This window comes from Helianthus annuus, chromosome 10 (assembly GCF_002127325.2).
Source record: "Helianthus annuus cultivar XRQ/B chromosome 10, HanXRQr2.0-SUNRISE, whole genome shotgun sequence".
In the NCBI taxonomy this organism is placed as follows: Eukaryota; Viridiplantae; Streptophyta; class Magnoliopsida; order Asterales; family Asteraceae; genus Helianthus; species Helianthus annuus.
The window spans coordinates 54,370,657-54,442,745 of record NC_035442.2 but is presented as its reverse complement, the minus strand read 5'-3'; the positions used below and the strand labels follow the sequence as shown (position 1 = coordinate 54,442,745).

General features: G+C 36.3%; 1 protein-coding gene across 1 annotated transcript; it reads left to right on the top strand.

The window, feature by feature from the left end:
* The first annotated feature begins 48,136 nt into the window (after positions 1–48,136).
* Positions 48,137–54,355, top strand: LOC110885534 (homeobox-leucine zipper protein HAT14). The gene is made up of 4 exons (XM_022133233.2): positions 48,137–48,499; positions 49,278–49,690; positions 51,836–51,915; positions 53,788–54,355. The coding sequence occupies exons 1-4, from the start codon at positions 48,202–48,204 to the stop codon at positions 54,044–54,046; spliced, it is 1,050 nt and encodes a 349-aa protein (XP_021988925.1). The 5' UTR covers positions 48,137–48,201; the 3' UTR covers positions 54,047–54,355.
* Positions 54,356–72,089: the final 17,734 nt, after the last annotated feature.

The window sequence follows — 72,089 nt, the reverse complement described above, 5'->3', positions numbered from 1 at the left end:
GCTTAATGACCAAGAGGAACAAGTGAGGATGTTTATCACGATTTATCATATCATTCGGGATTTGTTCGAGGCCAAAATATGGTTTGGATTCATGAGAAATACGAGATATTAAAGTCTAGGGGGCTAAATTGTCATTATATGAAAGTTATAAGTGAAGAGAAAGGGAAATTAGAGGTATGACGGTTTGAATATGTTAAAAACAAAAACAAACAGAACCTACAAATCGTAGGTTACGTTTTGATTTCGTAGCTACGGTATAAAAAGAAGGGCAACATCACAGAGTCAACCCAACATCATCGAACATATCATCACAGTTGGACGTGAACTTGGCAGACTTGCTTGAGAGGGTTTGGTCAACATCCATCACTATCACAATATTATTAATTGGAAGGCTTTTTGACAATAAGTCGCGTGAAGGGCATCAACATAATTAATTCTCTTTATATATGATGGATATACACGCATACAAAGGAGGAACTGACATCTCTTGGGGGTTGGTTTTGGCGGCACATCTAAGGAAGAAAAGACAGGGACTTGATGCGCTGACTTTTGGAGAGGACATGATTTTTTGGTTTATTATTTTAATAATGATAAACACAACAAGAGCATCATTGTGGAGGTAGACTTGGGAGGCACATGTGAAGAGGCAGCAATCACGACATTGGGCTTTGTTATTTTAAACATCAAATCAAAATATGATCATCAATTGGGCCGATTGGAGGTGAATATTGGTGGGGCCCAATATACTAATTTCCATCACCTACGAGAAGAGGTAAGAACGCACGTGAGAGGCTTGGCAGACTTGGATTGGGCCGATGATTATTGGAGGCTCAACATCACATGACATTATATCTTCGACGGCAGAGAAGGAGGCAGCGGCCTCACAGGTTTTCAACCGTGGTTCAAGCCTTTGACGATCAATCTTTCGCGATGAACGGCTAGTCTTTTATGGTTTCCTCTGAATGGAGGGTTTTGTAAGTGAGATGATATTATGTGTTTGCTACAATCGTTTAACTTGGTGATCTAAGCATTCGATGCTTTTCACCTTGATTTGATTTGATTTATTGGTTGTAAACAATTGCATTTATTTAAACCTTAATTTCTAAGCATTCGGTTCCCGAGAGTTCTAGTAATTGGGATATATTTGACATGGGGTTAGGGTTTGTAATTGTAATTGATAATCATTCGATAACCTCCCGTTATGTATTGACCGGAGTACTTAGTCGTTGGTTGTCACAATTGATGAATTAGGTTTAAACACTTATGTCTATGTGAGTGTTTCGATTAAACACATAATTGAATCTAGCTGTAAAACCTGAAATCTGGAGGAACCATTGTTCTTTCTATTAATTTAAATCTCACTTTTTAGTTTGTAATTTTAGATAATCAATCAAATCCAAAAATTGAGTTTTATTTTTTTTAATAGTAGTTAATAAAAACTGAGCATTACACACTTTCCACAATCCTCCTCTGGTTCGATATCCGACTTACTCTAGCTACTAGTTTATTTCGGTTTTTGCATGTCCACAACGACAGACATCAGCTACTGTTTTTTTTTTTTTTAGTTTTTGTTGGTGATACGCTGATACAAGTGTTGGTGACAGCTATTGTGGTGGGATTAGTTGCTTATATTGTATGCGGACTGCCAGGACCTGCTGCAATTGTCATCGGTAATGGGTTGGCATTATCTTCTACAACAGTTGTCGTTCATATAATAATTTATGTCTCATATTGTTTAGGGTTTTTATATTTTGTGTATATCTTTTGATTTGTATGTTTGATTTTGGGTGTGGTTCAGTGTTTGTTATGGTTTAGGGTGATTTTCGTAGTCAGTTAGAAGTCAGTTTGGTTTTTAGTAGGGGAAATGTTCATGTACACAGTGTTTTTAAGAGTTATTAAGTTAGTGTAAATTGCAAGGTACTCGATTTGTTTTGTTTATTCAAGTTGCAAGCTATATTATTTTGGCAAGGATATCTGAAGGAAACTATTATGGAACTGTTAGGTTTATTAAGTAAATAAAGCAACCAACGTACTTTTGATATAAATAAAAATTATACGGATTTGACTATTCGGACCAATGTTAACAAATGATCTCTCTTTTTTTAGGTTCTGGCTGCTCTTGGAACAGAGTATTTTGAGAACCTTCTTCCTGACATTATACGTAATTGCTCTCATCCCAATGCACCTGTGTGTGATGGTAAGTATCATTTTCTGTTGACATTTTGAGATAAAAGACATCATAATGGACTCATTTGAAATGTTGTTACTAATAAGTTGAAGTCACTTGCAGAGGAATTTTGGTCCTCATTGAGGAATGGAGCACATCGTTCCAAAGGTTTGTCTCATTATTTTGAGCTTCCAATTATCAATTTTGCCTGTTCTGTTTTTTTTTTTTTTTTTTTTTTGGAATTAGATTTCTTTATATTTGCATCACTTTTGTAATTAGATTTCTATCTATATTTTATTTTATATATTTTTTTTACTCTATTAAGGGAGCTTAGATAGAAATGCCTACGTGTCAACTTCTCAGGTATGCCACGTAGTCCTCGATGATGTCATAATTACGATTTATTTATATATATAAAAATATATTTATATAATCTGATTTTATTTATTATGAAAAAAGTATTGTTTTTTAGGAGCCAAATTTTGAAATGAATAGGTAGTTGTGGAATGGGCATTTTTAATGTTTGCTAGCTTGAGCTATGTGTTTATTTTACTTTCATTACTAAATTATTTTACTTTCATGTATTTAGGGATTGCATGTCCAGCCAACAGTTAATGGATTTTATCCATGAGTAATTGATAATCGATAAGTTTGAGACAAGTCATGTTTCCCTTTAAATTACATAAGGTTAGAGGTGACGTTGTTTGAAATGTTTTGCTTTATCTCAAATCAATTAAATTGATCAAATTAAATTTTAAAGAGGTTAATTATGTAACGGTTTCAAATCAGGATTCTATTAAGGGAGATTATAGGATGACCTCGGTTTGCCTACGTGTCACGTTCTTAGCTATTAAGGAAGAGAGGAAGACACAAAGGATGTGTCAAACACAGTTTAGATGATATAGGTTCAAGGTAATAAGAAGAAACCCTCTGTTGTAGAAGCAACCAGTGAGAGTGTTTTGGTGGCAAATGTGGAGGGGTCGGTAACGTTGTCGAGGGCTGTCAGGAAATGCTAAGTGATAGCATTTCCTGACAACCCTCGACAATGTCACCGACCCTCCACAAAATTTCATTAAAACATTCTCACTGGCTGCTTCTACAACAGAGGTTTCTTTTTGTTACCTGAACCTATATCATCTCAACTGTGTTGACTGAACCTGTATGTGTTGTTACATTAAGATTCATTTAGGATTTTTTTCTATATTGAAAATTGATTGGTGTAAAACTTAATCATCTTAGATGCTTTTGTCATCTGAGGCTATGATTGCTAGATCTGTTAACAAAAGTGTTGTTGCAACAACACGTCAGATTGTTGTCGGCTGCCATTCACGACTGTTCTAGGCAGCGTTGGGTGTAATCGATGTTTGGTTGATGATAATTAGATTGTTATCACCTAAGGGATACTCAGTCAATGATGTTGATGAGATGCTTCTCACCTGAGACTAAAACTATGATGAAGCAAACGTCTGCCCGAATATAAGCAAGGTCTGACATTTTCAAATCATTTTTATTACTTTAGCAAATCATTTAGTGTTGATTGTGATGATGAATAAAAATGAATTCAAAGTGCATTTTTTGTGCTTTCAACATGAGGCTATGATGATTTTTTGATTTGAGTAAAAATTGAATGAAGATAGCATTATGGTATGGCAAGGTCGTAGGATGGCAGTTGTTCATGCAACCTCTCTTGCAGCCATGGCGTTGTCATCTTTCTGCATAATCTGAGCCTGACAGTCTGACAATATAAATGTTTTGCATCTTCACCATGAATAGAGAAGAAAGACAGAAATGTGGCCTGTGATTTTGAATAGAGAAGAAAAATAGTAATGTGGCCTGTGATTTTGAATAGAGAAGAAAGAGAGTTGATATGATTACTTCTGAGTGGATTAAATGGCCAAAACAACTCCCTATGCACTTCAAATTTTGCCTCCTAAAAAAACAGATTATTACCTGATCCTGTATCATCTGAATTCTATCTGTGTTAACTGAACCTGTATGTGTTGTTACATTAACATTCAATTAGGATTTTTTTGGTTTTGATAATTGATCGGTTCAGTTTTGATCACATTAGATCCTTTTGTCATCTGAAGCTATGATGTCGAGATCTGCCGTGTTGATGCAATATGGCCTAATCGTTGCCGTCTGCCATTCGCGGCTGTTCTAGGTAGCGTTGGGTTTAATTGATGTTTGGTTGATGGTAATTATATTGATGTCACCTAAGGGATACTCAGTCAATGATGTTGATGAGATGCTTCTCACCTGAGTCTAAAACCATGATGAAGGAAATGGCTACCCGAATATACGTGAGGTCTGACATTTTCAAATCATTTGTATTACTTTAGCAAATCATTTAGAGTTGACTGTGATAATAAATAAAAATGAATGCAAAGTGCATTTTTTTGTCCTTTCAACATGAGGCTATGATGATTTTGTAGATCTGAGCAAAAATTGAATGAAGATAGCATTATGGTATAGCAAGGTTGTAGGATGGCAGTTGTTCATGCAACATCTCTTGCAGCCATGGTGTTGTCATCTTTATGTACAATCTGAGCCTAGTATTCTGACAATATAAATGTTTTGCAACTGCACCATGAATGACCTTCGCCGACGTTGTGTTGGTTATTAAGGTTTTGAAAAGGGATCGTGTATAAGTGTTGTCACATCTATACAAGAAAATGGATTTTGCAAAATGTCAGAGATGCCTAATTAGCTAGGCTTCGAGGATGCCGGTAAATTTTTCAAGAATTTGTTTTTCATAAAGGTTTCATCTTTTTTCAAGAATTTGTTTTTCATAAAGGTTTCATCTTTTTTGGTACATAAAGGTTTTCGTCTGAAGATGTAGAAAGGTCTGTTTGTTCTTAGTCGTGATTGGTAATTTCAAGAATTTGTTTTTCATAAAGGTTTCATCTTTTTTGGTTGGTTTTGTTTATGGTGATGATTTTTGTTTTGATGTAGATGATGTTTATAGAATTCAATGTTGTTTGTTTGTTTTTCATTCAGTTTACTTTTCTCTTAAACCTGTTTTGATGATAACAACAATTTGCTGATTACGATGACGGTTAGTTTCATAAGCAACAAACTGGTGTACACATGGGGAGCTGTGGTGCAACACTTCAAGGTTGATAGCATATAACTAACTATTTGTGTTTTATTTTTTTTGGAACATTTTGTTTGCTTTTATGTTTTAAGATTTTAATGTGTTAATACAGCGAAGAAGCGGAATAACAATACAATTGACACCACATTAAACAGACAGGACAACAATTCTTCAGGAAAAACCGGTTAGTGCATTCAGAAGTTAATAATCTGAATTATGGATTGTTATTAAAATGGTTGTAAATTCGTTCTTTGTTGTTAGGTGATATTGAGATTCTTGAATCAGTGAGAATCCGGTGCCATATAATTAAGTACATGTTATACTTCAAGGTTTTTCAATCTCTTTGCAACCGGATAGGTGGCTTTGCGAGGTATGAAAAACAAAATTGATAAATTTAGGGAAAATGTGATTGAAAGGTGATAACGCAATAGTGGAGGATCTAATTCTACAGCTTCGATAAATTCAGGTGTGTTTTCAAATAATGCTTCCTAGATGTTTGAAGACCAACAAATGTCTAACGAAGCAGTACTGTGGACATTTGTTGTTCTTTGTCGGTTTTCAAACATCTATGAACCATTATTTGAGAACACCCCTGCATTTATTGGAGCTGTAGAATTAGATCCTCTAATGTTGGGTTATCATCTTTCAAACTCATTTTCCCTAAATTTATCGATTTTGTTTTTCATGCAGGGATATAATTTGTTTTTTTAATATTTGACCGTGGATGATGACCCATGTTCAAGGATGCTTTATGTTTCAGAATATACCAAGATTGCTTCTTGGTTATCAGAAGGTTAAATTTTAAATTTAATATGGTCTCGTTTGTTAATAAGCTTATAATTATTCTTAAGCCATCACATTCTTTTTGTGAGGTCTCATTGCATCTAATCAAAGCAACAACCATTGAGCCATCACATTCTTTCCGTTTACATCTCAGGTAACGGTTTTCCTTAATACATCTCGAAACTTAGATGGTTTTATATGATTTTTCAATCACATTGTGTTGAAACTTACTGGATAGTAATTGTCAATTTTAGGTAGGTTGGGGTTTGAAATCAAGAAATTCAACGCCACTTGCAGATATGGTTTCAAGGTCAATATGGAATTGAAATAGAGACAGGGGACTTTTGTTTCTGAATGTTTTGTAGCTTCACTTATGACTTATAAAATTTGAAATTCTCAATTCATAACTATAATGCGAATGTGATGTTCTTGCAATTATTTACTCACATCAGATTTTACATATAGATGTAGGAAAAAACTTTGCACATTATAAACTACTAAGTTTATTTCTATATCAAACATGTACACTAACACATACTGTCTTTAACATTGTTTTATAAAGATATGTAACTAAACACAAAGAATTTAAATAATATATTATAATATGTTTTTTAATATTTGATTCCGATCATTATTAGAACAAACCCGTGTATTCACACGGGTGTACACCTAGTATATATATATATATATGGAAGTATCTATAGAAAACCCTTATAATTTAGAAAACTTGGGAAACTCTAACCTCCCAATTTTTTTTTTTTAAATTTACACATGTTATATACATGTTTTTAAGGGTTTTGGGCAAAAAAAATCAAAAAAAAAAAATGCCGAGTGGATATTTAAAAAAAAATAAACAAATTTCTGGGGTAACATATGTCAGACGACTTTAACATATTTTACACCAAAACTTGTTTATTATTTTAAAAAATATCTACTTGGGGCTTTTTTGATTTTTTTGCCTAAAACCCTTAAAAACATGTATATAACATGTGCAAATTTTTTCAAAAAAAAAAAGGAGCTTTGAGTTTCCTGGGTTTTCTAACCACAAATGGGTTTTCTATACATCCTTCCTCATATATATATATATATATATATATAGAGAGAGAGAGAGAGAGAGAGATTTAATGTTAAATTAATTACCATGCATCATAGAAATTTACAAATAGCACTAAACTAATATTATATTTCACCAAAAATCCTCTAGATGATACCAGGCAAAGTTTTAAAGACTGCATCATATGTCTGAAAAACTAAATACCAAATGATTATGCCAAGTATTCTTTAGAAAGATTGAAAGAATTTTATATGATTACCTTGAGTGATATATCCTTAATGAGTGGAGTATCAAGTGATTGAATTGATTAGGGAAATATAAACTAATCTTAAACACACATAATGTGATAATCTAGGAAGAAACATGCCATGATAACGAAACTACATGAGTACAATAATGGCAGTCCATACCAAAAGCCATAATGTATTATTCAGATCTGGGTGATAAAGTGTCCCACCCTTGGCCAGCATTGAGTAGTATCCCAGGTCAAAGAAAGTGAATTAAACAGGGAAATATGCATGATGATCATGGCTGTAATGATGCTATTAATCATGATTAGATATAATGAAAGAAGAAAGCATGGCAATATCTACTCATTTTGTCTCAAACACGAACAATCCTTCCATTTCTAGGATTTGCATGAGATATCTTCTCAAGCCATCGTCTTCTAGTAAGCATAAAGATATAGTTAACCATTATATAATAATAATCAATTTAAATTACTTGTTTTCTAAAACCTAGGATTCAAAAGCAAAAAACTTTACTGAGCTATCAACTTATTATATTTCTCAATATATATGCACTTTTCTTTTCCAGATAGCTAGATTGAGCGAATGCATTATTTGATTACTAGCTGGCACAACTGCACAAGAATAACTCTTAATTTAGTGTTGAACATTTTGTCCAAATAGATGTATAGTTAGGGTTTGCCAAGGCACCTTTAAATTTGATAGCGCCAAGCTAAAACCTTTATGACTTTGGTCAAGTAAATTACTCTTTATATTCCTTAAAAGTGGAAAAACTTTAAGATATCACGCAATATATTATACAACAAAAGCTACTCACAATTCAAAACTTTATCTATTTTCTGTTTTCCTCCCTAAATGATGTTATATAGATAATAACAAAGCTAACGAGGAGCTAGACTAAACATAAAGGTCCATAAGTAATTGTACGACCCGTACATGAACCAACTGGACACACACGTACCCAAAATGTTCGAACTTAAAATCATGATCCGTTGAGAGTTACAAATAATATATGGACGAATGCTCAGTCAAGCAGTCATAGGTGGTTTGTTAGACTCTTGACCCTAATTGCCCCCAGTTGTTACTTCAAATATTCTTTTTCTAATTTTATTTGATTCCCATTTTAGTTATAAGATGTGCGAATCATAGAATTCTGCAATTTATTAGTTTATTTAGTTATATAATGTAAACTCGTATTTTAAATTTCAAGATTTTCAAACTAATTTATATATATATATATATATATATATATATATATATATATATATATATAGAGCTAAGTTCCTGTGAAAATAAAATAAACGTACGAAACGTACGAATTGAAAGAAAGTCAAAAAAAGTGGCGGTGGCATTTTGGTAATTATCAGCAACTTCAAAATTACTCTAGTAGAGTAATTTTGAGCTTCTGTAGAGTAATTTTGTAAAAGTTTATGTAGAGTAATTTTGGTCGTGTAAGGTAATTATCAAAATTACACTAACCCCCCCCCCCTCCCCCAAAACCTAAAAAAACCTCAACCATTGTAAAAGTTCATGTAGAGTAATTTTGGTCGTGTAGGGTAATTATCAAAATTACACTAACCCCCCCCCCCCAAAAAAAAAAAAAAAAAAAAAAAAAAAAAAAAAAACCTAAACCACCCCCACACCCCCAAAAACCTAAACCACCCCCCACCCCTCAAAAAAACCTAACCCCCCCCCCCCCACTAAAAGCTAAAAACTAAACCATAAATCTAAACCCCATAACTAAATGCTAACAAAATTACTCTACAAGACATTTTCCAAAACTACTCTACAGAAGTCAAAATTACTCTACTAGAGTAATTTGATAATTACCCTACATTTCCCACAATTACTCTACAGATGCTCAAAATTACTCTAAAGATGTTTAAAATTACTCTACAAGACACTTTTTGCTTTTTTCCCCAATTATTTTGAAGTTGCTGATAATTACCAAAATGACACCGCCACTTTTTGTTTTTTCCCTCAATACGTACGTTTCGTACGTTAATTTTGTTTTTATTTGATACTTTACCTATATATATATGGTTGTAATGTTTACTCATTTGGAAATAATTACATTTTTTCTCCTAAACGTGTGGCTTTAATCGTAAGTTGTCAAAGTGATCATACAATATTTCGAAGCACCAAAACGTTACAACCTTACAACAACACCAAAGAGCCTTTGGATAGAATGTGAAGTAGTGCAAGAATCAATGCCATTTTTTTATTTTTTACATTTTGTAAAAAGCTGGTCAATACAAAGGGAATGCAGGGTTTCAACCACACAAACAACAAACCGACATACAAAGGTAATAAACGGTTCGTCTTGTCCCTACTGGTACTTTGCATCAAAGGATTCTTGGCTTTATAATTAGATCTTAATTTCTTAAAAGATAGTCACTATTTGGAATTAAGTTTTATGTTCGATAATTCTTGACAAACGAAAGATGATTGCTCCATTTTCATAAAATTGCATAATTAGCAACCAATCTCGATGCTTTGATGAGTCTTTCACTTCATTTTAATTATGGTTATCACCCCACAATTAGCAACCAACCAACTAAGAACTCATTATGAGTTTCTTTGAAGAAGTCAAGAAACTTCTTCAAAATTGTTTCATTCAATTGACCATAATCTTTAATATGCTGTTGTGCATAGAGAGATGGGATGTTCATGGGTCGGTTTAAAACCGTGAAACGTTTAGACCGGTCATCAGTTGCTTTTGCGGCTAGTTTTTTCTTTAACTTTTGGTTGGTCGGTTTCAGAATTTTCAAACCATAGCGAATGGTTTGGTGTACGATTTATACCAAAAACCGACCATATAAACCATACAAAACCGTAAGTCTGATACATATTTTAACTTTTAAAATTATATACTATATACACACTCATATATATACCAGCATAGACGTTTTATATATAGTGCCAATTTCAATTTATTTGGCTGCATTCCAATTGCTTAGTGACTATTTTGTTTAAACTATCTAGACATCTCGTATTAGTATGGACATTGTGCATTCAAGTTGTGCTACTACATTCAAAATTTCAAAAGTTGTTTCTAATTAACTTGTTTATGTATTTTACAGTTTTTTGATTATATATTTTATGCATTTTATAAAAAAGGTCCATAAAAACTCAAAATGTAACCAAACTGTAAGTAACGGTTGCGTTTAGTTTTTGAACGGCTCGGTTTCGCTTTAGGATAATCTTAAACCGCTACTAAAGGTTTAGTTCATGGTTTAACGTAAAAGCCATAAAACCAGACCATAAACACCTGAGTAAAATGTTAATTAAGTTGACAACAATTGTTTCATTGAGGAAACCCCGCTTTTTAATTTACTCTAAACATGTATCAAATTAGTTACTACCTTTTGTTAGTATACTAGGGTATTAGACCCGTGCATTATACGGATTTAAGGATAGAAATAAAATAATTTTATAATGTCTACAGAAATTTACATAACTGATTTTTTACGTTGGACAATGCCATATATAGTTGGCCATATGTAAAAACTGATTCTTTTAAGCACAAACCAACCTTACATAGCGAGTATCCTTGACTTGTATTTATCGTAATGTCAAAACATGTAGGGAGAGAAATTTGTCTTCTTATCAATATAAGTCGTTTTGTCTTATGGTATTAATTAAAATCTGGGGATAAACCTTCGAGCGCCAATTTCACTTCCAAATAAGATATGTGCCTTAATAACCCGATCGCATTGATAGGACCTATAGTCGAGTTCCATTGAATAAATGTTGGCTCATGTGAATCCTTCCTAGAGAACAGATGATCCAAATCCAAAACAGTTCTGCAACAACTGATGCATAATAACAGCGCTTTGGATTCCTTATTCCCTCAATGACAAAGGCATTCTAACAACTGCTGCTTCGAAGGTCTGCTCAATGCTAAAGTCTGCTGATTCACTAAAGTCTGTTGAAGCTAAACCACTGAAAAAGTTAAAGGTCTGATGGAAGTCAAAGGTCTGATCACCCTTTGAAGAAAGTCTTCTAAAGCTTCATCAGAGGATAGAGCACCATTCGAGGCATTGTACGGACGCAAATGCCAGTCTCCTTTGTGTTGGGCGGAAATTGGCGAAAGCCAAATCACTTGCCCTGAACTTGTACTCGACACGATGGAAAAGATTGCCCTGATCAGACAACGAATGGAGGCAGCTCGTGACCATTTGAAAAGCTACGTTGATAATCGTAGGAAACCCTTGGAATTCCAGGTCGGGGACCAGGTTCTACTAAAAATCTCAACTTGGAAAGGTGTGGTACGATTTGGCAAAAGAGGCAAGCTTAATCTGTGATATGTCAGGCCTTTCGAAATTACCAAGAGAATTGGTAAAGTAGCATATAGACTGATTCTACCTGAAGGGTTGAGTGCGGTACACAACGTTTTTCACGTGTCAAATCTGAAGAAGTGTCTGTCAGATGAAACACTCATCATTCCTTTTAAGGAACTCACGATCGATGATCAACATTGTTTCGTTAAGGAACCAATTGAGATTATGGACCGGTAAATCAAGACACTGAAGCGTAGGAAGATACCGAGTGTCCGATTTCGTTGGAATTCTCGTTGTGGCCCAGAGTTCAATTGGGAAAGAGAAGACCAAATAATGCGCAAGTACCCGCAATTGTTTAAAGACAGGGAGTCCAATAATGGAGTTACTGCAAAATTTCGGGACGAAATTGCCAATTAAGTGGGGGATGATGTGACACCTCGTGAAAACGCTTAGTTATCTAATATCTGTATGCTAAATTTCGGGACGAAATTTCCTTTAACATGGGGATAATATAACAACTCGCGTTTCAACTCATATCGTTTTTCCATTACGTATCATCGTGTACTTATTTTGTGTTTGATGTTAAATATAAATGACTTAAATGTTATGTATTTGAAATGATTTAAATATACATGTGTGTACAAGTGAATATTATTAGGATTATCATAAATAAAAATGTCTAGCCGCACACTAAATTCCCACTCGTACACTCTAAAGAGTGGGCCTCAACCTGATTAACATGGACCACACATTCAGCGTGTTGGGCCTCAGCCCAGGTTGCAAACCTCCTTACAATTCAGGTCGCACACTCAGGGCATATGCATGTGTTCGGTATACATTGGCATATGTCACAACTGGATCCCATACTTGTGTGTGCGGCATCTTCAGGTGAGATTATATAAGCATGTGCCACCGTAAACCCTAATGCTCTTTTCCCAAAATAAACCCAACCGCCACCTACATTCCCTCTCTCTCCACCCTTTTTTGGGAAACCTTCCCATTTTAGCAAATACTCCTCTTTCATTCTGCATCATTTCTTTTGAAGAATCCATGCATCATCAGCAACCGTTGAAGCATCCAAGGATCTCCTCTCATTCTTATTCTTCATCGCACATTTCTCCTTGAACTTTGACTATCAGGTTAGTATGAATATGTGCTATGTGTTTTGTGGTTCTTCACTTAAGTGTCACTAAATAGATCAAATGAAAGATGTATTCTTGTTGGATGTTCTTCATTGTCTCCTACCATCCATAATACAATACCATTACCAATATTTCACTTTATTACTGTAATGCCCTGCGTCCCTGAACTTTTACTTTTTGTCAATTCTAGTCCTTATACTATGTGAAACTTGACTCTTATGATACTTGAAACTTTGTGAATCTTGATACTTTGAAACTTGAATCTTGGTGATACTTGATTCTTGATACTTGATTCTTGATACTTGATACTTAATACTAGATACTTGATTCTTAAAACTATAGACTTGATGCTTGACTCTTGATACTTGATTCTTGACTCTTGAAAACTTTGAGACTTTGTTAAACGAGAAACTAGAGACTTGACACTTATGTAAACTTGGAAACATGAAAACTTTTGTGTTAATAATTTTGTCATGTAATAATACTACACAATAATACGCAACGCAACATTTAAATCTAGCTCGAAAAAACGAACCAAAGACGGAAAAGTAGCTGAACGGATTGGAATGTCCGAATGGACATTCGATCGGATGACCATCCGATCGGAGGGCCATTCGACCGAACGACCATCCGACCAGCATACTTGCACCGTCTTTCTCACCTCTTGCACTATAAATACGAGCTGTCACATCATTCTTCCCTGATGTGACAGACTCCTCCGACCGGACACACGCACTCGCCGTTCTAAGGCACTTTTCTTCCATTTTCGGGCGATTCTTGTAAGTTTTCCACCTGATTCTTGTAAAACTTTCATCTAAACACACTTTCTCACAAGATTCTACATCAAAATCCTACTTTTCACCGTGAAATCACTAAGATTCGAGCTCTTGAGGATGACGTCATCATGGCAGTTTGTACAATCGGTTGTGTGTGTCATTTTCGTCAAGCCTTAGCTCAGATCTAAGAGATTTCCACCTGCTTTTACCACGAATCTTTACTAAATCCAAGCTTTTCAGTTGATTACATGTTCTTCTTCAAACTTTCTAAAACATTTTTACTTAAATCAGTGGTGACTGGAACCAAAACAGGCCAAGGACTTGTTCCTTAGTCTGGAGTCGGCTCAATAATGGGTTTCCACCGGAAAGATGACCAAGTTACGGGTCAAACATGAAACCTTGTCAAGAACAGCCGTCTGATCGAACGGGGTGATTCCCATCCAATCAGACGAGCTGGACATTAGTGAGTTTTCCGTTGTCTTGATACGTACCACGTCGTCTCCACTAAATTCAAACTCAGAAAACTCTTTTACGAAGTTTGCAAAAAGGAAAAGGGTCGCACAGTCGAATGACCATCCGATCGAAGGGTCGTCCGATCGAACGGTCATCCGACCGAACGACTTGGTTCCATAACCTTCAACATTTAATACTTAAACTATTTTGACTCAGAACTTTGAACTTTGAAACTTACACTCGAACAGTCATTCGACCGAACGGTCATCCGATCGGATGACCATCCGATCGAATGACTTGGATTTATACTACAACAACAACTTCAAAAGTTGAAACATTTTGGAAACACACTTTTTGGATCGAATGACCATTCGATCGAATGGTCATCCGTCCGGATGACCATCCGATCGGATGGTCATCCGTCCGGATGACCATCCGATCGGATGGTCATCCGTCTAATCCATAGGTCATCCGACCGGATGACCATCCGTGCGGATGGCCATCCGACCAGGAACCTGGTCCGAAACTTTGCACGATTCATTATTCTCTGTTCGACGCTTATCTGTTAAACTATAATCAGGCTAATCTCAGCGCTCCCTTCGATCCATCAGTAGGTGACTACACTTAGCACCCACTGTGAGTATACTCGATCCCTTTTTGTTTTAACACTTTTCGGATGCAACATGTATTCTATAAACTTGATACTTGAAACTTGTTTGTAATCATACTCTATCCTCTGTAAATGTGAAACTTGATACTTTTTTTTTTGGATTCTTGATTCTTGATACTTTATGCTACGTGAACGTTTAATCCTTGTGTGTAGTTCCGCCTTAACAATAGTAGCGCTATAAGATTAATGCACATCCCCATTATTCTCGGGGGTATTGTTAGGAGGAGTCTATTTTGCTTTCCTTGAGACTTGGGAAAGTGGTAAATGCATTGGGATACTTGGGCTATCACTTGGACTGCGTGAACTAGCATGGCTGAAACTTTTATATGTTTAAATGACGGATATGAGTCTTTTAAACTATTATACTCTATACCCAAACTTATATACTCGCCAGTACATTATTGTATTGACATTATTTTAATACATGTTTCAGGCTGATAGGATGCTGGAAACAAGAAACTTGATAGGATGCTGCCTAGAAACTCAACATAGTTAATCTAGAAACTTTAAAACGAAGTTTGGCTATTGTATTTGATACTTTGTGTTTGAATCCTGGATGCTTTTAGACAATATTATGAAACTTGATTTAATCTATATTGAAACCGTTAGTGTTATGGAAACTTTTGAGCAATCTGAATCGCTTAGTGTCGCGCCCCGATGTTTCCGCCATCGGTTGAGGTGTGATAGATTGGTATCAGAGCCATAACTATAGGGAATTAGAAAAAGTAGGAATGCTTTGCCTGGTATATAGTTCTAGGAATATTGACTCTTATCTGTTGTTTAACACATATGCATTCTACCGTACTTGCTTCCTAGAAACACATATTCCTGCTAAAACCTACATGCCTTTCCTAAGGCTAACACAATATACACTTGGATACTTGGATACTTTGAAAACGCTGCCATGCAGCGCTTGTGTTTTGCACGAGATTTACCTTCAAGCCAAGAGTGACATCCGAACCTTGACGAGAAATTTCCATACTATATTCTAGTAGGTCTTATCTTTTGATAAGTACTAATGCCGTTAGGGTACGAAGTTGTCAAGTTAGAGGTGAAACTCACACCTTGATAACTAGTCCAACTCTTTGATTTTTTCTGTCTCGCCAAAGTCTTGAAACTCCCAATCAATTAAGGACGTGAAATAACCAAAAGGACAATATTGTAGGCCTAACATCGATGACGTATTTGTCTAAGTAAGTCAAGACACGTTGCCTCAATTTGAAAGGGGTTCGATTCACTTTGGTTAGTCACCGTTCCTCTACCCGGAACAATCCTATGTTTTATGAGCCTATCTTTTATGTTATCTCGATTTTTGTGTGTGAATTTAAACTTGATTCTTCGTTCATTTCGAGGATTTTACACAAATCGCACGAATGTCCGCAATCTAAAACAATAATTCTAATCTCTCAGGATCGAACTAAATTTATGATGCTTTATTCATATTGGTAAACTACGTGGAATCTTGATTAAACTATGAGAAATATGATTGAACGTGATACTATGTGAAACTACTTGTTTAATCTATATTTTGGTTTGGTAGCAAAACACTATATGTAACATGGCATCGAAAGACGAGACAGAAGTAAGATGGACGAAACATGGTGGATACGCCACTGGTACTTCCTATATATAAGTGTTTTCGACATGTTACCAACTTTCGTACCACGTGCCATGCGAAATCTAGTGTTTTGCAGGCCGGTGATGAGAATGTTGAACTCTAAGCTATGTGAAACTACTTGTTTAAATCTATTTGTACTCTAATGCGTATGTGTTGTTGTGAGTGGCAAAATACGATACGTAGCCTAGCACCGAAGATGAGACGGACGTGACATATCCGAAGCATGGTGGATACGCCGATGGTACTTCCTATATATAAGTGTTTCTGGCATGTTACCGAACTTTCGAACAAAATAAAACACGAGGGACTAATATTGCCAAGTGGGCAAACTAGTTTTATTAAAAAAAAGAAAATAAAACACAACGCACACACTAAGTGTGTGTGTGTGCGTACGATCAGGAGGGCTCCAAGGAGCCAAAACTCTAACTCAATCAAATTCATCAAACTGAGGGTCGATTCTAGCCCTAGATGTAAACTCGTTAATTTAGTGCCATAAATTAGTGTTTCGGTTAACTAATTAAGTAGGTGCTAGGTGGGTTTTATGACTATATGATGAACACTAGAATTAGAGTGTTAAAATGGATGAATATTGATGATATGAGTTCTAGATGTTGTGATGTCCACTAGACATAGAAGCTCGATTTTGATGTTAAATCTTTGTTAAAATGTTAGACAAGAACTAGACAAAAGATGTATAAAAATCTTGCCCGCTAGGTGTTTGTTAAAATGCCTAAGTGAAATCGCGCGTCTATTCGGTTGTATGTAGAACTTGATTAGATTAGGTATCCGGAGGAATGCCTAATAACATGATGAAACGGGTTTCAATTATAGATGAAAACCCGTAGATTTTGTGTAATGAATGAATAAATCATCTTCGATAAAAGAGAGCTAAGTTAGCTTGGCGTTAATAATGGCATGAGTTTAGATTAGAAAGTAGTTTAATACGGTGGCATAATGATAATGCCTACTGGATAATTGATGAAATGCCTAATGAGTTATAGAACACAATCGTGCATTTTAAATGATTAAAGGTAGTTGACTTATGGATGTCAAACTAACCAATGATGAAGTCGAATAGTAGTTTCGACATAAAAATCTGTAAGATGGAATAGTCGTAAATAAGAATGGCTAATCTAACCGTCTTACAAATTATGGTGATAGTTGACGCTTGACAAGCTAGATGAAGCTTGGGAAGGAAGCGGGTCAAACAAATCAAGCATGAAGGAAAAGCGTATTTAGGATGCAAGGTAAGTAGATCTTACACCCCTTTAATAGACTGCTTAATGATTATAAAGGTTATGAAAATGATAAGCGAAAATGATGCAAACCATAATGAATGGTTAAAAGGGGTAAAACGGTAACTAAGTCAAGGAATGACGAACAAACAATGAGTTTTGAAATATTACCTTATGGGGTAACTCATAATGAGAAAAATGGGTAAAATGGTAAATTAGTCACGGGTTGACAATTGTAAGTTTAAGTTCAAAAAATACCCTATGGCGTAAGCCAATATGGGTTAAATATGTAAGAAAAAGCTTTAAAGAAATATGACCCTACAGTGATAATCCGAGGAGGGTCAATTGAGCGTAATGGTAAATAAACTCCATTTTCCGGTAATTATGATATGTTTGGTCATTAGGGCTAAATGGGTCAAATGGTGAAGTTAACACCATTTGACAATAATGACTAACAAACGTTTGTCGAGTTCTATGCTCACAGGGATGAATAGTGTATGGAAAAATTGTGTCGATATTAAGTAGCGATTTATTAAAGTAAGGTATTTAAACGGGTCAATGCTATGACCCGAGCCAGGTACGTATAAGTAAGATTTTGGCTAAAAGACGTGATTTTGGTCAAATATATTGTTAATAGTCCTTCGTTGCAAAAGAAGGGACTAAGGTTGACTAAAATGCCCATGAACGTTAAACCGGGTAAATGGTCCTTATGAGTCGTTTACAAACATGTATTATGATAAAGTAAAGTTTAGTTGAGTGTTAAAGCATAGTCATAAACCCTTTTTGGTTCAAATGCCTCAAAATAGTTCCTTGTCGTAAATCAACAACCGAAAGGGTAAATTCGGAATAATCAATTGATATCCATTAACCCACCATAAGGACAGTTGTGGTGGAAGTCCATTTGACAAGTAATGTAAAAATATAATGCTAGAAATGAATGAGCGTGGTTTATGCGTAAGAGCGCTTAAATACCCTTAACGGGTCAAAATAAGCGCATAATCATAGACGGGTTAATGATGCATAATAACTCGTGATTTAAATCTTGTGTCATAGGAAACATTTGAAATATGACGTTCATGAGAATTTAGGTATGACAAACATGTTGGTTTGATGAAAGTATGAACGGGTCAAAATCTTGTTAAATAGTTTAATAAATAGAATTTAGCCGAAGGCTTAAAACCTAGAAAATTGTCAATCCGGATGTCGGATTTTAACTCCAAGTGATGGAGAATCAAATTACGATCGCGTGGGAAAAAGAATCGTGTAAAACGGATTTGTAAATTGAAAGTTATGCACATTTTTGTGCATATTAAGTTAGTAAAATGGAGCTGGGCAGATGCAGCTTCAAACAAAACAACTTTATGTCAAAATACGGTTGTCGCGCCCCGCGACGGAGATAACATAAGTTGTCACGCCCCGCCACGGGCTGTGGCGCCCCGCGAAGGCCGAGGTCAAGTCTGTCGCGGGCCGCGACAGACTTCAGAGCTGACAAAAAAAGTTTATTTCGTTTATTTTTAAATTCGGACTTGTTTAAACTTGATATTTAACTACCAAAACCACTTTTAAGTTGGTTTTGATTTTAGGTGAATATCTGGAGTACCCAGATGAAGATCAAGCCGCGTATAAGAACCGAACACACGAGATTAAAGCTTCCACACGTTGTTTCGTCGTCTTTTTAAACGACGAATCCATACATATTAAATTGTATCATATTCAAATTGTAAAAGTTTTAATTTACCCGTATTATTCAACAATATGTACATATAATTACATGTTTATTTTCGTAATTTATACGAAAATTGTTATTTAATAGTAAGGGTCTTACAAGTTGGTAATCAGAGCTCATTGTTAAAGAATAAAGTGTGTTCAGTTCGAGGCTTGATCGCAAATCCGGTAAGTACATGTATATTAATGGTTTTGTATGATTAAATTGTTGTGAACAACACATAGGGTTACCGTGTAATACACATTGCCCCAATTAAATCGATAAAAGATCGATATAGTTAACAAAATTACTTGTGTTGACACGTATAGAGGAAAGCCTCGTATTATTATATGGGCGTTTATTGAGGTCAACATTACTAACTTTTGTGAATGTTTTAATTGAAGGACACTCGCGTCTTAAGATGACGAGAGTTGAACAAATTGCGGATATGACGGGGAACGGTCCGAAGTATGATGAGCAGAGCATACTCACCAAGGACCTAAATTGCGTAACAGTCACGAACAAGGATTAACGGCATGGAAAGCCCGTTAGGCAAGCATTACCAGGTGCACATTTTAAATTAATCGCACAAATAGTAATATGCAACAAACACGTAGAGAATGACGGTTGCATATATAGGATAAAGCTTGGAAAACCTGAATAGGATATCTATTCAGGATGAAACTTCCAAGAGCAATTAAGTAGAAATAAGTGTTATTCACGATGATGAATAATAAAACAATAACGAAACTAGTTTATGTGGAAACTTGGACGGAAGTAACTATCTAAGTGTATATTCTCAATACGGATACTATTGAGAAGAGATCACACTAACAAATGTGATTATATAATAGTTTGATAGAAGAGAAAACAATTTATATGTTCAAGTGTAAAAACTAGTAAAACTAATGCTTGTTTTTTAGCAATTAAATAAAGTTTTACTAAATGAAATCAAAGATATAGAAATAGATATAGGCGTTACTTACATAGGGCATGATGTGAAAATTATAAAAAGGTCATGTGTGTCATGTGTTGATCGCTTACTCTGGCCAAGTAAGTAATGAACGCATGATACCATGAACTTCTTATGATGGACACATTTCTGTCCGATGTAGTAAGGATGGGGTGAATGGGGCGAACTAAAAAGGTACCCAAATGAATTAAATAGGCAAGATGTTTGATAATAAATGTAAACGCAAGTCGGATGACGGAAGCGTATTACGTTAGAATAACGAGCCCGAGAAAAGGGACAAGGATCAAAGTAAATTAAAATAGAGACCGACTAATAGGAATGCTAAGGCATAGAGATAAAAGTTTGACTGTCACAAGTGATGAAATTCACACGGACAAGTCAAACAAATTAAAAAAAGAATAAAGGACTTGATTGAATAAAAGCGATGGATTTAGCTAAGACGACCAAATAAATTAAAACTAAGTCTAAAACCATATGAGAATGGTTACTTTAAAGATGACTTCGGTAAAAATACTCGATAGATGGGTAGGATTTTGAGTGAATGCGTAAACCAAGAGACGGGAACGCGGATTGAATGTCAAAAGACTCGGATTGAGAGTAATGACTAAAAGACGACAAAATTTTGCAAACATAAATTTTGAAAATTTCGTTCAACTGTTTCAAAGTTGAACGGCTAGAATAAAGAATGAAGTTTGACATTCACAAGTAATGAAATTTCACATGAACAAGTTAACCGAGTTAAATAAAGAATAACGTTTGCTAATGTAAGTAAGCGCGGACCGAATAAACAAAAGCGCGAAATATTAAGATAAAAGAACCTGGGTAATGGGTTGTAAATAAATATAGGAATAAACCGAATAACAATAAGTGGAGAACAAACCGACGCGTAAATGACGTAAAAGTCATAGAGTCGGAAGGATAATGCGAAAGAAAAAGAATGTAGCCTTGGACTATGATCAAGGTCGAATGAACTTCAAAAGCGAAAGAAGAACGATTCCAAACATAAAAGGGGTGCCTTGACGCCATATACATATATAAATATATATATACATTTGAATAAATACTCTAATAAAAGATGATCTACGGGATCATCATAACCTACGGATTATAAGCAATGTTAAGGTCTACGGGACCAAAAAGACCTTTGGATCACAAATAGAAAGAAATGAATTGTCGGGGTCTCACCTTAAAAAGGTCAAAATCTAAATAAATAGCCTATGAGGCTAAGTGAAAGAACCTACAGGTCATTTGGGTTAAGCGTGGGAACTAGTTATAATTCCCCGCATCAAATAATAATGGAAAGGAATAAATCCTCAGACATAAATTCCTTGATGCAAGTAAACACACAAAAGGCCAGAGATGGCAATATGGTATACCCGGGTGATGGGGTATAAGGTAACCGGTGACTAACAAGTTTAACTGCCAAAGTAAATAATCAATGAAGATAACGGATTCAATCTGAAAGTAACGGCCCACGAGGCCTTACACATGAAAGACGTACACGTCAATATAAATAAAAAACTTTTGACCGAAAGAAACGGGTGCCTTGAAAATGAAACTTGGTTCATTTGATTAAACCAATGAACTACGTAAATAAGGTTTCGGGGACAAAATCTCTTTAAGGGGGTTAGACTTGTAACACCACAAAAACGGGTTTGGTAATCAAACCACGTTAATAGTAATGACGGGTAAAATACCGTTAGTGGTAAAAATTAACCCGGTAAATATTAGGATTTAAATAAATAAACTTGACATTAATTAAAAAGGAGGATAAATACTTTAAGAAAAAAAAGTATATAAAAGGCCCGAGTTAACGGGGCTTAAAATAAAACGGGTTATGACTTCCCAAACCCATTAAGTTTACTAGTAATAATTAACCTAGTTAGTAATATGTGATTAAGTGATAAATAGTGAATTATAGCTTCTTTTGAACAAAATAAAATATGATAGACTAATATTGCCATGTGGGCAAACTAGTTTTATTAAAAATAAGAAAATAAAACACAACACACACACTAAGTGTGTGTGTGTGTGTGTGTGTGTCTGTGCGTACGATCAGGAAGGCTCCAAGGAGCCAAAACCCTAACTCAATCAAATTCATCAAACTGAGGGTCCATTCTAGCCTTAAATCAATGCATGAACACAAATTCGTGATCACCTAAGCATGGGGATCGCAAGGTATGTTGAATTTTGTTGTTTGGTGATACTTTGAAATTTTGATTAACATTCAAGAACGAGATTCTGGCATGAATAATGAATGTAGTAGTGCAATTGATATGAGTACAAGTCTAGAAACAAGCCCTAGATGTAAACTCGTTAATTTACTGCCAAAAATTAGTGTTTCGGTTAACTAATTATGTAGGTGCTAAGTGGGTTTTATGACTATATGATGGACACTAGAATTAGAGTGTTAAAATGGATGAACATTGATGATATGATATGAGTTCAAGATGTTGTGATGTACACTAGACATAGAAGCTCGATTTTGATGTTAAATCTTGGTTAAAATGTTAGTGAAGAACTAGACAAAAGATGTATAAAAATCTTGCCCTAGGTGTTTGTAAAAATGCCTAAGTGAAATCGCGTGTCTACTCAGTTGTATGTAGAACTTGATTAGATTAGGTATCCGGAGGAATGCCTAATAACATGATGAAACCGGTTTCACTTATAGATGAAAACCCGGAGATTTTGTGTAATGAATGAATAAATTATCTTTGATAAAAGAGAGCTAAGTTAGCTTGGCGTTAATAATGACATGAATTTAGATTAGACAATAGTTTAATACGGTGGCATATTGATAATGCCTTACGGATAATTGATGAAATGCCTAATGAGATATAGAACACAATCGTGCATTTAATATGATTAAAAGTAGTTGACTCATGGAAGTCAAACTAACCAATGATGAAGTCGAATAGTAGTTTCGACATAAAAATCCGTAAGATGGAATGGTCATAAATAAGAATGAATAATCTAACCGTTTTACAAAATATGCTGATAGTTGACGCTTGACAAGCTAGGTGAAGCTTGGGAAGGAAGCGGGTCAAACAAATCAAGCATGAAGGAAAAGCGTATTTGGGATACAAGGTAAGTAGATCTTACACCCCTTTAATTAGAATGCTAAATGATTATAAAGGTTATGAAAATGATAAACGAAAATGATGACAAACATGATGGATGGTAAAAAGAGGTAAAACGGTAACTAAGTTGTTAGTGCAATATCTGTCTATCGCCACCATCAATCTATTCCGTAGCAGAAATCGAAGAAACCGAAGGATTTTAAGCTTTTAGGTTACAACTAGTTAAAAAGGGCAAGGTGGCAAACTTGTAAATAAGGAGAAATCCTTATATTCCTTCTGCCTATAAATAGCTTATTAAGTTGTAAAGGTTAAGACTTTTGGAAGACTTGGAGCTCATTTTGGAGAATTAGAGATCTAGTTGTAGAGAGAGAAAGTCTAGAGAGAGAAAGTCTCTCCAAGTGATTCTCGGCATTGTACAAGACGTCATCTTAATCGAATCACGTTTTCTTGTACGTTATTGTGTGTTCGATCTCATACGTTCACGGATTCCGCACGTCGAACGTACGTTATGCAATCAAACGGCGTCAAAACCGATCCTAACAAGTGGTATCAGAGCTAGGAGCTCGATTGCTTGATCAAACACATCATTTTCGTACCAGATTTCAGCAGAATTTGATCCGATTTCGTCGATTTCTTCATCTTCTACTCATTTCTTACGTTTTTTTCTGAAAAACGTCAAATTGAACAGGTTTTCACGGTCCAAATCGTCTGATTTTTGGATATGTTGTGCGTTTAGACCCGATCTACAATCCTACCAAATTTCAGCTCGAAACTCCAAGCCGTTTTGGAGATATCGCGATTTTTTGGTCCGATTTTGCGTCATACGATCAGATCTGACATGAACCGCTTATACGAACAAGTGTTGGATCGCTCATAGGGCATATTTATGTTGAACCGCTTATACGAACAAGTGTTGAATCGCTCATAAGACAACATTATGAACCGCTTATAGTGTCACGTGTGAACCGCTCCAAAATTATAACATGTGATTCGCTCTTAAGTCAGTTTCTGGTCCGCTTTTAAGGTTTGAATTTGGTTCGCTGATTTGTCATCGTCTTCACATGTTTTCTGAGATATTATAATAGGTGTCGGTTGTGTATTCATTTGGTCATTGCACAGAATAGTCTCGTAAATTGATGTGATAAGAATTGCATGTGATGTCCGTTGTGTTTGCACGTGAAGTGTTGCCAGTCATGTTTGGTTAGTTGTCGGCTGATATGTGATTTAGAAATCTTGTACCACCGCCCACTATTAAAACCATTGACCAATAGTTATTCAAGCACCGCCCAACCCAATCATATTGCTTTCTGATCATTACGGGTTGTATACTTGTCTTTTGTGCAGCCCATAAAGCCCAATCAGATCATTCTTGTTGTTTAAAGAGCACCGCCTCACTTGTAAATTCGGCCCAATCTAGATTTTAATAGTGCATCGCCCCACTATTCTCATTTGGCCCAATCCTTGTTGCCGACCCAAGTCACTGAGATATATATTGATTAGTGAAAAATTCGGCCCAATCCAGGAGATTAGAAGTGTTTTTTACAAGGAGCAAATATCAACATTGAAACGTGTTCACGAATCTTTGACAACGAGTCTTAGATTGGTTTCATCAACATACGGTTACATATTCAGTTCAGTTTAAACTGATTGTTTGATTGTTGATTTGCAGGTAACACGAGGGAATTTACAAGGTAATTCACAAATATAAGCTCATGGCGAAAAATGAACCTATTCCGTGGAAAGACGATCGTACAGAGGAACAGAAGTACCAATACAGGAAGATGACTGCTGAAACAAAGATTATCAGACTTTCTGGTATCTATTTGGAAGCGAGAAGAGCAAATAGATGGGATCCAGACAGAAAGTGCTACCTTGATAGGTATGGCAACATCGCGATTGATGACAAAACGCTAGATATCGAAGCCATCATCCAGGAGTACAAAGAAGAGGATGATTATTGGCAGAAGAAATGGTGGGGAGATGAAGAAGAGAAGAAGAAAAAGAAAGAGTTAATAGATGAAATAGAAAGAAACTCAGAAAATATAAGTTTGGATGAGTTTATTGAATCAATCAACAGGGTTAGAGAAGGAATAACAAAGATTGAAGAATCTAAGAAGGATGAAACTTCAAAATGTGAAGTTGTATGCTCGAAATGCGAAAAATCAGAAGCCGACAGTGTGAAACTCTTGAAGGATGTGGAGAGTTTGACATTGGAAAACAATACTCTGAAAAACGAGAAGAAAGCTGATGACGAACATATTCAGGGTTTACGTTTAAATTGCGAAAAATTGAGATCTGAAAATGACGAATTTTTAAAGATTGTTGAGAGTTTAACAACAGAAAACAAAATTTTGAAAGAAAATGAAAAAGATTTTGAAAGCAAAAGAAAATCTTCAGAAGATGAAGATCTCTGGATAAAATTGGAAAACAAAAATCTGAAAGAAAATGAAACAAGATTTCAAGAACAGTTAAAAGTCTTGGAAAATGAAAAATCAGTTCTTGAAAATGTTAAAATTGAAAATGAAAAATCAATCAAGTCTCATCTTGAGAGAATATCTCAGCTTGAAAATGAAGCTGAGAATTCAAGGATCAAGATTGATGAACTTGAAAAGAAGTTGAAAGGTTTTGTGACTTCATCAGATAGGTTGAATTTTCCTTGTCCAAAACCGATCAATTCTGTTCCAATAAGTGACAAGGTCACAAATTTTGACAAAGTCAAAATTGAAGATTGTGATGATGTATCTGATGATGAAAAAGAAAAAGAAAAGAAAAGAAAAATATTTTTAGATTTAAAAGAAAAATTTAAAAATACTGTTTTGCAATCTACTGAGAAAGGTGAATGCTCAAAGCAAAAACCTGTAAAGAAGATTGTGGAACAGAAACAAAAAGATAAAAATTTGAAAAATCCTAAAAAAGAAAATAAAAGCTCATCAGATAAGTCATCCAATCATTTTCAAAAATCAGAAAAATTTAAAAATGAAAACTTACAAAGTGTTGGTAATAAGTGGTGCAGGTTTGACCACAGTTCTCAAAAGCCAAATCCAGCTTACAGGAGAAGATGGGATGAAGATTCTTCAAGGACAAATCATTACAATGATAGAAAACAGAGAAATGGTGATTACCACAAGGCAACTCAATGCTATGATTTAAGTGTGTGGTATGAAAATGGTATACGATATGAAAGAGAGAAGAGGTATGATAACATAGTGTGTTACTCTTGTGGCTATCAAGGACACATTGCTGTTAACTGCCAAAGATGGAATTATGAGACAAGAAGATGCTTTAATTGCAATATCAGAGGTCACATTGCAAGAGATTGCCCAAGAAGATCAATGGAAGGATCGAGGGCTGAATCTCAAAGAATGGCAAAGAAACCAGTCAATGTCAAGCCCAAAGGACAGAAAGTTCAAGAACCAAAAGTTCAAGAACAGAAAGTTCAGGAAACGAAAGTAAACTTTCTCAGGGGCAAAAAGACAGACTGCGTAAGAAGAGGAAGAAGGCGAGAGAGTATCTTGAAAGGATTTTGTCCTCGGGTTCACCCGAGAAATCGAATAATAGTGCTGATGAAACGATTCACTCGACAACAAAGTCAAGTAAACCGAATTCGTCAGATGCAAATCTGAGGACGAAAAAGGACGAGAAAAAGGTCGGCGATGAATCTGATATGTCGAAATCAGACAAGCCACCTTCAGGCGATGAATCTGACAGGTCAAATTCAGACAAGCCACACTCAGGCAATGATTCTGGTTCGACAAAACCAGAAGAGCCAGTTGTTGAGGTAAAAACTATCAAACCCAAGGTTGGTCAGGCTTGGGTGGATCTTTTCAAGTGAAAAATCCTGACTTGCCGGAGTTCCCAGGTTGGTAAGTGTGGAACAGGTATCGGCATATTTCTTGAGAAATTTCACTCTGGTGATTTTTCGTCTTACATGTGGTAAATCAGGGACATTAAGTTGTACTTGATTTTCTACAAGTGATGTTTGTGATTAAAGGAAAACAATGTGATGAAAGAACCCCGAGTTTATGAAACAACACACAAAACTAATTTTCCGGAAAAACCATTTTGATTAAAACAAACTTAAGTGTTTTGAAATCATAATGGGAAAATAGTTTGTTGTGAGGGGGAGTTCTGATTGTTTACGCCAAGTGGATGGAGAATTGAAGTGATTCAATATCAGTTTGTCATTTTATTTGTACAAATTTTCAAATTTTCCTTGAAAATCAAAATTAAAACATATTTTGATTTTAGGGGGAGAAAATTTTAAAAAAAAAAATTGAAAATTTGAAAATTCCAAAAACATTGAAAAGTTAAAAATGAGTTTTGTTGTGAAAAAAGAGGAAATGATATTACATCAGTGGACTATCACAGCATGCTAAAGAAATGTAATGTCAAATGTGATAAACGGTCTCACTGATGATGTGATGATAGGTTTTCGTACATTTAGTAGATTTATTCGGGATATAAACCTAAAATTTCAAACTTGTGAAATTCGTGGGGAACACTACTTGGATATATAGGTAACCCCTGAAATCTCGTTTGAAAGGTCTCGTATTCTGATATACTAGGTGGTTATACTCTATGATGTCTGGGGTATTATTCCGGGACTTCTGCTGAACGGTGGTTCTGACCTAGTCCTTGGATAATGCTTTGCCTGAAATGCTTGAAACATAGCATTATAGCCCTCAGATTGATTAGACAATAAAATTGATAATCATCTGTTGTAGCTAAAAGATCCTCTAAAGGGGACACACTGCTAAGTCGAAGCTGATATCTCTCTGCTGAACGGAAGTTCTTGTGACACCCCGCGAAAACGCTTAACAAAACTAGCTTCCTCTGTGACTACGTACTAAATTTCGGGACGAAATTTCTTTCAAGTTGGGGATGATGTGACAACCCGTAACTTCAAGGTACAAACCGTTTATTTCGTTTTTATAAATCGAATACTATATTTATTTTATTTGATAAATTAATTATGTTCCTACTAAATTAATTTTACCCATATCGGGTTGAACCGACCCAAACCGTGTGAACCAATGTGTCTCGCTTGTTGATCCAACTCGCTCGCGTAACTCGAAACTTTTGAGGCCCGAATCCTTAGCGTAAATATTTTACATCTATGTGAGTTGATTAATAATTATCATTATTAGTTACCCAAGTAATTAACTCAAATCAAGCTCCCTAAACCTCCCCCCCATGTGCTGTGTATATCTCGGCCCGATATTTTAGGTTAGTTGTGGCGGTACAATTTGGGTCCCTAACCTATGCTTGTTGCAGCGCCATTTAATTGGGCTTGAGCCCATTATCGGTTAGAGAAGGAACCGACCTATAGCATGTGTTTATATAGGTACGTAACATGATCATATATTATCATTCCATACCCAAGAAACAAACCCTACCCTCTCCTTCACTCTTCCGATCAGCAGTATCCCCACCCCCTTCGAAGCCTTCTTCTTCAAGTCAAGCCATCCGGTTAGTAAAGTCACTTATATGTTGATTTCCTATGTGATCAATGCCCGAGTCAAACTGTTTGTTATACGTGGCTATGTGTACGATTCTTGGTTAATGTTTCTTGGCATGAGAATAGGAAACTTTGTGGTAATCATGAGTCTATGTGGGTTAATTAACATGATGTTTGGTTATGTGCTCTTGTATGATAATAGTATGTATGGATGGTAATGTTATCACAAAAAAAAAAAGAGAGGTAGTTATGTTAACTGATTTGGTGGATATTTGGTCCAATCACATAATAGCATACTACATGATTTAATGTTACATAAAAATTGATGTAAGGCACATGGGATGTTATAAGATTGTGGCCGACAAGTGGGTTTCTCAAAATAAAACTATTGGACCTCAAATTCTTAGTGGCCTATCAATCATTTATCATGCAAAACTTATGGATAATGTTATGAATATTGAACTTGGTTGATATGTTTCTGAATGATAATAATCTGTAGATGGATGTGTTTTCTTTTTAATAACAATAATAGGTATGATTGCATGATAGTGAAGTGCTGAACAACGATTGTCATAGGAATCGATTAGGGGTGACTCGCTTATGTTTTGATGCTAATTAATATTAAAGATTAACATGACAACTGAAGGGGTGTGGGTACACAGTTTCGGGATGATTGTTGAAGGTGAAATATGATTTAATTTAACATGAATAAGGCTGGATAAAAATGTATTCATTAATAATGGTTGTGGCGGCAATAGGGTCTGACAAACCGAAGAAAGAAAAATAAATAGGCGGCATTAGTGTGGGTTGGGTAATAAGGGCGGCTACAAGTTGAGACAACCCATGTGACTTCATTGACTTTGACGGTTGTAGTTTTAGGATTATATGAATCGATTATAATTTGCCTATGTGTAATAACTTGCATGTGAAAGTTGTCAGAGAACAATTGTTTAATAATTAAGTGAAACCTGTTGATGATTTTTATTATATATTGTGTGCCGCCCATGTTCAACCAATAGGAAATTCATGTTCTGCCGCCCACTGTTGTTTTACCATATGTTGAGATGTCATGCAATAAATGGACCGAATAACGGCCCAATGGGGCGGCTGGGCTAACTCTAGTGGAACAACATGAACTCATTATTAAACCTTAGCACTGTTCGATGTTGATGTTGTTAGTTGTACTTAAACTCATCGATTGTTATCATATCATTCACATGAAACAAACAGAAGCCCATGTGGCAACGTAATAAACGGCCTAATCAACATTAAATTAGTGGCTGAGTTATCTGATGTTAAGGTGTGATGCGTAAGGACTGTCATTCGTGAATTATTAGTATATAGCGCATATGATTACTTTCTTGATCTACGAATAATCGCTGGATAAGTTGTGTGCTAGGTTATGAGTCTGATTGTGGTTATTATGTATCATTTGTTAGAAATATTTATGTTTGGGCCTGATGCCTTATAATGACACATCGCCAACTTAGCACATAACACTTGGGCCACGAATGCATAGACTAGACTTCACTGTCTCTTTTATGTAAATGATATTTGGGCTATATGTTAAGTCTTGGGCTGAACAAATGATATTTGGGCTGCACTTAAATGGGGCAGCGCTTAACGCACAGTTGGGCCGGGTTGGTTTGGGTTATCGGCTGTGAACTAATTGTGGTCAAGTTGACCGGGTCACACACGCACCTACGTCGGTAAGGCCCGGTGGGCCGCACTTTAAATGGATTGACGTAATGAACTTGTAATGTGAATATGAGTTGGATGAAGTTTAATATTGGGCGGGTTGATGTAATATGGATTATTTAGTTCACTGATCTTGTGTTGAATAATTGTTGTTCTTGCTTGAATTGTTGCTTAACTGTTATACGTGCCATACGTGACAACCACTGATGTGATCTATGTGTAAACAAACTGTAAAACTGATCATTACCAAACACTCTCCTAGGTCGCGAGTATTGAATAAATTAACAAGTGAAATATTCTGCCGAGCAAATCAAGGTGAGTTCATTGCATTTTCTCAAGCATGCGTCCCGGTGGTTTGGGACAACTGGTAAACATTTGGAAGGGAAACATTGGGTAAATAACTTAATCGGTTTTGGTTATTGCCTGGAGGGCAATGGGGGTGATTAGTTGATAGCGCTATTAGGTGGGAAACCTCACACCGGGCCGTAAGGACGGGCGTGAACTAATTATCTGGGTATGGCTATGGTTGTTAGAGGCACACTCCTCGGATACATATGGGCACTCTCCCTAGGGTATCTAACGAAGGCAACATAGCAAACGGTCGTTAAGGGGTACCCACTCCCGGATACACATGGGCACACTCCCTAGGGTATCTAACATGAGCAACATCGTAACGCAACATTAAATCGCATTAACATACATATGGTAACATAACTTGTTAACAAAACCTTGAACTCACCAGCGTAGTCTGACACACTTGTTTACATGCTTGTAGGTGATTATTGAAGGAACTTGGGAGCTTGCCGTCTGATGCTGCTGGAGTGGTTGTGGTCATGATAAACATTTATATTGATTGGGTTTCGACACATTTATACATTTATACTTTTATGCTTCCGCTCAATACTTTGGTTTCGGTTAAACTTTTCAAACGTTATATTTATTTCAACTGGGTATTTCAATACATTATGACATGTGTTTGATATGATTGGTGGCTCTTTGTTGGATCGTTGCACCTCCAATAGGGACATACCCTAGGTGGTAATTTGGGGGTGTGACAGTTTGGTATCAGAGCCACTGGTTATAGAGAACTCGGTTTTAAAATGTTTTCATAAAACCAGACTATAACCGAATTGATCCAAACGATGACCATGACACTCAGCTCCAGACTGCAAGGTTCGTTTCTCATTTACTATTGCATAGTATATCTAGTGTACACTTATGTATAACATTACACGTGAATGCACACTTGGCACAACAGCATGAGCCCTTACATTACCAACCCCTGTTATGTGAACTGCTAGTGTGACACTTCCCTTCGACTATTGCGATTCTTGATCCCATAAAGCCCCTCGCTTGCTATTTGAATGCGGGGAACCTTTTAGCGCAAGTTAAGAGGCACTGAGATAAGCATGCAAATCGCCTTATTATTATGGGTGCACACATAATAATAGCGCGAGGTGCATGCAAATCCCAGTGAGGCTTAATGAGCGTGAGAAGGGTCTGCCCTATTGTGTGTAAACTTGGTAGTTTGTAGATTTCAATGTGATACTCGACTTTTACCTCATTTCGATTGGAGTTATGTGCCTCAGGGTTCAGTCGTCAGTTAGGACTGACTCCCACCTTTGTTGTAAATAAGCATGTAGTAGAACTGACTGATAGTAAATCGATAGAAGCTTCTCATGTTCTTTTTGGTTGTAAACTTGACCTCGTGGGTCAAGTGTTCGATATTGACCTACTTCCCAATACTCTTGTAAGTTTTGACATGGTCGTTGACATGGACTTGGGTATCTATGCATCAAGCAGAAATTCTTTGCAAATAGAGCTAACCATGTGATGGCATCGCTAGATGGAACTTCCGAACGAACACGGGAATAGGAGAACTATACCCACGCATCCCTGTAGACTAACCTTATCATTTTCACTTGTCATCGCCGCTAGAAGTGAAGCAGTCACAGTTACACGCGTTTGTCGTTTTGCAACACTAATCCTTACCCACCAAACTCTGTATTGGACAAATGATACACTCGCGCGACCGCAATGTAACAAACTTCCCTGTTGTGCCATGCCGCCATGCACCACTACTGGAAATTACTTCTAGACAGCAAATTTGCTGGCCAAATCCTTCGGATGTTTAATGGACCCCTGTTTCGCTCGATTCTTTGTACGAACCTCATTAATTCCCTGTTTCTTTGATTGGCAACTGATATAACGAAACGCTAGCAACCATACTATGATTTCCACCGATCACAAGATTAGCCCCCAGGCGTTGTAAAGTACCTATAGATCGAGTTCGTCGGAACTCACTTCAAGCCATTGCTTTAGATCAATTTTCGGGACGAAAATTCTTTCAAGTAGGGGATGATGTGACACCCCGCGAAAATGCTTAACAAAACTAGCTTCCTCTGTGACTACGTACTAAATTTCGGGACGAAATTTCTTTCAAGTTGGGGATGATGTGACAACCCGTAACTTCAAGGTACAAACCGTTTATTTCGTTTTTATAAATCGAATACTATATTTATTTTATTTGATAAATTAATTATGTTCCTACTAAATTAATTTTACCCATATCGGGTTGAACCGACCCAAACCGTGTTAACCAATGTGTCTCGCTTGTTGATCCAACTCGCTCGCGTAACTCGAAACTTTTGAGGCCCGAATCCTTAGCGTAAATATTTTACATCTATGTGAGTTGATTAATAATTATCATTATTAGTTACCCAAGTAATTAACTCAAATCAAGCTCCCTAAACCTCCCCCCCATGTGCTGTGTATATCTCGGCCCGATATTTTAGGTTAGTTGTGGCGGTACAATTTGGGTCCCTAACCTATGCTTGTTGCAGCGCCATTTAATTGGGCTTGAGCCCATTATCGGTTAGAGAAGGAACCGACCTATAGCATGTGTTTATATAGGTACGTAACATGATCATATATTATCATTCCATACCCAAGAAACAAACCCTACCCTCTCCTTCACTCTTCCGATCAGCAGTATCCCCACCCCCTTCGAAGCCTTCTTCTTCAAGTCAAGCCATCCGGTTAGTAAAGTCACTTATATGTTGATTTCCTATGTGATCAATGCCCGAGTCAAACTGTTTGTTATACGTGGCTATGTGTACGATTCTTGGTTAATGTTTCTTGGCATGAGAATAGGAAACTTTGTGGTAATCATGAGTCTATGTGGGTTAATTAACATGATGTTTGGTTATGTGCTCTTGTATGATAATAGTATGTATGGATGGTAATGTTATCACAAAAAAAAAAGAGAGGTAGTTATGTTAACTGATTTGGTGGATATTTGGTCCAATCACATAATAGCATACTACATGATTTAATGTTACATAAAAACTGATGTAAGGCACATGGGATGTTATAAGATTGTGGCCGACAAGTGGGTTTCTCAAAATAAAACTATTGGACCTCAAATTCTTAGTGGCCTATCAATCATTTATCATGCAAAACTTATGGATAATGTTATGAATATTGAACTTGGTTGATATGTTTCTGAATGATAATAATCTGTAGATGGATGTGTTTTCTTTTTAATAACAATAATAGGTATGATTGCATGATAGTGAAGTGCTGAACAACGATTGTCATAGGAATCGATTAGGGGTGACTCGCTTATGTTTTGATGCTAATTAATATTAAAGATTAACATGACAACTGAAGGGGTGTGGGTACACAGTTTCGGGATGATTGTTGAAGGTGAAATATGATTTAATTTAACATGAATAAGGCTGGATAAAAATGTATTCATTAATAATGGTTGTGGCGGCAATAGGGTCTGACAAACCGAAGAAAGAAAAATAAATAGGCGGCATTAGTGTGGGTTGGGTAATAAGGGCGGCTACAAGTTGAGACAACCCATGTGACTTCATTGACTTTGACGGTTGTAGTTTTAGGATTATATGAATCGATTATAATTTGCCTATGTGTAATAACTTGCATGTGAAAGTTGTCAGAGAACAATTGTTTAATAATTAAGTGAAACCTGTTGATGATTTTTATTATATATTGTGTGCCGCCCATGTTCAACCAATAGGAAATTCATGTTCTGCCGCCCACTGTTGTTTTACCATATGTTGAGATGTCATGCAATAAATGGACCGAATAACGGCCCAATGGGGCGGCTGGGCTAACTCTAGTGGAACAACATGAACTCATTATTAAACCTTAGCACTGTTCGATGTTGATGTTGTTAGTTGTACTTAAACTCATCGATTGTTATCATATCATTCACATGAAACAAACAGAAGCCCATGTGGCAACGTAATAAACGGCCTAATCAACATTAAATTAGTGGCTGAGTTATCTGATGTTAAGGTGTGATGCGTAAGGACTGTCATTCGTGAATTATTAGTATATAGCGCATATGATTACTTTCTTGATCTACGAATAATCGCTGGATAAGTTGTGTGCTAGGTTATGAGTCTGATTGAGGTTATTATGTATCATTTGTTAGAAATATTTATGTTTGGGCCTGATGCCTTATAATGACACATCGCCAACTTAGCACATAACACTTGGGCCACGAATGCATAGACTAGACTTCACTGTCTCTTTTATGTAAATGATATTTGGGCTATATGTTAAGTCTTGGGCTGAACAAATGATATTTGGGCTGCACTTAAATGGGGCAGCGCTTAACGCACAGTTGGGCCGGGTTGGTTTGGGTTATCGGCTGTGAACTAATTGTGGTCAAGTTGACCGGGTCACACACGCACCTACGTCGGTAAGGCCCGGTGGGCCGCACTTTAAATGGATTGACGTAATGAACTTGTAATGTGAATATGAGTTGGATGAAGTTTAATATTGGGCGGGTTGATGTAATATGGATTATTTAGTTCACTGATCTTGTGTTGAATAATTGTTGTTCTTGCTTGAATTGTTGCTTAACTGTTATACGTGCCATACGTGACAACCACTGATGTGATCTATGTGTAAACAAACTGTAAAACTGATCATTACCAAACACTCTCCTAGGTCGCGAGTATTGAATAAATTAACAAGTGAAATATTCTGCCGAGCAAATCAAGGTGAGTTCATTGCATTTTCTCAAGCATGCGTCCCGGTGGTTTGGGACAACTGGTAAACATTTGGAAGGGAAACATTGGGTAAATAACTTAATCGGTTTTGGTTATTGCCTGGAGGGCAATGGGGGTGATTAGTTGATAGCGCTATTAGGTGGGAAACCTCACACCGGGCCGTAAGGACGGGCGTGAACTAATTATCTGGGTATGGCTATGGTTGTTAGAGGCACACTCCTCGGATACATATGGGCACTCTCCCTAGGGTATCTAACGAAGGCAACATAGCAAACGGTCGTTAAGGGGTACCCACTCCCGGATACACATGGGCACACTCCCTAGGGTATCTAACATGAGCAACATCGTAACGCAACATTAAATCGCATTAACATACATATGGTAACATAACTTGTTAACAAAACCTTGAACTCACCAGCGTAGTCTGACACACTTGTTTACATGCTTGTAGGTGATTATTGAAGGAACTTGGGAGCTTGCCGTCTGATGCTGCTGGAGTGGTTGTGGTCATGATAAACATTTATATTGATTGGGTTTCGACACATTTATACATTTATACTTTTATGCTTCCGCTCAATACTTTGGTTTCGGTTAAACTTTTCAAACGTTATATTTATTTCAACTGGGTATTTCAATACATTATGACATGTGTTTGATATGATTGGTGGCTCTTTGTTGGATCGTTGCACCTCCAATAGGGACATACCCTAGGTGGTAATTTGGGGGTGTGACAGTTCTGACCTGAGATCCCTCAGTTCTCGCATTTAACCCCTAATTTATGTACAGACATCATTGTAGTATTCTTGCCTGTAAGACTGAATATTGGGATTCTGGATACGGGAGTATATTCAAGAGGTGGGACACATGAATTGAGCTAAGTTCCTAAAACATCTAAATCGTATCCTGAATAGATTGAAAATTGTGTGAAAATTTAAGAGGACAACTATATCGTCAATTGAGGTGAATCGTTTAGAACTTAAAATGATTAAAGCTTAATGGTGCTAGTGATTTGTCTCAAGAACTGATATGATCCTCTTACACAAACTCACAAAAATATTATTTGTATATATTTGTTTACTGCTTTTCATTCAAAAACAAAAATCCAAAAAGATTTTCGGAGTGTTTTAGTATAAATTTTTGAAAAGTCAAAAAGATTTTCGACAACTGATTTTGAAGAGCTGATATTCAAAATTCGAGGGCTAATCATGATGAACAGGTTTGGGAAATTTTGTTGAAAATTCTTTGAATAACATATATAAATGGTTTGAAAGATTGTGGATTTAGTTAATCAAGGTCATTTATTTGAAACTTGATGTAACTAACATGTTTGTTGTAAATGATATCTACCAGTAAGTTTACGGGAATTAATTGGTTAAAAATTTGTGAAACTTATGGTGAGGTAGCGGATATGCAGGTTAACCAGGTTTCAAATCCTGAGCAGATGCAGAACAAAGCCAGGAATTGATCCTGAATTTGTGAAACGATGAAAGCCAGACTACGATCCCGACAGCTGAGTCTAAGGGGGAGTCTGAAGACGAGCTCAAGGAAAATGAAAGCGTACAAAGAGCTAGGTATCATTCCTGGAGGAGCTTGTATACGGAAATCCAGGTGCCGATCCCAAAAGCACGGAAGCTTGATGAAAGGGGGAGCCTGAAGACAGATCCACGGGGATTCTGTTCGAGAGAGAGAAAGAGAAGGCGCTACGAGATTGACTACGGCAATATCCAAGGGGGAGTCTGTTAGTGCAATATCTGTCTATCGCCTCCGTCAATCTATTCCGTAGCAGAAATCGAAGAAACCGAAGGATTTTAAGCTTTTAGGTTACAACTAGTTAAAAAGGGCAAGGTGGCAAACTTTTAAATAAGGAGAAATCCTTATATTCCTTGTGCCTATAAATAGCTTATTAAGTTGTAAAGGTTAAGACTTTTGGAAGACTTGGAGCTCATTTTGGATAATTAGAGATCTAGTTGTAGAAAGAGAAAGTCTAGAGAGAGAAAGTCTCTCCAAGTGATTCTCGGCATTGTACAAGACGTCATCTTAATCGAATCACGTTTTCTTGTACGTTATTGTGTGTTCGATCTCATACGTTCACGGATTCCGCACGTCGAACGTACGTTACGCAATCAAACGGCGTCAAAACCGATCCTAACATAAGTCAAGGAATGACGAACAAACAATGAGTTTTGAAATATTACCTTATGGCGTAAGCCAAGATAGGTTAAATATGTAAGAAAAAGCTTTAAAGGAATATGTCCGAGGAGGGTCAATTGAGCGGAATGGTAAATAAACACCATTTTCCGGTAATTATGATATGTTTGGTCATTTAGGCTAAATGGGTCAAATTGTGAAGTTAACACCATTTGACAATAATGACTAACAAACGTTTGTCGAGTTCTATGCTCACAGGGATGAACAGTGTATGGAAAATTTGCGTCGCTATTAAGTAGCGATTTATTAAAGCAAGGTATTTAAACGGGTCAATGCTATGACCCGAGCCAGGTATGTATAAGTAAGATTTTGGCTAAAAGACGTGATTGTGGTCAAATATATTGTTGATAGTCCTTCTTTGCGAAAGAAGAGACTAAGGTTGACTAAAATGCCCATGAACGTTAAACCGGGTAAACGGTCATTATGAGTCGTTTAGAAACCTATATTATGATAAAGTAAAGCTTAGTTAAGTGTTAAAGCATAGGCATAAACCCTTTTCGGATCAAATGCCTCAAAATAGTTCCTTGTCGTAAAACAACAACCGAAAGGGTAAATTCGGAATAATCAATTGATATCCATTAACCCACCATAAGGATAGTTGTGGTGGAAGTCCATTTAACAAGTAATGTAAAAATATAATGCTAGAAATGAATGAGCGTGAGTTATGCGTAAGAGCGCTTAAATACCCTTAACGGGTCAAAATAAGTGCATAATCATAGACGGGTTAATGACGCATAATAACCCGTGATTTAAATCTTGTGTCATAGGAAACATTTGAAATATGATGTTCATGAGAATTTAGGTATAACAAACATGTTGGTTTGATGAAAGTATGAACGGGTCAAAATCTTGTTAAAACGTTTAATAAATAGAATTTAGCCGAAGGCTTAAAACCTAGAAAATTTTCAATCCGGATGTCGGATTTTAACTCCATGTGATGGAGAATCAAATTACGATCGCGTGGGAAAAAGAATCGTGTAAAACGGATTTGTAAATTGAAAGTTATGCCCATTTTTGTGCATATTATTTTAGTAAAATGGAGTTGGGCAGATGCAGCTTCAAACAAAACAACTTTCTGTCAAAATACGGCTGTCGCACCCCGCGATGGAGATAACATAAGTTGTCGCGCCCCGCTACGGGTTGTGGCGCCCCGCGAAGGCCGAGGTCAAGTCTGTCGCGGGGCCGCGACAGACTTCAGAGCTGGCAAAAAAGTTTTATTTCATTTCTTTTGATATTCGGACTTGTTCAAACTTGTTATTTAACTACCAAAACTAACTTTTGAGTTGGTTTTGATTTTAGGTAAATATCTGGAGTGCCCGGATGAAGATCAAGCGGCGTATAAGAACCGAACACGAGAGATTAATGCTTCCGCACGTTGTTTCGTCATCATTTTAAACGACGAATCCGTACATATTAAACTCTATTATTTTCAAATTATAAAAGTTTTAATTACCTGTATTATTCAACAATATGTACATATAATTACATGCTATTTTCGTAATTTATACGAAAATCGTTATTTAATAGTAAGGGTCTTACAGTTTTGTGTTGTGTTCTGGATGATAAGGCTTTGATTATCTAATGCCTAACATTAGTGTGTTTTATGTTGATTATCATGTTGTTTTTTATATTCATAGTCCTACGATGTTGTGTTTGAAGTTTTTAAGGACTATTAGGGTTTGGATATTGTGTTTTAGTAATCTTCACTATGGTATTTGTGGGTTTTGTGTGTGTTTTACGGCTTAAATTGTGGTGTTTTATGACTTTGTACACCTTGTAGGAAAAATGGACTTTGTAGCCGAACCCTACCCTATATATATACACTTGTATATATATATATATATATATATATATATATATATATATATATATATATATATATATATATATATATATATATATATATATATATTCAACCATAAAACACACTTAAAACCCACAAATAATAGAGTGAAGATCACTAATACACAATAGCAAAACCCTAACAATCCATAAAAACATCAAACATACCATCATAGAACTATAAATATATAAAACACAACATAATAATCAACATAAAACACACTAATGTTAGTTATTCGATAATCAAAGTCTTATCATCTACAACACAACACAACACAAAACCCACAAATATGGCGTTTTAGTAATCTTTATTTTGTTATTTTCGGGTTTTGAGTGTGTTTTATAGTTGAGATTATGATGTTTTATAACTTTTTACATTTTGTAGGAAAAATAGACTTTGTAGCAAACTCCCACCCTATATATATATATATATATATATATATATATATATATATATATATATATATATCCGGTTGACGTACAATAGGGCATATCATACATTACGTACGCGATAACCCCAGCCGTCAGATCTTCATCTCCCATGCGATTTCATACCTCCATGCGAACTGTACGAACTGTGCGAATTCAATCTTCCACATGCGATTTTCTCCATCTACACACCCTATGCCATTTTTCACATTATCCAATGCTAACCATTTTTTCACATGCGATATTCAATCTTCCACATGCGATTCTACACACCCCATGCCATTTTTCACATTACCCCATGCTAGCCATTTTTTCACATGCGATATTCAGTCTTCCACATGCGATTCTACACACCCCATGCCATTTATCACATTACCCCATGCTGCCATTTTTTCACATGCGATATTCAATCTTCCATATGCGATTTTGTCCATCTACACACCCCATGCCATTTTTCACACTACCCCATGCTAACCATTTTTTCACATGCGATATGTATTGAATTCGCACCAGATCCGCACCTGATCGAACGGCTGGGATGATCGCGTACGTATCGTACGATAAGCGCATTTGTATTTTACACTTTACCTATATATATATATATATATATATATATATATATTGTGGAGAGTTCAAATGAGAAGAATTTTTTTGTAAGAATAAAAAAGAAGAAATTTCAACCAATAAAAATGCTTCATTTTACTTAATTTAATTGTTGTATTTAATATTATTCTAAGGGTATATTGGTAAACTTAGATGGATCATTAATTGGTATTCTTCCTTTTTAATCGCTAACTACATTAAATTTGTAACTTATTTTCAAAATAATAATTTTTTTGAAAAAAAGGAAAAATTTTAATATGAGTAGGATGAATTACGAGCTGTGTAGGATAAATTTTAATATGAGTAGGATAAATTTCAAAACGTGTAGGATAAATTTTGGTGTGTGTAAGCAAAAATTTAAGTGTGGAGAATGATAGTGTTTATGACTAATTAATTAGTCAAAAATAATAATAAATGAGTGAGCGAAAACTATTTAATATTTTACATTTATACTCTTTGTTCTTTTTCTTTTTAATTTAATTTTCTTCTCAAATGAACATTCTCATATATATATATATATATATAGAGAGAGAGCAGGAGTTGGGTGGAAAGTCTATTTTTCCTAGAAAGTCTAGGAAGGAATAAGAATTGGACATGTGTCATTGAGGGATTTTAAGTAGAAGGGCTATCATGTAATTTCTCATTTTAATTTTATTTTTGGAATGTATCTTCATTAACTAAAATTCCATGATTTTCGGAATTTTTATTGTTTTCGAATTCAAATCTGGAAGTCAATGTGTTTATCTGAAAACTATCAGCATGTTCTTAGTGATGTGTTTTACCAGTCAGAGAGGTTGAAGTCAGTGTGTTTTAACACTCTGAAGTCAATATATAATCAGATTGTGTTTTAACAGTTCTTTTGCATTTTAACAATCTGAATGTGTTTTATGTTATTTTCTATGTCACATTACATCGCATATTCCATTGTTCAGAAGATTATTGGAATTTATCAGCATGTTCTTGGTGCTGTGTTTTAACAGTTTACAGTGCTAAAGCCAAATTTTTTTTATAGATCCCACAATATTAAGATGGTAAAACACAGGGTATGAATCTGATTGCTGTTAAAACACAACTGTATGGATCTGAATGCTAAAACACAATTGTATGAATCTGATTGTTGTTAAAACACAACTGTATGAATCTGAATGCTAAAACATAGCTGTATGAATCTGCTTGCTGTTAAAACACAACTGTATGAATCTGTTTGCTGTTAAAACACAACTGTATGAATCTGAATGCTAAAACACAACTATATGAGTCTGCTTGCTAAAACACAACTGTATGAATCTGCTTGCTGTTAAAACACATCTGTATGAATCTGCTTGCTGTTAAAACACAACTGTATGAATCTGTTTGCTGTTAAAACACATCTGTATGAATCTGAATGCTAAAACACAACTGTATGAATCTGCTTGCTGTTAAAACACATCTGTATGAATCTGGATGCTAAACCACAACTGTATGAATCCGTTTGCTGCTAAAACACAACTGTATTAATTTGCTTGCTGTTAAAACACATCGTCAAGAAAACGGAGATGATAAGAACAGTATTTGAATGGTGATGTTGAACTCGGAGATGGTGGAGATGGAGAAGTGTTTTAATTTGTTCTGGTGCTCTCAATCGTTTCTAAAGTTATCTTCTTCCATGATTGTAGTTATTTTTTGTAGGGATTGGGGTTTCCAAGATGGGTTTGGAGAGAGAGAGAGAGAGAGAAAATCGCTTGATATTAGGAACTGGGCGGTTATCTAATTGATTTAAAACACGGCCAATGACAAAATTGCCCCTACTCATTTAAAACAATTAATTAAGTAAACTCAAATATTACAAGATTGCCATTGATTTAATCTCAACCCTTAAACACACCAATCGGATGGACCAGATCGCTTCCTAGACTTTCTAGGAAAAACACACTTTCCGTGCGAACCCTATATATATATATATATATATATATATATATATATATATATATATATATATATATATATATATATATATAGGAAGAACAACGTACATTACGGCTTAACGTACATCACATACGACAGGTAATTACGCACGTTCATTTTAAAATCATGCACGTTATAACTCAAAAATCCAAAATCACACATGTTGAAACACGATAATCACGCATATTGAAAACATTAATCACGCATGTTATATAACAAATCACGCACGTTGTTGTACATGAAGTACGTTAAGCCGTAATGTACGATATAATTTTTCTATATGTATATATAGAGTAGGAGTTGGATGGAAAGTCTATTTTTCCTAGAAAGTCTAGGAAGGAATAAGAATTGGACATTTGTCATTGAGGGATTTTAAGTAGAAGGGCTATCATGTAATTTCACATTTTAATTTTATTTTTGGAATGTATCTTCATTAACTAAAATTCCATGATTTTCGGAATTTTTATTATTTTCGAATTCAAATCTGGAAGTCAATGTGTTCATTAACTAAAATTCCATGTCACATTATATCACATATTCCATTGTTCAGAAGATTACTGGAATTTATCAGCATGTTCTTGGTGCTGTGTTTTAACAGTTTACAAGGCTAAAGTCAATTTTTTTATAGATCCCACAATATAAAGATGGTAAAACACAGGGTATGAATATGATTGCTGTTAAAACACAACTGTATGAATCTGAACGCTAAAACACAACTGTATGAATCTGATTGCTGTTAAAACACAACTGTATGAATCTGTATGCTAAAACACAAGTGTATGAATCTGCTTGCTGTTAAAACACAACTGTATGAATCTGTTTGCTGTTAAAACACAACTGTATGAATCTGAATGCTAAAACACAACTGTATGAATCTGCTTGCTGTTAAAACACATCTGTATGAATCTGGATGTTAAAACACATCTGTATGAATCTGCTTGCTGTTAAAACACATCTATATGAATCTGCTTGCTGTTAAAACACATCTGTATGAATCTGGATGTTAAAACACATTTGTATGAATCTGCTTGCTGTTAAAACACAACTGTATGAATCTGCTTGTTGTTAAAACACATCTGTATGAATCTGCTTGCTGTTAAAACACATCTGTATGAATCTGGATGTTAAAACACATCTGTATGAATCTGCTTGCTGTTAAAACACAATTGTATGAATTTATTTGCTGTTAAAACACATTTGTATGAATCTGAATGCTAAAACACAACTGTATGAATCTGCTTGCTGTTAAAACACATATGTATGAATCTGGATGCTAAACCACAATTGTATGAATCTGCTTGCTGCTAAAACTCAACTGTATTAATTTGCTTGCTATTAAAACACATCGTCAAGAAAACGGAGATGATAAGAACAATATTTGAATGGTGAAGATGAACTCGGAGATGATGGAGATGGAGAAGTGTTTTAATTTGATCCGGTGCTCTCCATGGTTTCTAAAGTTATCTTCTTCCATGATTGTAGTTATTTTTGGTAGGGGTTGGGGTTTCCAAGATGGGTTTGGAGAGAGGGAGGGGGAAATCGCTTGAATTTAGGAACTGGACGGTTATTTAATTTATTTAAAACACGGCCATTGACAAAATTGCCCCTACTCATTTAAAATAATCAATTAATTAAACTCAAATATTACAAGATTGCCATTGATTTAATCTCAACCCTTAAACACACCAATCGAATGGACCAGATCGCTTCCTAGACTTTCTAGGAAAAACACACTTTCCGTGCGAACCCTACTCTATATATATATACATATATATATATATATATATATATATATATATATATATATATATATATATATATATATATATATATAGGGTAAGGTTCATGCGAGAACCACCTTTATTGCGAGAACCGCGAGAACCAATGTGAACACAACCTAAAATAGCTAAAAAAAACCCTAAAAACCTAACCCCCACCCCCAAAAACCTAAACCCCGCCACCCCCCCCCCCACACCCAAAAAAAAATAAAACCTAACCCCCCCCCCCACCCCGCGCCCCCCAAGCTAAATGCTAAAAACTAAAACCCCCAAAAAACTAACCCCCCACCCCTCCCCCTCCCCAAAAAACCTAAACCCCCCACCCCCCAAAAACCTAACCCCCCCCTCCCAAAGCTAAAATGCTAAAAATTAAACCCCCGAAAAACCCTAAAAAAATCTAAAATTTTTTTTTTCATATTTTTTATGTTAAAATCGATACTTTTAGTAGCCAAAAATTTTTTTTTTTAATTTTTAAATAAAAAATATTAAAAAAAAATTGTGTGTTTTTTAGCTATTTTTAGGCATTTTTTGTTGTGTTCACATTGGTTCTCGCGGTTCTCGCAATAAAGAGTAGTTCCTAACGGATCTTTGTCTTTTATATATATATATATATATATATATATATATATATATATATATGTATATATATATATATATATATATATATATATATATGTATATATATATATATATATATATATATATATATATATGTATATATATATATATATATATATATATATATATATATATGTATATATATATATGTATATATATAGGGATATCATGAGAAAACTACATATAAATGAGAAAGCTAGAAAACTAACTAAAAAACCTAAAAAAAAAGCTAAAAAAACATACCAATTTTTTTAACATTTTTTTTATAAAAAATCGCTACTTTTAATATATAAAAAAATTTCAAAAATTTTTTTGTTGTACTGCACATGTGCATTATATTTGCATTATATGTGTACTACACATGTGGACTATATCCGTAATAGTGCACATGTGCAATACAACAAAAACTTTTTTTTATTTTTTTTTAATTTTTTCCATGCATGAAAACCTGCGATTTTTTTATAAAAATTAAAAAAAAATTGGTATGTTTTTTAGGCTTTTTTAGTTAGTTTTTTGGTTTCTCATTTAAATTAGTTTTCTCATAATCCATCCCCTATATATATATATATATATATATATATATATATATATATATACACATATATATATATATATAGGAACAGGATCTGGAGAAAACGCCTTAAAGTGTGAGAATGGTGAGAACGATTCTCAGCCACAATATCTTAGTGGTTTGTGGCTGAGATTGATGCGGTGACATTTTTGTATTTTTGTAAATAATAGGGGTCTTGAAACTACTAGGAGGGGGTAAAATAGGAAGATTCATACAAAGATGCACATGCTAATCGCATGCCATTTTCCCCCATCATATTTAAACGACAATAACTTTTTTATACGTGATTATTTTGCGAAAAATATTACACCATAAAACTCAGCGTTTTTTTATCTTTCCAACGACACTACTATTAATATACTTTTTGAAAAAAAATTAACTGGATTTTATGGCATTTTTCTGAACTGGGTATTTTATGGCGTTTTAGACTAGATATTTTCATGGCGTTTTTCTGAACTAGGTGTTTTTATGTTTTAACTAGGTACTTAATGGGGTGTTTCTGAACTGAGTGTTTTATGGCGTTTTCAACTGAGTTTTTTCATGGCGTTTTTCTGAACTGGATGTTTTATAGCTCAAAAATAGTTTTTGAGTGTTTTATGGCGTTCAAAAATTTTAGGGAGAGGATCATGAGAAAACTATATCAAAATGAAAAAACTAGAAAACTAACTAAAAAACCCTAAAAAAAGCTAAAAAACATAGCAAATTTTTTATTTTTTTTTTACAATTTTTTATAAAAAATCGCTATTTTTTATATATAAAAAAATTTTAAAAAAAGAAAAAAAAATGTTATATTGCACATGTGCACTATATCCGTAATACTGCATATGTGCAATACAACAAAAAAAAAATTGAAAATTTTTTCCATGCATAGAAACTAGCGATTTTTTTATAAAAATTTGCAAAAAAAAAAAAAAAATTGGTATGTTTTTTATGCTTTTTTAGTTAGTTTTTTGGTTTTCTTATTTAAACTAGTTTTCTTATGATCCATCCCATATATATAGAGAGAGAAAGTATAATGTACTTCACGCCTTAACGTACATTAACGTACTTCACGAAATATATAACATGCGTAATTATTTTTTTGACTAAAATAACGTGTATGATTTTGGATCCCATGCGTGGTTATGTGGTCCCATGCGTGATTATGTGGTGTCATGCATGATTATATGTTCCATGCGTGATTATACCCCTGATCCGACGGTTACCATTGTGTCCTACGTGAAGTATGATAAGCCGTGAAGTATGTTAACCTTTCTATATATATATAGAGAGAGAGAGAGAGGCCGGTTAACGTACAATAGGGCTTATCGTACATTACGTACGTGATAACCCCAGCCGTCAGATCTTCATCTCCCATGCGATTTAATACCTCCATGCGAATTGTACGAGCTGTGCGAATTAAATCTTCCACATGCGATTTTCTCCATCTACACATCCCATGTCATTTTTCACATTACCCCATGCTAACCATTTTTTCACATGCGATATTCAATTTTCCATATGCGATTCTACACACCCCATGCCATTTTTCACATTACCCCATGCTAGCCATTTTTCACATGCGATATTCAATTTTCCACATGCGATTCTACACACCCCATGCCATTTTTCACATTACCCCATGCCATTTTTTACATTACCCCATGCTAGCCATTTTTTCACATGCGATATTCAATTTTCCACATGTGATTCTACACACCCCATGCCATTTTTCACATTACCCCATGCCATTTTTTCACATGCGATCTTCAAATCTTCCACATGCGATTTTGTCCATCCACACACCCATGCCATTTTTCACACTACCCCATGCTAACCATTTTTTCACATGCGATATGTATTGAATTCGCACCAGATCTGCACCTGATCGAACGGCTGGGATGATCGCGTACGTATCGTACGATAAGCGCATTTGTATTTTACTCTTTACATATATATATATATATATATATATATATAGAGAGAGAGAGAGAGAGAAAGAGAGAGAGGAGATCATGCGAGAACCACCTATTATTGCGAGAACCGCGAGAACCAATGTGAACACAACCAAAAATGCCAAAAAATAGCTAAAAATCACACAAATTTTTTTTTTAATATTCTTTTATATAAAAATCGCTACTTTTCGAAAAAAAAAATATCGAGAGCTTTGAGTTTCCCAGGTTTTTTCTAAATTAAAGTGGGTTTTCTATAGATACTTATATTATATATATATATTTGTACAATCTTATCAAGTTGTTGGAAGTATGTCTGTATGCGCCTTGTATTTTTAATTCAAACTATGATTTTTTTTAAACTTTATTTAAAAAGTCAAACAAAATAAAAGATATAAGGAAGAAGCTATAAGCATAAAGTGCCACAAAAATAGAGAAAACCCTAGCTCGTACAAAGACATGCGTTATGTTATACCGAACCTAGCCCTATCTAAAACTACCTTTTTTTTCATGAATGATGATCCAACTTCAAGTAGATGATAAAAGAAGATATATATTTTAACTTTTAAGGTATTATGGTTTAAAGAAAACAATATATCACCAAAACCAAATGATTATGCCGAGACCAGCTTTGTTTAAACATTAAATAACTTTGAACATAACTTCTGAAGAAAGATGTCTTTCTTGAAACTCCCATTTTCCATAAATACTCACACCATACCCTCTCCTTTATAAAAGTCTCCTGTTTATCATTATAGCTTTCTAAAGAGAGAGAGAGAGAGAGAGAGGATGGAGCTTGCTTTGAGCTTAGGAGATACGCCAAAGCCAATTTCAATTGCAGATGAAAACAGATCACAACAGCAGAAGAACAAAGAATTAGGGTTTTGCATGGTATTAGGAAGCAGCAGCCAGGTTCAAGATCATCAGCACAAGAACTATGACGATGATGATAAAACAAATTGTTCTTCTTCATCATCGGATCCACGGCCGTTACAGCTTGATCTCCGCCCTTTTTCACCGTCTCTCCACCAATCTTCACCGACACCGCCACCTTCTCACCGTCCTTTTCCATGGCTGTCTCAAATTTGTAAATCCAACTTTCTCTCTACTTTCATGTGTTCTATCCTATCAAAACTGGTTTCATTTTGTTACTTTATTTCTTTAGTGTTCTAAAGGAATTACTTTCTTATTTGGGTAAGCATAACCACAAACACATAAATGATATACATTCCCATTTTGTTTCCAAGGATTTGATATCACAAAATCCACCTATACCACATGTATTAGTAGGAGATTTTTCATGATTACTTGTAGTTCTAGGTGAGTCTATGAGGGAAGCATCTTCACATAAGACACAGGGGTAGTGATTTTTAACCGGTCAAAAGATTTTTGACACTCGTTGACCGCCACAACTTATGTGAAGACCGGTCAAAACTCACTACCCATGCTACCTACCTAGAACTACAAGTAATTAAGATAACCGCCTAGAAATACAGGTGGTATCGCGAAACCACTTAAACATACACCAAAAGATTCTATTTTTGTTGATCACCATCATTTTATGGGTATTTAATCTTAGTGTATTAATTTTTGCAATGTTATTTTTCGAAAAAGAATATTAACATTTTTCTTCATGTATAAATAGATACATGTTTTTCTCTATATATAAATGATTTTCTAGCTTTTGTGATGTTTTGTGGGGATTAATCTCAGCTTCCATACCAATGGCATGCAATGCACCAAATATTTTCTAAAACACTTTAATGTGTTGGGTACCATTACTAGACTTCAGTTTCTCCAATGTATATTATGTGTTCTATTTTATACAACTTTCTTTATTAATCCGTCTAACCTTTATTGAACAGTAATAGGCGAACCGAGTTCCCATACTAAACTAGGAAAAGGGTTGGATGTGAAACCGCTAACCGCAGTATATGATCCTGACAACGGAGAAGAACCAGCCCCCGTTCAGTCTTCACCAAACGACAGTAATAGTGATACGTCATCCTTTCAAATGGATTTTTCTTCCATTTTCAGAAGTAGCGCTGGTAGCAGTAGATTTCCATCTATGAAACCTGATATGGAGTTCGTAAGGGGGAATATGGATTTTTTAGCGGATGTTTCCGAAAGAGATCATAGAGTTTCTTCAAGACGCGGAGGGTATGGTGGAACTAGTGATGATGATGAAAATGGGTTGGGTAGAAAGAAGCTTCGACTCACTAAAGAACAATCCGCTTTTCTTGAAGATAGCTTCAAAGAACACAATACCCTCAACCCTGTAAGGCTTCACTATTTCAGCTTTAAGATTATCAAAATACTTAAATACATGAAATCATTTAGAACCCTAATTAAACCTTGACCCTTGATGATGAGAGGCTGAATGTATCTATTTCTAAACTTATACAGACCCCGTTCTAAACTTATACATAGACCAAGGATTTTATGAGATAAAAATATGTAATTGTATGCATGTTTTCCATGAACAATTGACCCTACACAAAGAACAGTTTTATTATAGGTGACATTAATTCTCCAGAACTCAAAAGCATGTTGACTAACTCAATAATAGTCAAGACACCGAGACAATACTATGTTATACTCATGATAGGGTTCCCCAATGTTATATTTATTTCAAGAGTCGATGTGTTACGTGCAACCCATGTAATCGTCACATGCATGCCCATGTTCAACATGTTTTGGTTTCTTTTTAATTTTATAAGTCATATATTATGGAGTCAAAGTAATTAGTGGAGGTAGTGGTTTATTTACGGTTATGCCTTTCTTTTATTTCCCTTGTTTTGAAGGCTATTTATGCCATATGTATTGTTAGTTTTTGGGTATGAATGAAAAATTAAAAGAGTTTATCTCAAAGTCTAGTTCTTGCTAATTTCTTGAGTTTGATCCACTCAACGGATTATTTATCAACCAATTTGTCCATATCAATTGGTATCAGAGCAGCCGTGATCCACCGTGAACCATGGTCGCTCAAGCTCTATCCGAAGACGAGTGGCGCCAACATGTGTGCGAAACCTTGGCGAGACACGAGTCTCAACTTCAAAGAATCTTCACCTCGCTTCGATCGATTCGAACCGCATTGGAAGCCCTCCAATCTCCTACACCACCATCCTTGTCAACCGCTTCCGCCACGCCACCACAAGTTGCTACCGAACCGTCACCAAACACTAAGCCATCTCCAGAACCGTTTACTCCATCTTCAAAACAAACTTATCTTACCAACCCTTCGGATCCAACTCCTCTTCGACCCAATCCAATGAACATCCACCACCAAAAAAGTGACTCTCACCTAATAGAAACCCAATATGCCAAACAAAAACCCAATATGTCCATGTTTCTAATGCCTTCCACACATACACCTCGTTTCTTTGAGAAAGATCACCTCATGCCAAAACAAACAAAAATATTGCCATCGTCACCTTCATATGGTATTGAGATGGGTCCTCCTCAACCCTGCCATTATAAGGATCACTTTCATCTAAAAAATGAAGTGCAGATTGCATATTTCGCGGGAAAGCGTGAATGGCGTCCACCGTGGCGGCTCGTTATTATTTATCCAGATTCCATGGGACGGACCGAGTGGCGCAATCCGTGGCACTTTGCTATGACTCGCCCGAATGATGTTAAAAGAACAGAGTGGCGGACACCGTGGCTTGTTACCGAGCATCTTCCGATCGCATCCTTGAGGACAAGGATTGTTCAAGCCGGAGGGATTGTTACGTGCAACCCATGTAATCGTCACATGCATGCCCATGTTCAACATGTTTTGGTTTCTTTTTAATTTTATAAGTCATATATTATGGAGTCAAAGTAATTAGTGGAGGTAGTGGTTTATTTACGGTTATGCCTTTCTTTTATTTCCCTTGTTTTGAAGGCTATTTATGCCATATGTATTGTTAGTTTTTGGGTATGAATGAAAAATTAAAAGAGTTTATCTCAAAGTCTAGTTCTTGCTAATTTCTTGAGTTTGATCCACTCAACGGATTATTTATCAACCAATTTGTCCATATCACGATGTAAAACTTGAAAGTTATAATGTGATTGGCTAGAATTCCCAAAGTTAATATATGTACTTTGATAATATGGGTTATAATTACATCCAGCTAAATAATTGTTAGAAAAAAAATAATAAATCGTTTAACCTTTTTATTAATAGTTCATATTTTTTAAAAACCACTAAACTAATTTGTTAATATGATCTTTTTATATAGGTTAAGTGTTTACATACACATGTTTATGTAATATAACATCATGTTATTAACATGCCGGTGATTTACATTAATCTGTATATTATATATACACGAAATTTGTTCATATTATTCTTAATTTTGAGAAGAAACAAATAAATGATTTAGTTTGCTGTTTTTACTTGTTATCAATGAATTCGCTGAACAAATTATTTTTGCAGAAACAAAAGCTGATTTTAGCAAACCAGCTGAACCTTCGTCCACGACAAGTAGAGGTGTGGTTCCAAAACAGAAGGGCAAGGTACGTACTACGTAATAATATAATAATTCTATTTTAATTAATTAATTAATAAAGAAGATAGTAATAGTCCAACTAGCTTTTTATGTGGTTGATGCTTTTCTAAAAGATACCCGGCTTTAAGCCATGCAAATGCATGCATTATTGAGTGAATTACAATTACATCAATCGGATAACATTTCATCCTTGGCATGTAGTTTCATTGTCATATTCTTAAAAAAATATAAAATATTTTCTTTGTTTTATAGTAGAATTGAATATATTTATTATAAGGCTTTAATTTAGATATACAAATGCATGCATTGTTAAGTGAATTATAATTACATCAATCGGATAACATTTCATCCTTGGGACATGTTAACATTTTTATTAATGTAATTATATGTAAATATAACCTAAGCATAGTCGGTTAGCGTGATTAACCGACATAACTAGTTCTAACAGTTACAATGGATCTGTTCGAACAATTATACTCCGTTCCGGTCTTCATATGAAACTAATGCAAATTTTAAGTTTTACAAAACTCTCTTCAACTCGCAATCCCTATATACCGGAACATAGTTTCATAGTCATATATTCTCAAAAGAATATACCTTATTTTAAAATAGAACTAGATTTTTACCCGTGTCATGCGTTACAACTGCAACGTCATGTTTGTGACTTCTTTACACGTTTTACGATGATGATATTAACGTCTGTTGCACACGAGTAACGTGCCGTGTTTTTTTTTTTACTTTATTACACACGTTACGTTAGTGACATTAATGTGGTTATGCATAGATAAAAGGAGTATAATGTCTCGCACGTTGCGGTGTAAAGTCGTAAAAGTAATTTAAACAAAAGAATTGAAGTGTTAGAGATGATGAGATGTGAAGTTATTAAGTAGAAATAACGGGTGGTCAAAGTTGTTAAATACCAAAAGTTAGGGGGTCAGCGTATCACTTACCAAAAGATTAGGGATGAGTGTGTAAAGTCTATAAACTTGAGTATTAAAAAAGAAAACTAAAGACCATGATTCAGCGACCTTGTTTTTTAAGTTTCTATGAGCAAATTTGTCGGCGTGTTAGGGCGGGATCGCGGGTAGCGGCGCGCTTGCGAACTTAGTTACACTCTCTTCAACAGTTTCATTAACGTGTTAAGTACATATAAGAAAACATATTAAAACCATATTATACCTCACACGTTACATCTTTGTAAAATTAAAAGGAATTTTAAACGATAGACCCTAATTATCTATCGTGCTTTGTGGTGGGGTCTTACGATGACATCAATGTGTTAAAGGGCACGTTTGCAAGCTTCAAAACGAACGTCAAAACGTTTCCACGAACTCAGTTACGGCTACGAAATCGACATGGCCATGCAATTAAAGAGAAGCGTACGAACTTGAGTAGGTTATGTTATAGAAATCGAAACGTAGGATAGAAAAAATTTGAAGTCCCAAAAACAGTTTTGAGTTTTAAAGGAATCATTACGAAACACGAATTCAATTTTTCTTACCCGCAGATTGCAACCTAATAATTTAAATAAAGAAATCTAAAACTAAAACATATAAGAAAAGTGAGGGAAAAAAAAAAGAAAAACAAAAAATAACTTGTAAGCCCAGGGATCGAGCTCTTGTCAATACCAAACTCAACTAAAACAAATAAGCAATTGCTCTAGAAACTATTTTAATAATAGACCAGCATGTAAATTCAACAAATATAGTGGTGAGCGTTTAGCCACCGACATTTGTTTTTAAGGTATTATACTCTAGAATCTATTTTAATAATAGACCAGCATGTAGATTCAACAAATCTAGTTGTGATCGGTTTAGCCACCGACATTTGTTTTTAAGGTATTATAAAATATGTTCTTATTAATTTATAACTGTTTCAGGACAAAGTTGAAGCAGACTGAGGTGGATTGCGAGTATCTAAAGACATGTTGTGAAACCCTAACTGAAGAAAACAAGAGATTGCAAAAAGAACTTCAAGAATTAAGAGCCTTAAAAACTTCCCAGCCATTTTACATGCAGCTCCCAGCCACCACCCTCACAATGTGTCCTTCGTGTGAGCGAGTCGTCACCACCTCTTCTACCACCACCACTCCACCCAACACCACCGCGACAAAGCAGCAGCAACCCACCAATCCATGACGATACTAGTAGCACCACCTCAAATATCTTAATGCATTCTTGTCATTACCTTTTTTAATGTCTTCTAGCTCGTGGGAATCAGGCTCTAAGTTGAAGAACATGCATGGGGAATAGATAGTCAAATGGTTTATATCTTAATTTATGATATATGTATAAATCTTTGACTATTTTTGACCGTGTGTTCATTTTTTGTTTATCTAGTTCGCGGGCTCTTTTGTTTCAGCAAATTGGAGGACTATGGTTTGATCAAGAAATTGATATTGAAAAAGACAAGTTGTCTTTCTTTTTTGGAACATGCATTGTGTCGGTATGGCTGCACTCTATATATTTGATTTCATCACATACCTCATATGTTAAGTATTCAAATATGGATCAATTGCTCCCCCCAGTCTTAAATATATTATCATATGATCTATTAACATACCATAAAGTTTTTTTTAGTCTTATTCATAACATCTATTTAAGTACATTGAAGGCTTTAGCTAGATTCTAATTATTTTTCTTAATAATTTGTTTAATTCATCCTCGACGTTTACTAGCTATAGCTTCCAAAATATTTTTAGAATATGCTTAAACTAAAAAAATAGCACAATGTATAAACTTTTTTTGTAACTTAGAAAATAGCACAATGTATAAACTAAATCTTTGTACCAACAATTTATATCAATTCTTTTATTTAATTTAGTTGTCCTCTTTTGTAGCCAAATTAAACTCTAATTTCTGTAGCATAAAATTCTCAATAATACATTATATCACTACGAGAAAACTTAAAATTTCTAACACCGTTTTCCATAAAAAATGCGCCACAAATAGCGATCTCTAACGAATTTACGACAAAATATGTATGTAGGAAAACCCTTTGTAGGAAATTTCCGTAGGAAATGCGTAGTAAATGTGTTAGAATTTGTGACATATTTTTTTGCGTAGGAAATTTCCGTAGCAAAATTACCAGTTTTCTAGTAGTGTTACAAATTTCAAAATGAGCATCTTTGTCTTCTAACTTTATACATCCTTAAAGAAATTTATGAAACATAGGCCTTATGAAAAATAGAGATATTCAAGCAAAAAGATTAGAGGTAATCAACAAAAAATAAGACAATGAACTTGTTGGTGCACTTTTTGTGTCTGTCGCTAGTCTTGTATGTAGTGTCGTTTTTTGTACGGTCTTTAGTCTTTTATCGAGTCTGTATCCGTAGTCGACCAAGTCGGATATCCTCCTATCCGCTTGTGTCCGACATATTTTGTCTCTCGTGTTTGTAATTTGTGTTAAACTATGCATGTCGCATGAAAGGGCATTAATGTCTTTTGTAAACAACTTCTGTTCCAGTTCTGTTTCTGCAAACTGTTGTGCAGAAACAGTATGCAAAGTGCAGCCCTTGACGAAACAGGACTGTTTCGTCAATTTGTTGTCGACGAATCAGATCTGTCAGTTTCGTTTATGATTCGTCAAGGTGGTCAACGAATCAGACTTGATTCGTTGACTGTTGGGCTTTAACTTGGGCTTTCATCTGTTTCGTCGGCCCAAGTTCACTTTCGTCAATGCTGTTAGCCCAGCTGCTATATATAGGAACAGAATGTTATCTGATAAGGTTGGAGATGCTAGTTTACCATTGTTGCTTGTAAGAACTGTGTTTGTATCAGTTGGCATTTCTCAAGATTAATCAAACGAGTGTGTTTCTTTGGTTAACCGCGTGTTTATCTTGTTCTATGTTTGGTTGGCTTAGTTAAGTGGATTCCGCACACTTAACTTTGTTTGTTATAAACAAGGATTCCGTAGTGAAAATCGATCCTCCGATTTAGGGACCTACAAGTGGTATCAGAGCATTGGCTCTTATCTTTGTTTAAAATCAAACGTAGTTCGATTTGTCTAGCTTGTGTTTGTGTTTGTTTTAGCTCAAAAAAAAAAAAAAAAAATTCTTGAAACTTCATACTTTTCTGGAAAAATACTCTATAAAAGGTGTATTTATTGCTTGTTTGTTGAAAGTTTTGCCAAAAACCATACTAGTTTAAGGTTACACTTTCAACCGGTTGGTTTTGGTTGAAAGTTTTTATACAAATTTCTGCTTCCAGAGGGTTTAAAGTTCTTGAGTGTTGAAAGTGTTCTTCATTTTATTTATCATCTTCAAAATTGTTCTTGATAAAAGGCATGTTTTGATCTAAAAGGATAAGATTTGTATTTTGAAAGAGTGTTTGACCCTTGCTATTATCCACCATACTTCTGAGTTGGTGGATAGCAGGTGTGGGAGAGCGTGTGAGTAGACAGGTTGGGGTATAAACTTTTCACCAACTTTCACCAAACTCTGACAGTTCCTTTTTGACGAATCAGAACTCAACGAAACTGAAAGTCAACGAAACAGGAGTATCTCGCCAAAGGTATCTTTGACGAAACTGAAAAGTGTTTCGCCAAAGATTCCTTCGACGAATCACATCTATCTCGCCAAAAGTCCCTTCGACGAATCAAGTCTATTTCGCCAAAGGTCCTTTTGACGAATCACAAATCTGTTTCCTCAAACTTCTTTGAAGAAACAGGTTCTGTTTCGTCAACTTCTGTTTCGTCAAAAGCATCATTCTGTTTCGTCAAGGCAGTTTCAAATTTTCAACAGAAGGTTTGCAAGTTAACCATAACCGTGTGTTTTCAAGTGTTTGTTCAAGTTTTCAGGTAATTGTGATCAAATATGAGTTGTACAAGTCCTTGGGACTGGAGTATTGACTCCCAAACTAGTCAAGAACTCACCTCTGCTGCAGCTTGGGCGAAAAGTATGTTTCCACCGCCATCAATCAGTCCAAGTCAATGGGCATTGGTATCCAATCAAAGTCAAAGCATTCAAAATCTTCTGATTAGTGAGAGCGAAACGGGCAGCAACAATCGTCCACCAAAGTTGAACCATATGAACGACTTTCCATCATGGAAAAACCGCTTTCACACGTATGTTCAAGGGCAAAGCACCGATCTTTGGACGTGTTTCATCACTGCATTCAATGATAATCTTGAAGTTGCAGCGTCCACTTCAGAAGGTTATGCCAACATGCTCGAAAATGACAAGAAGGCTTATGAATTGGAGAAAAAGGCCTTTGCCACACTTACACAAGCTCTCAACAAAGATATCTATCATCAGTTCTCCTACTGCAAGAACACGAAATCATTGTGGGATGCCTTAGTTGCTAGAGGAGAAGGCAATGCAGCTACTCGAAAGTCTCGTCATGATTTATTGAAGAAAGAGTTTGATTCATTTCAGTTTTTGGAAAACGAAACTCTAAACGATATGACAACACGTTTCTATCATCTGATTAGTGAAATGGTTGCTTATGGGGTTGTATCTACTCAACAAGACATGGTGAATAAGTTTGCTGACGCTTTACCTCCTAAGTGGAGTTCTTTTATTGAGCTGTTGAAGCACACTGGAACTCTAGACACGGTTAACATCTATGAGTTCATTCAGAAACTGGAACATAAAAATGATGAAGAAATTAGGAAAGCAAAGCGAGCTCCCGTTCCTCAGAATACAGAAATGTACCTTCCAGGCTTCGACGCTTTGGCCAGATCCAATGCAGCACAGCAACCGAAACTGCAAACTGCATTTGTGTCCAATACAAGCTCCTTTCCGTTTCCTCAATCAACTGCTGCTCCTGTTTTTGATCCAAGATCATATATTCCAACACCTCAAGTTAACCCGGCACAACCCCAATTTGATCCAAGATCTTACATCCCAGTTCCATCTCAGCCACAAGTCCAACCTCCACAACAACAACAGCAGGCTCACTATACAAGCAATCCTCAACCTCAAAACCCTAACACAATCTGAGTTGATAATTCAAACCTTTCACACCTCAGCATTGAAGTTGCTAAGGAGCATATGGAAATTATTAATACGATGGTCAGTGCTTACTGTGGTTTGGTAGCAGGTCAGCTTGGTAACATCAACATGACCAATGAAGATTATCAACAGATCGACAAGGAAGAAATGGAGTTGATGGATATTAAGTGGGCTTTTGCAAGTGCAGTTAGAAGGGCCAAAGACTTCATGGCTCGTACTGGTAGAACTTCGTTGGAAGGAAAGAAAGACACGAAGTATGGGTTTGATATTAATGCTGTCACATGCTTTAATTGTGGCGAGAAAGGGCACTTCAAACGTGAGTGCACTCGACCAAAAAAACAAGGCAATCATAACCCCTTTAGAAACCAGACGAGGACTTCAAATGTGAATGCCCAGCAAGAAAATCAAGACAGGAGGATTGTGGCAGTCAACAACAATCAGAACCAGTCTGGACCATCAAATCCCAATCGGGCTTTGACAGTTCAAGCTGATGAAGGATGTGACTGGTCTGTGCAATTTGGAGAAGGTGATCAGAATGGTGGAACAGCTTGTTATGCAAAGATTATCAATCACATCAAGCATGTTCATAAGGAAGAGTTTTCTGAGAGTGATGACAGCTCTGGTTATTCGGGTAGTTCTGATGAAGAAGGCTCTATTTCTGGAGATAATCAGTCTGAGCCTGATGTGAAGGAGGAAGGAGGTGCTGATATTCAAGATCTACTGAATGAAGCTGATGAGCTTAAATGTCAGAAATCAATTCTGATTAGGAAGGCGGCTACTGCATCAAAGGAAATGGAGAAGTTCTTTTCTGAAGATGGAGCTTTTTCTTTTCAAACTGCTTTTATGGCAAACGTCTCAGCCTCTTCTAGTCAGGTAAATTCTGAACCTCCTACTCCTAGTGTTTGTAAATCATGTGCTGATATGAAGCTTGAATCAGAAAAGCTTCATAGTCATAATCAGAATTTAGTTATTGAACTGTCGAAATGCAAAGAGGCGAACATGGCTTTAACTCGGAATGAAAAAGAATTTAAATCTGTAATAGAAACATTAAAGAAAAATGTGTCCGAGGTTAACAAAGTAGTTTACCACAAGCAAGTAAGTATAAATGAATACATTAACATTGTGGAAGAAACTAAGAAGCAATTAGCCATTGCCCAATGCGAGCATGATGCGATCAAACAAAAATTGGAAAGTTATTCTAACTCCCAATTTGTGCTTGATCACATCATCGATGTTCAACAACCGAAGGGAAATCAGAAAGGCATAGGGTATAAGAAATGTCCGCCCCCCTTGATGAACAATTATACCAAGATGCCTGATGAGGAGGAAATGCCTCGGTATGAACCCAGTGTGCCTCTTGATGTTGAGGACTTTGCTGCTGGGCTAGGGTTCAAACCGGACAATTCTTCAAACACATCCTCTAAGGAACAAGAAACTTCATCATCCATGAAGCAAAGTCCTCCAATTATCGAGGACTATGAGACATCGGATGATGAATCAGAAGTGGATGTAAGTGAACAGGATAAATCGCTTAACAAGATGAAAGGAGTAGTTATTCCACGAGAGAATCACATTCTTTGTGATCCTGATACTCCTGATGTCTCATCTGTTAAGAAACAAGTGATTGATTCTGTCAAAGTTGATGTGACATGTGTGTCTACTGTTAAAAGCAGTAATGTGTTGTATACATTGGTTGGAGATAATAAAATCTACTCAGATCACGTTTTTCCAATTAAAAATGTTAATCAATCTTTGATTGATAAAGTCTTTGAAGACAACACAAACAAGTTTTTGGGAAAAACACTTCCGGGAATTGTGGTAACACAATGTGATCCAATTCCTAAGGCTGAGATATGAAAACAGTTTGGTAATCAAAAATCGTCAACCACTCAACAACCTACTGCTTCTAATAGTAAACAACCAGTCAAACGAGCTCAAAAGCATAAAGTCTCTCAGATGAAGTCTGAAACAAAAGGAGCTCGAGTTCAAAAGAAAGCAAAAGATGTCAAGTTTGTGTCATCCAAGGGTACTGATAAGATTGAAACTTTTGAGAACAAATCTAACACAGATTTTGTAAAACAAGTCACAATCTTAAAACGTAACAGTGATAACAATTACACTCAACATACAAATGGGTGTGATGAAAAGGCTAGTACCTCTGGTTCCACAAGCTCGACATCACATGGTCAATCAAGTTCTCCCAAATTTGTTGAAAGGAGAACATGCTTTAAATGTGGGGAATTTGGGCATATCATTAAAAATTGCCCAAACGCTCCAAAAGAAAAATTTGTTGAGAAACCTCCACCTGAAAAGGTTCACCCTCAACGTCAGTCTGTTTCACCAAAACGTGATAAACGAACAATTAAAGAACAAGAATTGAAACTACGACGTAAGAATGTGAAAACTGTTGAAAAAGCTTTAAAACCTGAAGTTAAAACAGTTAAAAGGGAATCAAGTGTGTCACAGCCGTTAAAGCCAGAATCTTCAAAAACAATTTATAACACTCAATCTGGTAGGCAAGAAGAAACTTGGAGACCTAAAACGGGTGATAGTTCAGGGGGAGTTAATGTGTTTGAGAATCATCAACAGATCGAGATCACGTTTCGTGATGCTCAGGGACGACCCAAGACCACTATGGCTTGGGTCCCCATCCTCAACTGATCTTTGAACAACATGTGCAGGGTGTTCCAGGAGGAACTATTAATAGTCATTGGATTGTTGATAGTGGAGCATCCAGGCACATGACTGGCGACTTAAGGCTTCTGTACGACGTGCGAAATATTAGAGGAGGCTATGTCGCATTTGCGGGAGACAAAGGCGGATATATCACTGGAGAGGGAAGTATCTCCAATGGTATTGTGTGTTTCGATAAGATCAATTATGTTCGTCAAATTGATCATAATCTTCTCAGTGTGTCGCAAATCTGCGATAAGAAGTTCACCGTGCATTTTGATGATGCCGGCTGCTATGTGCTAAAACCCGGATTCAAAATTCCACAAGAATGGATTCTCTTATCGGCTCCGAGAGTTAATGATCTGTATATTCTCGATATGAGCCAAGCCATTACCACGTCTGCACAAGTCACTTGCTTTGTCTCTAAAGCCACTGAAAAGGAGTCGATATCTTGGCACAGAAGAATGGGCCACATTCACTTGAGGAAAATGAACCATCTGGTGAAGAACAATCTTGTGAATGGTGTTCCCGTCAGAAGTTTTCATTTACAAGACATCTGTGTATCATGTCAAAAGGGGAAGCAAACGAAGAAATCCCATCCCTTGAAGAAAATCAACACGGTCAGCATGCCTCTCGAACGTCTTCATATGGACCTATTTGGACCTATGAAGCACAAGACAACGTTTGGTGATGCCTATTGTCTAGTAGTTACTGATGACTACTCTAGATTTTCTTGGGTATCCTTCATGGCACACAAGAGTGAAACTCCTGGCATCCTCAAGGATCTTCTCACAATGTTGGAAAATCTCTATTCGTTGAAAGTGAAAAGGATCCGAAGCGACAATGGAACTGAATTCAAGAATCAAGTTATGGATGAGTTCTGTACTTCTAAAGGCATTCTTCATGAATACAGTTCTCGTTGTACTCCACAACAAAATGGTGTCGCTGAGAGGAAGAATCGCACGATAATAGAAACTGCAAGAACAATGTTAGTAGAGTCGGAACTCCCTGTTCAATTCTGGGGGGAGGCTGTGTCGACTGCGTGCTACACATTAAACAGAGTTCTTACAGTAAAGAGACATGGCAAAACTTGCTTCGAACTCCTTCAGAAAAGGAAACCGGATCTTTCTTACCTAGAACCTTTTGGTGGTCCTTGTACTATGATTGAACCAGATGGAAAATTTGGAGCAAAGGCTATCGAGGGCTTCTTCCTTGGATATGCAACTCCAAACTTTCGTGTTTGGAATCTAGCTACTAAAAAGATAGAGCTATGGAGTGAAGTGAGGGTTCAAAGGTACACGAGTCCTGTTAGGGCTCCGGGTGATCCGTGGATGTTCGATTATGATGGACTATTTGACTCCTTCAATCTGCCAACCTTTGACGAAGAATCAGCAGCGGCTAGGATGTTGTTGGAAAGTGACAACGCTGCTGTCTCGCCTTTGGTTAGACCTATTGTTGTTGACCCACAAGCTTCTTCGTCTGTCAACAATATGGTTCAAAATGAGGTTTATGAAGATGCTGCTGATTATAATGAATCTTCTGAAGATGATGAATATCATGATGCAGCTGAAGGATCTTCGGCTCCAGCTGCTCCTGTTCAAGGTGCCTCTGTTGATACACCTCATATGCAGAATGTAGATACTGCTGAAGGGAATGCATCCACCTCTACACACATCCCTGGTGTGGAGTTGGTTGTTGATCTTAATTTTAACAATTTGGGTATCAATGCTCGTGTGCCAGATAATCCTGAAATGAGGATTCATGATACCCATCCCCAGCAGAACATAATAGGAGATGTCCATCGCGGTGTGCAGACGCGTAATCAGCTGAGAAACAACCAGAATGCTGGTTTGTATTCAGCCATCAGAGAATCTGGTCAGCAGAATGACTGGTCCTTTGCGTGTTATGTGTCACAAGAAGAACCGAAGTCGTGGAAAGAAGCTTTGAAAGATAATGCTTGGGTTGAAGCCATGCAGGAAGAACTGCAGCAATTTCAAAAGCTTGGTGTTTGGAAGCTTGTTGAAAGACCAGAGAATTACAAGAAAATTGGCACTCGATGGGTTTTCAAATGCAAGAAGGACGACCGTGGAGTGGTTATCCGTAACAAGGCAAGACTGGTCGTTCAGGGTTTTCGTCAAATAGAGGGGATTGACTACAATGAAGTCTATGCACCAGTTGCTCGTCTAGAGGCTATTCGGATTTTCCTTGCTTATGCATCATTTAAGGGATTCAAAGTCTACCAGATGGATGTGAAAAGTGCTTTTCTTCATGGGATAGTTCAAGAAGAGGTGTATGTGGAACAGCCTCCAGGTTTCGAAGATCCAGTTCATCCTGATCGGGTTTGGTTGCTAAACAAAGCTCTTTATGGTTTACATCAAGCACCTAGAGCTTGGCACGCAACCCTATCCAACTATCTTCTGGAAAATGGATTTCGAAGAGGCCTTATTGATTGCACCCTCTTCGTCAAGGAACAAAATGGAGATCTTCTGCTGGTGCAGGTATACGTGGATGATATTATATTTGGTTCCACTAATGAATCTTTGTGCAGGGAATTCGAGCAAATTATGCAGGAAAAGTTCGAGATGAGCGCGATGGGAGAGATGAACTTCTTTTTGGGCCTACAAGTTCAGCAAACCGAGTCTGGGATATTCATCCATCAGACTAAATATGTTGGTGACATCTTGAGCCGGTTCCAGATGTCCGAAGCAACGCCCATCGGTACCCCACTTCCGCAGAATCACGGGATTACTCCGGATTTGAAGGGTGAAAGTGTCAACTGTTCCTATTATCGTGCTATGATCGGATCTCTCATGTATCTTACTGCTTCGAGGCCTGACATCATGTATCCAACATGCCTGCTCGCAAGATATCAAGCCAATCCGAAGGCCTCCCATTTGTCAGCTGCAAAAAGGATTTTCCGCTATTTGAAGGGATGTCCAGACACCGGTCTTTGGTACCCTAGGGATGATAGCTTTGATTTGACCGCATATAGTGATTCTGATTTCGGCGGTTGCAAAATTGACGGCAAATCAACAACAGCAGGATGTCAGTTCTTAGGAAGTCGCCTGGTGACGTGGCAGTGCAAGAAGCAGACGTGCGTTGCTACATCAACCTGTGAAGCAGAATATATCGCTGCCTCAAGTTGTTGCTCCCAAGTCTTGTGGATACAACAACAAATGCACGACTACGGTTTTGAATTCCTAACTACTCCTATTTTTGTTGATAACAATGCTGCCTTACAGATCACTAGAAATCCTGTGCAGCATTCCAAGACCAAACACATCGAAATTAAGTATCACTTCATACGTGATTGTTTTGATAAAAGATTAATCGATGTGATTCATATCCCCACCGAACACCAACGTGCCGACCTGTTTACAAAAGCCTTTGATAAATCACGGTTTGATTATCTACTTTTGGTCAACGGCATTAAGGTGCTCCCTGAGTAAACTCTTTGGCTAATCGTTTTTGTAAATATTTTCTTTCAAAATCCGAAAAATACAAAAAGATTTTCCTTTTATAATCTTTTAGCATTTTAGGGGGAGAAAATTTCAAGAAAATACAAAAACATTAGAAAATCTCAAAAATCCAAAAAGATGTGTTACGTTTCTGTCTTTTGTTTCTTTGGTTAAAAAAAAAAAAAAAAAAAAAAAAAAAAAAAAAAAAAAAAACCCAAAAATGAGTTTCTTGGAAATAGGAAAGTGATGATATTCACTGGTGTGGTCAGTCAACATGTTTGAAATCATTAAACAAATGATTAGTATCTATTCTAACGATGTATCGATAGGCTCACAATCAAACTAAAATGTGCAGGATGATACAAACCTAACAGACTTCAAGTCAGGTGGGAACCATTCATTGGCATATGGTCTTAGTACCGAAATTTCGTTTGATAGATTGCCGAGGTTCTGAGATATTCGGTCTTTATGCTGCTTATCATCTGGGTATCATGGTTGTATCTTTTACCGAAAAATAACGGGGACGCAAGTCTAGATCTTCCATGATACTATACATACGTGTACATATTGCATACGACCTCAATAAGTGATCAACAATCACATGTCCAAACAAATAAGTGATAAAATATCACATTTATCCGGGAGTCAAGTTCGTCTCTCTGCTGTACGAAAGTACTGACCTGTTCACGGACTTGCTCCAGTGTCCTCATGCATCGAAAATCAAGTTCCTCATCAATAAGTGATTCTATCACATAGGGCTTGGTTTTCAAATCAAAATAAGTGAGTATCTCACATCTTATACGGTCAAACAGATGATAATCAGTATACTCACCGGTAAGATGAACTCTCGTGCATGCCTTGATACGGGAATGTGTCGTGAGGTGGATTCACATCGACTTGTAAGTATAATTCTTACCGTAAAGCGTATCTCCTAAGTATGATTACGTTTGATAAGTATGAGTTTATGTGGACAACAATATCGATAATCGAGGTAGTATACTTGTTAGGAACTTTAATCAGAAATCAAATAATGTTGACTAAGACCGTAAGCTGGTATGATTCCTTATCCTTGAAACTCGAAAAAGTTGCATCTGTACAGTTATTTATTTTATCATTTCAATTGCATTTAGTTTAATTTTCAGCATTTTAGGAAATGTAGTGGTTATGCTTGTTTTTGATTATGCCAAAGATGTTGCTTGGTGTTTATGACCGGAAGCCTGAAACCTACTTCATAAATCGTTCTTGCTTTTGAAAACTCAAACGAATGTCAAAATTGTTAAATTGCTAAAACCCTGTGTGCAGTATGCAAAAAGTTTCATGCCTTGGTGTTTTTGAAACTGAAGTTGACGAATCAGGATCTGATTGACGAATAAAAGAACCATTGACGAAATAGACCTGGTCAAAGTCAGTCGTTAGTCAATCTGCTTCACATTGACGAATCAAGTCTATCTCGTCAAGGACTTTGACGAAACAGGGAGCCCAAGCCTGTTTCGCCAACGGGCTAACTTTAGGCCCAAGATAAGGCCCAGTTGTCTGTTTCGTCAAAGCCCGTATCAGATTCGTCAAAAGCCTGTTTCGCCAAAAAGGTGGGGCGGTGTATAAAAGTCTCTGATGTCAGAGATGTGGTTCACTTTTTCAAAAACACTCAAAAGTTTCCATCATCTTCTCTCCCAAACAGTCAAGAACCATACCGGCGATTATCTCATATTTCTCACTAAATCTTCGGATTTTCTTCAAAAACTTACAAACATAAAGGTGCAATGTCGTTTATCTTCGTGTTTTTTTAAGTTTTGGCTCCGTCGGATCTCATCGGATATCATCGGAAACCTCATCGGTGACCGGATTTTCGGTTTTTTTTTTTTTTTGTTTATAATGATGTTTAAATTGTTTGGCTTACATATTAACTGCTAATCCTAAGTGCTTGTATGTTTGTTGCCTGTTCTGATTCGGGTTGGGTTTGAATAACAAAACAGGGTATTGCTTGCTAAATGGATTTTAGGGTTTGTACCGGGTTTTTGACAAAATGACTAAGAACTCATCATCCCTAAATAAAATTATGACATGTTGTTGGTAATTTTTCTGTGGATTATGGTGATCAAAACATGTTATAACTGTCTGTTTGGCGAAACTGACAAAACCCAGATCCTTATTCCGGCGAATTTGAACAGTCGGCGAATCAGAAATCGGGGAAACAGACATGTTGACGAATCAGAGAGTCAACGAATCAGACTCGTTGACGAAACACTAGTGTCTTCTGTCTCGTCAAAGGATGGTTTGACGAATCTGGATGGTCAACGAATCAGATCTGGTCAAACAACCATTTCTGTTTCGTCAAAAACATCTCTGTTTCGTCAAAGGATCCTTTGACGAATCACAATGGGTCAACAAAACAGATCTGGTCAACACTCAGATCTGTTTCGTCAAACTCTTTCCTGTTTCGTCAAATGTGGTCTGTTTCGCCAAAATGCCTTAGTGAAATTCTCAGTAGGCAGTCTGTTCACAGTGGGCATGTATGACAAGCTGTATGTCTAGTGGATACATGAACTTGTATCCATACATGTCCAAATGTATGTGTATGTGACTATTATTTACTATGGACGTTTATACTTGCAGATGGCACCCAAGGAAGGTAAACGTAAGCCGGCAACTAAGAAAGAAAACAAAACGGAAGAGGAAATCATGTCGGAAAAGCGGCATAATCAGGTTGCATATTTGGATCCAGAAGAGAAACTGATCGAGCTAAAAGATATTACACAATGGATCCGGGAATCGCGTATCAATTATGCAATCACATTCTCAACGCCTATATACAAGTCTCTAATCAAGGCGTTCTGGGATTCGGCACATGTTGGAGAATTGGATGGCAAAGAAGTTATCAGCGGTCGGGTAGAGAACGTGGACGTGATTGTGTCACCGGAGATTCTGAATGAAGTTCTTCAGCTACAGGATATTCCGGACGCGCCAATTTCTGTTCCTATCATGTGCATCCGTGGGTGTTTATTACGGATGAAGTGTACGGGTGATATCTTCAGCATGCAGATAAACAAGGGTGACTTCCCGCTTCGATACAAGTTTCTTTTGCACGTTCTCATCCAGTGTATAAGCAACAAACGGGCCGGTTATGATATGGCCAGTAACGAGCTCATGGGACTCTTTGTGGCCTTGGTACTAAATAGACCGTTTAGTATTTCAAGGTTCATATTTGAGTATATGAAAGAGAATCTGACGAGGACGGGAAAGAATCGAACCATCGGAAGCAAATATTGGATGTACCCTCGGTTTCTGCAGATGATCATGAACGTTCAGCATCCAAGCCTGCCAAAAGCCGACAATGATCTGCTAAAAATTGAAGCTATGAATCTCCATTCTTTACGTCTCATCAGGAACTTAGCACATAAACGGTACAAGGAGAGTAACCCTCCAAGGAAACTTTTCGGTGCTCTTCATGATACTACGTATGTTGCTCCTGAAGATAACAAGTGGCGTCATGCAGAAAGTCAATCTGATGACGAAGAACCTGAGTTGACAAGGATAATGAGTGAGAAATTCGGTCCAGAACCTGAAGTATCAGATGAATCTGATAGTGATGATGATGGTGGTGATGGTGATGATGGTGGTGATGCTGGTGCAGTTGGTGCATCGAGTGTAGGCACAACTGCTGGTGCTTCAGCTGGTGGCACCTCAGCAGGGGGAGTGTCAGCTGGTGACACCTCAGCTGGTGGTGACGATGAGGCGGAGTCAGATTCTGAGGATGACTTTCTACTTGAACCCGGATACGAAATGTATCGGGATGAACGTGGGGTAAGAAGGTACAGAAAGATAAGACAGGAAGATGATCCTGAATATGTTCCTGAAGACCCTGAAACGGAGCGTGCAAAGAAAAGGAAAGCTGATAAAGCTGCTGAGCATCATAAGAGAAAGAAAGCTCGAAAGTACTTAAGTACCTCCTCCAGAGGATCGGCACCTCAAGCACCCACTCCTGAACCTCCTGTGATTTCAACCCCTCCTGCAGCTCAAACTGTGCCTGCTCAAGTTACTCCTCAACGCTCTATGGCAGCATCGATTAGAGCAACGACAGCTGGGCCAAGTGCTGAACGACAGCAGACTTTTACAGATATGACACAGGATGAAAAGAATAACTTCTTGTTTATGCAATTTGAAGTTGCGGCTGATCGGATTAAAAGGCAAACTGACTTCATTCATATCACAAAACGTGACCAAGTCAGTCAGTTGGTGGAGATTGAGAGGTTAAAAACAGCAGTTGGTGCACAGCAGGCCACTATCCAACACCAACAGGAAGAGATCAACAGGCTTAAGGCAGAGAATGAGCGTCTGAAAGCGTCTGAAGTTGAACGGGATAGGAGAAGTTCTGTTCTTCAAAAACTGGCCGAAGACTTGAAGGGTCGGTGTGATTATATGAAGAACTGGTATGAATCAAGGAATACAACTATTGCTGAGGGTGTAAAGACAATGACGAGGGGGTATGAGTTCCTAAGAAAGCGCGTGGCGACTTTATGGGAAGATCGGTGCAAGCAGCAGGAAATCTTGCAAAAACGGGATGAAGACCCAGAGGATCAGGGTAATCCAGATACAGCTACTGCACCTCAGCAACCCCCAGCTGGTACTTCATCTACTATCATTGTATATCAACCGTCAACTCTTGGATCATCTCAGGCTGGCTCTAGTGGAACTGTTGGTGAAGAACAGCTCCTAGAGGCGTTAGCTGGTACATCCTCTGTTCCCAGTACTGCAGATTTTGCTTTGCAGGTTGTACCACCAGTCACCAAAGGACTACTGGAGGAGGGTGAGATAGTTGAAGATCTCACGCCTCAACAGATGATCACTCTCATGGCAATGCGTGATGTAAACGACGAAGAAGTAGAGAAAATGCCAAGTGAACCGGAGACTGGGGAGTCTATGAATGTGGAAAATGTTGAAGAAATAGTCTTTGAAGGTGTTGCCAAGAAATCAACTTATGTGAGAGAAGACGGTACCGAATTTGCTCCTTTTGATGAGGACTGGTTAAAGGATAATGTTGAGGACATTGATGAACACTTGAAGAACCGTGACGCTTCTGAGAATGCCACAGATGCGTTTACTGCGTGGCGTCAGCGGTTTCTGTCAAAGGTTGCAAAGCCAGCTCCTGAACCTGAACAGGTCGATTTCCTACGGCTAGAAAAGGCCAAGCCAAGTGGGCGTATCTTATGCTGGATGTTTGTTAAAGAAATCCACTGTATAGCCATCAAAAGGGAGTTCGGGATTCAGTATTTCCGATCGTTGCTGAGTATCCTATCACTGCCATTCTACGACGTGGCAGCTCTTACAAAACTTGAGCTCATTAATCGCTCAAATTTTGAAGGTGCTTCTCACTTTGCACGTCTTCTCAAGATGAACAGGAAGTCAGGATGGAAAGACAAGTCCTACAAACCGCAGTTTCCAAGGCATCAGCAGATCAGGTTCACACTTGATCCGGAAACAAATACAGGCAGGTACAAGCTGGTGTATGATCCTCCGAGAGTGGTAGATAAGATTCCTCTCATGCCGATGCAACAGGATTTTCTTGGAGACATGCGTCTATGGTGTTATGATTCGGATACGCATGAAGCAGTGATCGTATTCAACGATGACAAGAATTTTAGAATACTGGACCCGATGTGGTTGGTGAATATGTCGGCGTCTGATATCACGAAGTTGTACAGGCATGACATCATCTACGAAGACAAGGATGCTCATCAAGCGTTAAAGTTTCAACGAATTGCATGCTACTGCTATTACCGGGGAATACATTCTGGTAGTTCCTGGTCAAGGCGTCACCTGTGAAGATCAAGATGAAGACCGAAGACGAGCAACAGACAAGGGGGAGTTTGTTGGTGCACTTTTTGTGTCTGTCGCTAGTCTTGTATGTAGTGTCGTTTTTTGTACGGTCTTTAGTCTTTTATCGAGTCTGTATCCGTAGTCGACCAAGTCGGATATCCTCCTATCCGCTTGTGTCCGACATATTTTGTCTCTCGTGTTTGTAATTTGTGTTAAACTATGCATGTCGCATGAAAGGGCATTAATGTCTTTTGTAAACAACTTCTGTTCCAGTTCTGTTTCTGCAAACTGTTGTGCAGAAACAGTATGCAAAGTGCAGCCCTTGACGAAACAGGACTGTTTCGTCAATTTGTTGTCGACGAATCAGATCTGTCAGTTTCGTTTATGATTCGTCAAGGTGGTCAACGAATCAGACTTGATTCGTTGACTGTTGGGCTTTAACTTGGGCTTTCATCTGTTTCGTCGGCCCAAGTTCACTTTCGTCAATGCTGTTAGCCCAGCTGCTATATATAGGAACAGAATGTTATCTGATAAGGTTGGAGATGCTAGTTTACCATTGTTGCTTGTAAGAACTGTGTTTGTATCAGTTGGCATTTCTCAAGATTAATCAAACGAGTGTGTTTCTTTGGTTAACCGCGTGTTTATCTTGTTCTATGTTTGGTTGGCTTAGTTAAGTGGATTCCGCACACTTAACTTTGTTTGTTATAAACAAGGATTCCGTAGTGAAAATCGATCCTCCGATTTAGGGACCTTCCTCCGATTTAGGGACCTACAGAACTCTTATGTATGATTCAAAATCAACCAATGCTACATTTTTAAGAGAATCAATGCAAAATAAACCATGGCAACTTTGGGCAAAAAGAAAAATCTCATTGTTGAGTTGTCTCACGTAACGGCTATGACCGTTATCATAATTATACATGACGATAATCTTTCAAACAATCTATTGTTATTGTAATTTGTAATATTTATGTTAGTCATACTCTGAAATAGATTTTTAACACCATCTTCAAATTCGAATAGGATATATGTTCTATAGACTTGTAACTTTATATTCTTGATTCCTTTGCACACTACTCTAAAATAGATTTTTTACAGTGGACCATTCATTCTCTAATAAGTCGCTAAATGATATTTGTCAGGGATTTGCGATGAAATATTCTATTATAAATAACTAGGTTATAACCCCGTGTATTACACGGGGTTGAATAAATAAATTTTGTATGCTAAATAATAAAACGATATATCTTTAGAACCTCATTTATTGTACGGATTGAATAAATATAATTTAATATATTAAATAATAAAAAGTGATATATATAAGAACCATATTGTACGGGTTGAATAAATATAATTTTATATACCAAATAAAAAAGTTATATCTTTAAAACCACGTGTATTACTCGGGTTGAATAAATGTAATATTGTTTACCAAATAATAAAATAATACATCTTTAAAAACCTCATTTATTACACGGGTTGAATAAATGTAATTTTATATACCAAATAATAAAAAAAAATTACATCTTTAAAAAATATGCGCATTACACGGTTTGAATAAATATAATTTTCTATACTAAATAATAAAAAATATATATCCTTAAAAAAAAACCCGTGTATTGTACGAATTAAACAAATCTAATTTTACATATCAAATAATAAAAATTTATATCTTAAAAAACCTCATTTATTACATGGCTCGAGTAAATGTAATTTTGTATAGTGAAAATAAAAATATTTAATATATTAATACAAAGTTTGGTTTTCGAGATAAAAATAAATTATTCTGTTGTTGCAAAATTTGTTAACGAAGTCTTAATAAATTTAACCATTTATTTAAAACTACGTAAATGTATAAACAATAAATAATATTATTTAATTTTATTTTAAGTTTCGTAAAATATATTTGATTTGGAGGTCGCCAGTTTAAAACCGAGCCGAACCGGGTTTTACCGTAGTGGGCCTTCGGGCAGGCGGGTTTTCCCCGGAACTGGTGACTCGGGTATGCATCCAACTTTGATCATTATGAAGGAGGGGTTGTATTTACTCGATTGATGACAACCCAGAATGCTTATCCAGTGATTTAGTTATCCGTTAAAAAAATCATGCAAAACCAAAATTCTTTATTTAATCATGCAAATGGGCTGAAGCCCAACTTCTGTTAATTCCACTTGATAGGCAAGCCAATAGAACTTGATGCGGCAAATGATTCAATATAATTAATTCAAATAAATAGTATTTTAAATAAAAATGAGATTAAACTAAATAATAATTATCAATAAG

Coding starts and splice junctions, on each gene's coding strand:
- LOC110885534 (XM_022133233.2), top strand. CDS start 48,202: ATGGAGCTTGCTTTGAGCTTAGGAGATACGCCAAAGCCAATTTCAATT. Junction 48,500..49,277: donor TCCATGGCTGTCTCAAATTT/GTAAATCCAACT, acceptor TTTATTGAACAG/TAATAGGCGAACCGAGTTCC. Junction 51,916..53,787: donor TTCCAAAACAGAAGGGCAAG/GTACGTACTACG, acceptor TAACTGTTTCAG/GACAAAGTTGAAGCAGACTG.